At 43.1% G+C, this 72,089-nt stretch overlaps 1 protein-coding gene across 2 annotated transcripts; it reads left to right on the forward strand.

Moving 5' to 3' along the window:
* Positions 1-4,668: 4,668 nt before the first annotated feature.
* On the forward strand, positions 4,669-52,201 carry LOC120986962 (solute carrier family 45 member 3-like). 2 transcript variants are annotated; one of them, XM_040415643.1, is made up of 5 exons: positions 4,669-5,019; positions 43,368-43,663; positions 44,744-45,565; positions 47,189-47,454; positions 51,573-52,201. In XM_040415643.1, the coding sequence occupies exons 2-5, from the start codon at positions 43,516-43,518 to the stop codon at positions 52,032-52,034; spliced, it is 1,698 nt and encodes a 565-aa protein (XP_040271577.1). In that variant the 5' UTR covers positions 4,669-5,019; positions 43,368-43,515; the 3' UTR covers positions 52,035-52,201. The 2 variants fall into 2 exon arrangements, with proteins under 2 accessions (XP_040271577.1, XP_040271578.1); XM_040415644.1 differs by lacking the exon at positions 4,669-5,019 and adding an exon at positions 8,197-8,266.
* Positions 52,202-72,089: the final 19,888 nt, after the last annotated feature.

A 72,089-nucleotide genomic window follows, 5' to 3' on the forward strand; every position in this document is an offset into this window, starting at 1 on the left:
GACAGCACACATTGTGCTGTCCGATTTTTTCCAGGACCCATTGAAAATGAATGGGTCCAGATCTGGTCCTGATCTGTTCCGCAAAAAACGGAACAGATCAGGAAAGAAAAAACGGACGTGTGAATGCACCCTTATTCTGTTCCTAGTCGTTCTGAACATCAGTGGCATTGCTAGGGTCTCAAAAGATTTGGGGCCCAAGCCCCAATGCATATGTGTCGAATTTTTGAAACAACCCCCCCAGCGCTAAAGGCCTATTTCGATGGACATTACATTCCGCACTATCACACATACAGGAGAACCCAGAGCTACATATCTATTACATTCAGTGATGTCTGATGTAGATGTTCTCTTTCCTCATCTTCTCCCTTCAACCCAGACAACACATGACAACTTCTTCCAGCAACGTCTAATCTCTGCAGAGTTTACCACATAGACATTTTAGGTTCCTCACTTTTCTATCATCCTCCTCCTCCTGGTGCTACAACATAGTTATCTTGTTGCTACTCCCAATACTGTGCCCATTGTGTCCCCCAATGCCCCCAGACATTATATTAATAAATAACGGTGCCATACAGATAGTCCCTAAAGTCCTCCAAAAAGTCCTCCAGTAATAATTCTCTCCCAGAGTGGCCCCTAATAATGATAATGCTCCCAAAAAGTGCCCATTAGTAACAGTGCTCTTCATACTGTGGCCAGTAATAAAAAATGCCCCCACAGAATGTCCAGCAGTAATAATGCCCCCGAAAAGTGCCCCAGTAGCTTTAAAGGAAACCTGTCACCAGGATTTTGTGCATAGAGCTGGGGACATGGGCTGCTAGATGGCCGCTAGCACATCTGCAATACCCAGTCCCCACAGCTCTGTGTGCTTTTATTGTGTAAAAAAAACGATTTTATAGATATGTAAATGAACCTGATATGTGCCCTGTGTCTGGAGATGAGTCCAGCAGAAATAAGCCCAGCACCGTCCCGCGTCCTCTGAATCTCCTCCTTGCTGGCTGACGTCACAGAGCTGGAGCGCCGAAATCTCGCGATGCACGAGCTAGCGCATGCGTAGTTCGTTCCCTGTGCTGATGCCAGCACAGGGAATGAACATGATGCCGACACTGCGCATGCGCTAGCTCTCGCATCGCGAGATTTCGGCGCTCCAGCTCTGTGACGTCAGCCAGCAAGGAGGAGATTCAGAGGACGCGGGGCGGTGCTGGGCTCCTTTCCGCTGGACTCATCTCCGGACACAGGACACATATCAGGTTCATTTGCATATTGATCAAAACGTTTTTTTTAACACAATAAAAGCGCAGAGAGCTGTGGGGACTGGGTATTGCAGATGTGCTAGTGGCCATCTAGCAGCCCATGTCCCCAGCTCTATGCACAAAATCCAGGTGACAGGTTTCCTTTAAGGCCCCTCCATAATGCCCTGTACAGCCCCCAGTGGTTCTAATACCCACTTGTAGAGCCCCCAGTAATTATAATGCCTCTTATGGTGCACCTAGTAGTTATAATGTGCTCGCTCTCTCTCTCTCTCTCTCTCTATATATATATATATACAGTACAGACCAAAAGTTTGGACACACCTTCTCATTCAAAGAGTTTTCTTTATTTTCATGACTATGAAAATTGTAGATTCACACTGAAGATTCACACCTCTTGAAGCTCATCAAGAGAATGCCAAGAGTGTGCAAAGCAGTAATCAAAGCAAAAGGTGGCTACTTTGAAGAAACTAGAATATGACATATTTTCAGTTGTTTCACACTTGTTTGTTATGTATATAATTCCACATGTGTTAATTCATAGTTTTGATGCCTTCATAGTCATGAAAATAAAGAAAACTCTTTGAATGAGAAGGTGTGTCCAAACTTTTGGTCTGTACTGTATATATACAGTGGAGGAAATAATTATTTGACCCCTCACTGATTTTGTAAGTTTGTCCAATGACAAAGAAATGAAAAGTCTCAGAACAGTATCATTTCAATGGTAGGTTTATTGTAACAGTGGCAGATAGCACATCAAAAGGAAAATCGAAAAAATAACTTTAAATAAAAGATAGCAACTGATTTGCATTTCATTGAGTGAAATAAGTATTTGAACCCTCTAACAAAAAAAGACTTAATACTTGGTGGAAAAACCCTTGTTTGCAAGCACAGAGGTCAAACGTTTCTTGTAATTGATGACCAAGTTTGCGCACATTTTAGGAGGAATGTTGGTCCACTCCTCTTTGCAGATCATCTCTAAATCCCTAAGGTTTCGAGGCTGTCTCTGTGCAACTCTGAGCTTGAGCTCCCTCCATAGGTTTTCGATTGGATTAAGGTCCGGAGACTGACTAGGCCACTCCATGACCTTAATGTGCTTCTTCTTGAGCCACTCCTTTGTTGCCTTTGCTGTATTTTTTGGGTCATTGTCGTGCTGGAACACCCATCCACGACCCATTTTCAGTTTCCTGGCAGAGGGAAGGAGGTTGTCGCTCAGGATTTCACGATACATGGCTCCGTCCATTTTCCCGTTTATGCGAATAAGTTGTCCTGTGCCCTTAGCAGAAAAACACCCCCAAAGCAAAATGTTTCCACCCCCATGCTTGACGGTGGGGACGGTGTTTTGGGGGTCATAGGCAGCATTTTTCTTCCTCCAAACACAGCGAGTTGAGTTAATGCCAAAGAGCTCTATTTTGGTCTCATCAGACCACAGCACCTTCTCCCAGTCACTCTCTGAATCATTCAGGTGTTCATTGGCAAACTTCAGACGGGCCTGCACATGTGCCTTCCTGAGCAGGGGGACCTTGCGAGCCCTGCAGGATTTTAATCCATTGCGGTGTAATGTGTTTCCAATGGTTTTCTTGGTGACTGTGGTCCCTGCTAATTTGAGGTCATTAACTAACTCCTCCCGTGTAGTTCTAGGATGCTTTTTCACCTTTCTCAGAACCATTGACACCCCACGAGGTGAGATCTTGCGTGGAGCCCCAGAGCGAGGTCGATTGATGGTCATTTTGTGCTCCTTCCATTTTCGAACAATCGCACCAACAGTTGTCACCTTCTCTCCCAGCTTCTTGCTAATGGTTTTGTAGCCCATTCCAGCCTTGTGCAGGTCTACAATTTTGTCTCTGACATCCTTGGACAGCTCTTTGGTCTTTCCCATGTTGGAGAGTTTGGAGTCTGCTTGATTGATTGATTCTGTGGACAGGTGTCTTTTATACAGGTGACTAGTTAAGACAGGTGTCCTTAATGAGGGTGACTAATTGAGTAGAAGTGTCTAACCACTCTGTGGGAGCCAGAACTCTTAATGGTTGGTAGGGGTTCAAATACTTATTTCACTCAATGAAATGCAAATCAGTTGCTATCTTTTATTTAAAGTTATTTTTTCGATTTTCCTTTTGATGTGCTATCTGCCACTGTTACAATAAACCTACCATTGAAATGATACTGTTCTGAGACTTTTCATTTCTTTGTCATTGGACAAACTTACAAAATCAGTGAGGGGTCAAATAATTATTTCCTCCACTGTATATACTCTCTCTCTTCTAACTTTTTTAATGCCATTACAACATTTTTAGTCGCAACTGGCATTTTTACTGGCACTTCACTAAGTTTTCGAAAAGGGGTCCCTGGCACATTTATTATTATTTACACCAGAAACTGGTGTAAAAATCACTGATCTCCAGCTGAAGTAGATTCAGACTATCAAAGGAGGCATTTATGATGGGGTTCGGGCCTCCTCATAAATTAAATGCCTGCTCCGGTGGCGCTGGCACTATCAAGACAGCCATAGCACACACCAGCTTTGATAAATCGGGGCTAGGGATGAGCGAACTTGTTTTCCAAGTGAGACGTACAAGGTTTGGGTTAACTAAGAATTCCGTTATGGATTCTGCTACCAGGGACCTTAAAGGGGTTGTCCGGGTTCAGAGCTGAACCCAGACATACCTCCATTTTCACCCAGGCAGCCCCCCTGACTTGAGCATTGGAGCAGTTCATGCTCCAATGCTCTCCTTTGCCCTGCGCTAAATCGCGCAGGGAAAAGGCATTTACTGGAGTCCCGGTGAAGAACCGGGCTCTCCATAGGGCTGCCAGGCAGAGGTTTCAGCCCAGCAGTGAGCCCGGTGACGTCACTGTCACTGATGGGCGGGCTTTAGCGCTGCCCTAGACTGTAAAACGGCTAGGGCAGCGCTAAAGCCCGCCCATCAGAGCCGGTGACGTCACCGAACACACTGCTGGGCTCCGATGCTAATATCAGGGGGGCTGCCTGGGTGAAATGATGGGTATGTCCGGGTTCAGCTCTGAACCTGGACAACCCCTTTAACTTATCCATAACGGAATTCTTAGATAACCTGAATAGTGTCGAGCGAACTTGTGTTTTAAGTTCGGCGTCTAAAGTTCAAGTTCAGGTTATTGAAGTATCCCGTTATGGATTCTAAATTCTGTTCGATAACCCGAACCCGAACTTTAGACGCCGAACTTAAAACACAAGTTCGCTCAACACTAAACCTGAACCTTGTACACCGAACTTGAAACACAAGTTCACTCTTCCCTAATCAGGGCCATCGTTAGTACGTTTATTAGTTTGTGGAAAAAGAGAGAGACTGTCCCTCCAAAAGAGTCATGGCGGTCTGTATTGTACAATACTGGATTTATCGCCCCCCTTCTCTTATTATTCATACCCTCCTTTTGATACTAGAGAACAGGTAGCCCACCAGTTGGGAGTTCATCAAGTAGACTTGACAGAATTCTAAATGATCGATTCAGCAGCGAGAATGATGTCCTTGTTAACCATTTAGTTGCCGCTCCGTCTGAGCCCACCCTCTGCCTGTCAGACTTTCCAGCTGTGTGTGAGTGACTCAGGTCTCCCCCCTCTCGCACTCTCTCTCACGCTCCCCGGCGCTCGCTCTCTCTTTGGAGTTTCCGTTTCCTGCTGTTTGCTGCCTCCAATAATTCCCGGAGTCTGGAACTTCCGACCACCGATCACATTTTAAATGCCTCCGGTGCCCCCGACATCTGACCCAATCAGATCGCAGTGAGTCGCCGGAAGGATGAGGTAAGGGAAGCCGACATCGTCCAGGCTGATACATTGTATCACACCGCGTCACGTGTCCCCCGCACTCTGATACATTGTATCTCACCGCGTCACGTGTCCCACCCAGTGCTCCCTGTGTTGGGACTGATACAAGGACCCCCCATAGTTTCCAGAAGTATACAGGGGTCTGCCCAGGGGGACAGGAAGTAAAGTTCTTTCAGCTTTTCATTACTTTCCATGAGTTGTCCACTTTATGGTGGTCCTAATCTAACCTGTGAAGGCAGCAGGGACTTGTAGTTCTACAGCACTGCTGCTGCTATTTGACCTCCTCATGTTGGCCAGCCTGACCAATATCAGTAGTTTTCACAATGTTTCTTGGAGGGTTTATTCAGTTTTCTGATGTGGGTGCATTGAAAAGATCAGGGTCCGGTTTACTTTCGCTGTGTATGTAGGAGGTTATACGTCACTGTATACATCTGTTACTGGACGTCTGCTGACGTCCATCATCCAGAGAGCACCATTTCCGTAAGGCTCTGTTCACACAAGCGTCATGCCGACTATGGCGGATCAGTAGTGAATCGTGACGGACGGCTTTCTGTTCCAGTATTGCTGATTCGAGTGTTTCAGAAGGTTTTGGATTTCACATTGATTCTTTGGCCATGAAATATAAATCTTTGTAACTGCAGACTCTCCAGAAGACCACCCCTTTTGAGAAGATGACCCCCTTTAGGCCACTTTGTAAGCCAAATCCAGAAGGGGTGTTAGGACGCCTTCACACGCTGCAGATTTCCACCGCTGAGGTTTGCAGAAATCCACCTGCTTGCTGACACATTCAAATGAATGGAAGGGATTTTCAGTCACGGAAATTTCTGCAACAAAATCTGTGAGAAAATCCAGCAGTAAAAGGTTTGGATTTGACTGTATATATAGAAGTACAGAGAAATGTTTTACACGTGTACGTGTGTCCAGCTCCGTCAGGTGGCCAGAATATAATCCAACTCTAGACTCCTGAACGAAATGGCAAAAACAAGGGATGGATCCAGCGAAGGAAATTAAAATGTACTTTATTTCTTCCTTTGAAACACTGATCATACAGCACATGTCTCCATAGTTGTCATCTTCTGATGTGTTTCGACCAATTCGGTCTTCTATGACTAAGACCTAATTGATGGGAATACCCCTTTAAGGCTACCCCATACACATTCACTAACTGTCGGATGATTGATCGTTCAGCCGTCGGCTGTCTCTGCCAGCTCCCTCCCGCCTTAGCGTTTGATTAATATCTCTGTGGACCTTATGGTCTCACCTTGGCCCAGTTCTTCCTCAGAATGCCCCTCAGCTGACCTTTGAAGACTATGCATTCAACCATCAGTGTGGGTCAGCTTCTTTTGACCTTGGTCCCCCATTTATTTCAAAGGGACGGTCTGACCAAATAATAGAACTGCCCCAAAATGTATCGGCCCATCTTCTTCATTCAGAGTCAATTTGTTTTGACAATTAACTCTTTCTGTCTATATCGCTGGATTGATCATGTCCCCAGACTGTTGAGTTGTGAAGATTGGCTCTAAAAGTGCTTCATGAAGGCTGGGTTCACATATGCATTGTCAACTCTGACAGTCTCTTCTGGCGAAGGAACCGACTCCCGGAATTCACCATATCTGGCATAGGCAGATACTGACGAGCACCGCAGGATCCTCATTGACTAGAAAGGGGATCTGGTTGATTTTTGGCATATAAACCGGCATTCGGCCAGACAAAAGCTGCTGCATGCATATATGCTGGAAATCTGCTGGATCTCCGTCACATCCCATTCTAGTCAATGGGGATCCGGTTATCCGGTAAACCCAGCTTAAGGGAAACCAGGTTGTCAGGAATGTAGAATATGTCAGTGGTAATCTCCCTACATTAGTAACTGATTCAGTGAAATGTCTCCCTTTTTGTCTTTGAGAAGCAGCTCCTCTTTTGTCCATAGGCTATGTCTGATATTACAGCTCAGCTCCATTCAAGAATGAATACAACCCTTTAAATAACATTTGGTATTGATATTAAGGAGGATAGGTTATCGATATTTAACTCTCGAGCACCCCCTATATTACCACCTTATTGTTGTGCACCCTTAAATCTGGGTAGATAGGACCCTCACTAATGATGGTTACTAGAGAATTCTTATCCTAGGACATAGTTTGAAGGAAAACTCCAGGTAAAACGGAGACATTGGAGACATTTAACACCTAGAGCATGGGGTTCAGATATCACTACAGAGAGAATGTGTGTTGTGCCCTGCCCCCTTAAATGGGGTGTTCTGGTGGATAGGGGATAACTATTAGATCAGTGGGGGTCCTACTGCTGGTAGCCCATACCCCTGAAAGCCCCCTAAAACGAATGTCGTGGCCGATCGAGCATGCACTCTACTACTCCATTCATCTTTTTGGGAGTTCTGGAGACAGCAGAGTACAGCACTCTGCTATTTCCAGAACTCCCTTAGAAATTAATAGAGCTGCAGTTCGCCTGCCCAACCTGACGATCTATTCTTTTGGGGGGTACAGGGTACCCATTCTCATGATCGTGGGGCTTCCAACAGTAAGACCACCATTGATCTAATAGATATCCCCTATGGATAGAGTTTAAAGGGGTTCTGCAGTTTGTTTAAACTGATGATCTATCCTCTGGATAGATCATCAGCATCTGATCGGCGGGAGTCCGACACCCGGGGCCCCCGCCGATCAGCTGTTTGAGAAGGCAGCGGCGCTCCAGCAGCGTCGCGGCCTTCTCGCTGTTTACCGCCGGCCCAGTGACGTCACGACTAGTATCAACTGGCCTGGGCGCGGCTAAGCTCCATTCAAGTGAACAGAGCTGACCTGGGACCCCCGCCGGTCAGATGCTAATGATCTTTCCAGAGGATAGATCATCAGTTTAAACAAAGTGCAGAACTCCTTTAACTTTTAACAAACAGACTACCTCTTTAAGCCTGCACTAGGCATACAACTGTGTATTGGTTCTGGAGTGTTCCTTTAGATTTTAATACTGAGGAGCCCTGCTAAGATCAAGTATCTTCAGGGTCAACAACTCCTCAGAGGGAAAATGGAAATGAATATGCCTTCTAAGGTTGGGATCCCATCAATTATTTAAACCGTGCAGTGAAATGTACACCAGACTGACACTTCACCATTTACTTACATTTGCCTTGTACTAGAGCCAGTGGCTGTCGGGCCATGCTGGGAGTTGTAGTTTCCTCACAACTGGAGAGCCACTGATTGCAGACACTTTGGTAAGCTAGTTTATCAGATAGTCAAAAGAAGCTACAAGCCGCTGCTTGTGCCCACTGTCAACGCATATCTGCATCTCGGAGGCAGCATGGCGTGGCTCTCCCCATGACTTTGTCTTGTGTTTACATTCATTTTCATACATATCTATGAATGTTATCAGTGGGTCCCTGAGTAAAGGTATCAAGGCTGGGAAACAATCAACATTGCCCAAAATCTAATGGCAGATTTACACCAGTGGTCTGAGGCCTATGAGGCTGAACGGCGGGACATGAGGAACTGCCACCCCCTCAGAGGCATGGCAGCTGCCATCTGAGGCAAGAGACTCATCTCCCCCCTATAGCAGAAGCGGGCCCGGCTGCAAGTAAATGCGGCTCTTATCTCCACTAATGAGCAGGCAATAATTAGGAAGAAATGGTCCCTTCACAATAATTGCTTGCCATATAAATCCTGCTTAAGGGCCCTTTCACACAAACTGATGATCAGGAATGAACGTTCCTAGGAGTGGCATGAACGCAGACATTGAGAAATATGGTGTTCAGAATGAGTGCCATATTTGTGAAGCACCTGTTCCACTTTTTTCATCATAGGAGTTTCTTTGTCAGAAATCTGGGGAGGCGTGCTTTGTATTCCATATTGCCTGGGAACGTTTCAAGCACACATACTGGGAAACTGGGTGGAGTGGGGGACCGTTGCTCAGTTTTGCTGTGGGGCTCTATGAAAACTGTGTATGCCCCTGGTTCCTACAAACTGAAGCTTACTGCCATAATAACACAGCATGCAGTAAGCTCCCCCTAGTGGTGACTGCAGACAGTCAAACTGTTCTCTTTAAAGGGGTTGTCCAGGTTTTCTTTTTTTAATCGACCCCCCCCCCAATCTGGTGGGACCTGTGGAGAAATCCGTACTCACTTGGTCCTCGCTGCCCCGTCTCAGCTCCCGGGCAGTCATTGGATTTCCAGTCAACTTCCTGCATGGATGGGATCTAAATCCCTTAATAAATGTGGTGTATGGAATTTGCATTTGCAATGAAAAATCTGCCCCTATGGATTCATTCAGACGGCCGTATGCTGTCTGCAAAAATGCGGATCCGTTTTTTTGCGGATTAGATGCAGACCCATTCACTTCTATGGGGCCCTTTTCTTCTGTTCTACAGCTCCGCAAAACAAATAAAACATGTCCTATACTTGTCAGTGAAAATCAGGACATGGCCCCATTGAAGTCTATGGGTCAGCAAAAATGCAATCCATTTTTTTTGCAGACATGCTCAATTGTCAGCAAAAAAAAAAAAAAAAAGGGATCCGCATTTTTGCTGACAGCATACAGCTCTCTGAATGAGCCCTTAGTCTGTGAAGGGTATTTATAGCTTTGTATCAGAAAAGTTGAGCTGTGACCATCCTAGGCTACATTCACAGAAGCATTATGAAATCCATCAGGCTGTTCCGGCAGAGGACCAGCCTGCCAGAGTTCACCACATCCGGCATAGCAAGATAATGCCGGAGACCGTCAGATCCCCATTGACTACAATGGGATCCGATGAGGATACAGCCACTTTCCGACATGAATGCCAGCTTTTGGCCGGACTCAGAGTCTTGGCCAGATCCCCGTTGGATTCCATTGTAGTCAATGGGGATCCGGCATTATCTGGTTATGCCAGATACGGAGAACGTAGCCTAAAAGGTATATCAAGAAACCGATCAGCACAACAAAATGATGTTCAATGGTGGACATTTACAGCCAGTCATTCAGCACTCTATCTGTTATTGGGTTATAACCATCATGGACACCTTACAGCTTCCACAGTAATTGTCACCCAGGTTTTCCAGGCTCCGAAACAACAAATCTACATAGATATATAGTGATCTCTCAAGATGCAATGGCCTCAGGATACAATATTTTCAACATGCAATGGTCTTTTCTGACCCATCGTAAGTTGAAACTAGACTCCACATACAATGTCTCAGACCCAGATCCAACCAATCCAGACCCCTCCTCTGGTAAAATATCTGTATTAGTTACTAGTTAGCAGCTATTCCTGACTGTTATATGTAAGGACTTGCTTTATCTGTCTTAATTATCTGCTTATTTTTCTTAAATCTTCATTTTCTCTTGTCATGGATGAAATGTTTGGGCTTTGGAACCAATTACTCAACTTACAATGGTTTCAATATACAATGGTTGTCCTGGAACCAATAATATTGTAACTTGAGGGACCACTGTACTGTGAACCATCTTCTGCTTCCATGTCAACATATACCGTACCTAACGTAGGAATTTCAGTCAGCTCTGTAATTAAACTGGATGTGTTTTCAGATTGTATGTGAAAATGCATTGCATGCGTGACTAGTGTGTGTGTGTGTGGGGGGGTCTCTGGACTAGAAAGTGTCTCAACTGATGTCATCCCACCTCTGGTTATTGTATCGGTCCCTGTTCTTGCCTCAGGTTAATGATTTAGTTCTTTAGTGACCTGTATGTTTAGCAATTGGACTTGGTACGTAATCTACTGCAGAACAGTAAATCTACTCTGGAATAGTACACAACATAGGCCGAAAAAAGACACCTGCCCATCCAGTTCGGCCCGTCATCCTGCAAGCTGACCCAGAGGAAGGCAAAAAACCTGCAGATGGGGATCTTGTTGGACACATTGACACATATTTGACTGCTATCACTAGCCCCTATAAGCCAGTCATACAGCAGATCTAGATGATACATTCCATTCCATACATGCCTGTGACTGTGATGGAAAGTGATAGAAACTTTGGATGACAGTGGTAACGGCTCTATAATACGTAACGTAACTAATGTAAAAGGGGTTCTCCGCTTTAGACAGTTCCTACCTGTTAGAAGGGTCTCTTGACAATAAGCTCCTCACAGTGTCCTCCTACTGTGAACTTCAGTGATCAGTTGTAATCTTTGAGGAACCTGGCAGTAAATGCTCAGTTTCCCTGCAGCGCCTCCACAGGAGACATTAAGTATTACACAGTGCACAATGAAATCAGTGGGTTGTCTGTGCAATACAGGAATGGACAGGTCCTCAAAAGAGAGGCGCCGATTGTAACTGCTCTTCACTCCAGAATTACCTAATGGGGTGTATGAAAATGGGTAACCTTTTTAATATCAACATAATACATATGTCCTATAGGGGCTGCTGCCCCAGTTTAGATTGGTCCCATCCCTGTTCCTCACTATGTCACCACAATGTTAGCATTCAAGGATGCGACCCATGTCCCATTAGCCCCTGATAAATCAGTACATCAGTCTGCACTGGTTATTTACATAGATGTATACAGTTGGGTCCAGAATCTGTATGTAGAAGTACAGTCTGGCAAATTATCCTAATGAGGAATATGGACATCCTAGAGAGCACTCCCCTAACCAGGAACCCCCTCTGTCTGCCAGACGTAAGAGCTGCTGAAAGGAATGGCTTGGGTGGACACGGCATGAGTAGAGAATTTCTAATTGAGACTCTTCTATTAACCAGACCAGAGCCAGAAAAAAAAAGAGACCATGTAAGTTTATGCATTTCCTCGATGGCTCATTGATATCTATGAAATACCCGTATTTTTCGCTTTATAAGACGCACCAGATGATAAGATGCACCCCAGATTTAAGAGGAGGAAAATAAGAAAAAATATTTTTCATCAGACCTCATATCAGATCCTCAGATCAGACCCCCCAAAATATCGGTACATCACATCAGACCCCCATATCAGCCCTTCATGTCAGAACCCCATCAGCCCTCTATGTCAGACCCCCATTAGACCTCAGATCAGCCCTTAATGTCATACCCCCATCAGACCTCAGATCAGCCCTTTATTTCTAACCCCCATCAGACCTCAGATCAGAATAAAATAAAAAAACTCCACTTACCTCTCCGGCGCCGCAGCGCCTCTTCATCTCCGGCAGAAGTCGCGCTCCCCTGTCTTCCCGGCCCGCGCTGCACTGTCACCTAGTTAAAACTCAGGGGTTACTGCGAGGCAATCCAGTGAAGACACTCTCAGCCTCCTGCTCCCACCTCTAACAACCTCCATAGACACACCTTATGTGGTTGTCATTACAGCCCCACACAGCTTTCCTAAAGTCCCGCATGGTCCTGTCTGGTTCTGCAGCACTATGATTACAGTCTCACTAGACAAATGTGTCTATCAGGATTCTGGAAAAGCTGGATTTAAGGATTCTGGTGGACATGTCGTTGAAAGGGGTTGTCTGTTTTGGACAATGGCGTTCCTTGCACCAGTCTAAATCGCAAACCCTAATGGAGTACAGTGCACCAGAAGATAAGAATTTTAGTGCATCGATGGTAGCTCCGTGCACCAGAAAAAGAAATCTACACCAGCAAGGGAGCTGGCGTAGATTTCTGGTCTAATGTCCATCAGTTTTCTGGCGCACATGTTATTACATGAATCGGGCAGCGGAAGTACCACCCACAGCTTGTCTCCTCCCACCCACACCCTGCCGACTTTTGGGAAAAGTGTTGAGGGGGGTAGAAACCAGCAAATAGTAGCAATTTCGGTGTTATATGTATGCCAGGAACATGGTGTACAAAGTTGACACATTACCCTGTATGTCTTTTAGTTGGATGAGCATATCACAAGGCGTCCTGTTGCTAGGACTCCCAACAATCAACCAACTGTGGGGAACCTGGCAGCAAGTGTTCGGTTTTTCTACAGCACTACTTCAGGGCACATAAGGTATTACAAAATTCCTATTGAAAATAATGGGCTTGTTCATGAGGATGGCATGTTCGGGTCCCTTAGGGGGCTTAAAAAAGGGAAAAAAATGGTTTTAAAAATATATAAAAATTGAAATTGCCCCCTTTCCTCATAATAAAAATAAACATCATAGGCATCATCATGTCCCAAAATGTCCCTGTAACTGAAAAAAAAACATCTAAATAGATAACTTGCCATTTTTTGTTGTCTCAAAAAATGGAATAAAAAGTGATCAAAAAGTCATCACACTCTGGCATCACTACAGATCACCTGCAAATAAAGGGCACAGGTCAATTTTACCTCATAAGGAACGCCATAAAAAACTAAACCCATAAAACTATGGTGGAAGTTTTTTTGTTTTTTTTTCCAATTCCACCCGATTTGGAATTTTTCTCCAGCCTCCCACTACACTGTATATAATATTAAATGGTGCGCCTAAAAAGTACATGTCCTACAAAATACAAACAAGCCCTTATTTGGGTATGTGAAGGGAAAACTTAAAAAAAGTGATGACTCCTGGAAGACCGGGAGTAAAAAAAAAAAAAATCACACAGTTCTGAGAGGGTTAACTCTGAATTCCCTAATAGGGTATTAAAAAATAGGGATAGTGAACTGGACAATCCCTTTAACGTTCATACAGTTTTCATTTTAGAATGGATTCCTGTATGTAGGGCTGCAGTAAACGAATATTTTAGTAATCGAGTATTCTATCGATTATATTTCTCGATTCATCGAGTAATCTAATAAGAAAAACCTTCTTAAAATAATGTATTGCTTTATAAAAATGTCCCCCTTTCCCATCAGTTCAGCAGCCCCTCCATGCCATGTTCCCCAGTGCCCCCATGATGGCACTGCCATCAGCCCCTCCATCCAGATTGCCTTGATGTCCCCCTTACCCAGTGCCTCCTATGCCATCCACCATGTCCCCCAGTGCCATCAGATCAGCAGCCCCTCCATGCCATGTCCCCTAGTGCCCCCATGATGGCACTGCCATCAGCCCCTACATCCAGATTGCCATGATGTCCCCCTTCCCCAGTGCCTCCTATGCCATCCACCATGTCCCTCAGTGCCATCAGATCAGCAGCCCCTCCATGCCATGTCCCCTAGTGCCCCCATGATGGCACTGCCATCAGCCCCTGCATCCAGATTGCCATGATGTCCCCCTTCCCCAGTGCCTCCTATGCCATCCACCATGTCCCTCAGTGCCATCAGATCAGCAGCCCCTCCATGCCATGTCCCCTAGTGCCCCCATGATGGCACTGCCATCAGCCCCTGCATCCAGATTGCCATGATGTCCCCCTTCCCCAGTGCCTCCTATGCCATCCACCATGTCCCTCAGTGCCATCAGATCAGCAGCCCCTCCATGCCATGTCCCCTAGTGCCCCCATGATGGCACTGCCATCAGCCCCTGCATCCAGATTGCCATGATGTCCCCTTCCCCAGTGCCTCCTATGCCATCCACCATGTCCCTCAGTGCCATCAGATCAGCAGCCCCTCCATGCCATGTCCCCTAGTGCCCCCATGATGGCACTGCCATCAGCCCCTGCATCCAGATTGCCATGATGTCCCCCTTCCCCAGTGCCTCCTATGCCATCCACCATGTCCCTCAGTGCCATCAGATCAGCAGCCCCTCCATGCCATGTCCCCTAGTGCCCCCATGATGGCACTGACATTAGCCCCTGCATCCAGATTGCCATGATGTCCCCCTTTCCCAGTTCCTCCATGCCATCCACCATGTCCCTCAGTGCCATCAGATCAGCAGCCCCTCCATGCCATGTCCCCTAGTGCCCCCATGATGGCACTGACATCAGCCCCTGCATCCAGATTGCCATGATGTCCCCCTTTCCCAGTTCCTCCATGCCATCCACCATGTCCCCCACTCCCCCAGATTAACCTTCCGAATGCCTAATCACAGGTGCCCCCATTAACCCCTCTACCCCCCCCAATACTTTTATACATGGCAAATCATAGGTGCTCCCATTAACCCCTCTAACGCCAATAACATTATACATGCCAAATCACAGGTGCCCCCGCCAATAACTTTATACATGCCAAACCACAGCTGCCCACATTTCCCCATGCCAAATCACAGGTGCTCCCGTTTTCCCCAGCCCATGCAAAATCACAGGTGCCCCCATTTCCCCATGCCAAATCACAGGTGCCACCAATTTACCGCCCCCCCCCCCCCCCCCCCCGCTAACTTTATACTTACCTTTCAGTGCAGAGTGCGCCGACACACGGAGTCCGCAGGAGACGCATCTTCATCCCAGCATGCACTGGGGACCTGATGTCACACACAGCGTCATCCAGCGCACTGACGATGTGTGAACGCAAGGTCCTGCAGCGCGGTGCCGACGGGAGGCCATAGAGCAGTGAGTGAGAAGCTTAATTTCACTCACGCTCCGTGGTCATGTGATTTAAACGAATCCTCGATGCAGAAAAACTGCATCGAGGATTTTTTTGCCTCGATTACATCGATTAAATCGATGAATCGTTTCAGCCCTACCTGTATGTGTAGTACTATCAAATGGTCTAGACAGGTGTCCCTCTGGTAGGAGGAAACTTTCCAAAGTAAATATTTCGGAGCATTGTGCTGAGCTAAATAGAACTGGCTCTATCTGGATGGTAGGTCTCGGAGTACATCAGAATGGCAGCTTTCAGGTGACGTCCCATTCATACATGAATGCCATGTCTTACAGTGATAGCTATTTAGGATTGTGCCCTATGGGTCCTAATGGCTTTCTGGAATTATATCAAATAGGACCTTATATAAAGAGGGCATTTCTTGTTGGTCATATATCGAGACCTTGTGAATCTAGGAACATGTAAGCGCTTGTACTCTGCTGTGTCTGGCAGCCCCATAGAGTTGAATCTGGTAGCTGCGCACATGTGTGACCACCAACACAAGGCCCCCATTTTCATGATCAGTGGTGGGCCCATCGTTCAGACTGCCGCTGATCAGACTTTTATCCTGTGGATAGGGGATAAGTATTTGTACTGTACAATAGCTTTCAGAAACATTGTTCTGTTTCCATTAGGGTGACAGTCTGCTTTTCCAGACCTGCCTAATGATGCAATGAGGAGACAAGGCTTATAACTTTAGGGGCCAGCAGGTCGCAGAAGACAACCAGAAATTGCTGTACAAGAATTTGGTTGAATTTTTACTGCAGAGAGGCGTTAGAGAGGACCTCTGACCTCTCCTGATGCGTCTGTTTTAGCAACTATTTGTCTCCCCCTTGTAATAACAACTCTGAAGCACCTATTCTTATGACTCTCTGTTGTACCTGCTAGAACTTCTGAATTAATTACTAGAAATGAAGGTCCAGCTGGGTGTTACCATTTGGGGGGGGGGTGATTCAGACCTTGTTCACACTTCTGTAGAAATGGTCTTAAAGGTACAGCTCTTCTAGATTCTACAGTATCCTATTATGACTGAGATTGTGTGTCCATTAGAAGCATATGGCAGCCACCTGTGTGGAGGTCATGGTTTAATTGTAGTATTTTCTAGAATAACAAATGTATTTCCGCCTTGCTTCGAACTCAGCACCAGCCCATAGTCCTTCTGGTAAAACATTGTAGCTCCCCTGTTGATTAATTATGAAGTGACATGTAACATTATCCTGTCCTATAGGGGTTTCCTCTGTAGCATCATGGTTCAGTAATTAAAGCGAAGGGGTTGTCCCTTCACTCAAGTCATTGTTTGGGCCTGCAGCCTTAGGTGCCCACACACATGAGATAAAAGTCGGCCATTCGTGCAAATGGTCTCATGGATGAGTGATCGGCCACAATGTGATATCTCAAATGTATGGGCAGCTTTAGAATGCTATGTGTCTAGCCCTGTTGATGCCAAAGGGCATTGTGACTCCGTAGCGGCCATCTTCTTTATGTCGCCATCTGTATCCAGTTAGTTTATAGCTCCTCCCACCAGCTGGTTACATAGACACTGCACTATCACTGCCCCTAACAACACCCAGCTAGTTTATAGCTCCTCCCACCAGCTGGTTACATAGACACTGCACTATCACTGCCTCTAACAACACCCAGCTAGTTTATAGCTCCTCCCACCAGCTAGTTACATGGACACTCCTCCCTTATCACTGCCCCTGTTGCTGCTTTGACATGGAGATGGACATAACATCACAGGAAAGATCTGCATGGACATGGCCATGTGACCACAGCCTAGAACAGAAGATAGGAGCAATAATAATAATGTTGATGCAAACCGGAAAACCCCTTTAATGTATGTCATGCTGCATAAGGGTATGCTTTCACATAGCAGTTGATGTATATTTAGAACTACAATGGAAAGACCGCTATGCAGTTTGGATGTGTTTGCAGTTTTTTTTCAAGATATATAAAAGCAACATACCACTAATCATAGCAAAATGTGAACAAATATTTTCCATGTCAAATAAATCAATGACAAACCAATATCATTTCGGAGATATAAGAACAAAAGTTAAAGTTAGAACCTTTCCCACCCCTCCCCCCCCCCCCTCCCTAGCCCCCTAGGATGTCCCAAATTTTACTAATTCTAATTCAAAATCAAAGCCAAAGGTTCCTCCACATTAATCGCCTATATTGAGCTTCCCCAAGGTACCTCTTAGAGCCTCTGTGGCATACCATCCAGTAACCTATGTTTGCCGAAACTGAAAACCTGTTGGTAGGCCAGGTAATGGCCTGCACTTAGGTTATATTTGGTAGACAACTCTGAGAATGTCAAATATCTTTTCTCTGGCACGTGGAGTATGTCCAGGAGAGTAGCAATACCCAGTTCTTTCCAGGTTTTGAACATTTTATTTTGAGTGCCTTGAGGGAACTCTGGGTGTCGCCACAAGTTAACCTCCCTAGAAAGCAGGTAGGACCTTTTTGGAAAGTTTCCGAGTCTCCTTCCAAGCTATCATAGTGTCCCTAATGGTAATTGAGTGTTTTAAATGAGGCGGTAAAACCTGTCTCTTAGAGTGTAGTAGATTCACCAAGGGCCATCTTATATCTAGTTGTTGTTCTAATGCATAATTGGAATGATAATGGGTTTTGTAGACCCAGTCAATGCAATGCCTAAACAGGCATGCAAGGTTGTACATTCTGATATTTGGCAAGTTCAGGCCTCCTCTTTCTCTGGGTAGTATCAATTTAAACCATGCTATTTTTGTCCGTTTCCCTGCCCATAAAAACTTTGTGAACGCTGAGTTAAGAATTTTAACATCCGAATGCTTCAGTAACAGAGGCAATGTCTGGAGGGGGTATAACAATTTCTGGAAGCATATCATTTTTATTAAATGACCCCTTCCTGTCAGCGATAATGGAAGGGTTCTCCATCTTTCCAAGTCTCTAATGATAGTTTTGAATAACGGCGGATAATTAAGATTATAACCGGAAGTGGGGGTTCTCCCAATTTTTATTCCCAGATAGGTAATATAGTTCCCCGATACTGCGATTGGGCAGCCTGGATAAGGCCATTTGGATTCCACCTTCCTGACTCCTAGGGGCATAAGTACACATTTGTCTACGTTTATTTTAAAGCCAGAAACTGGACCAAAGGAGTGCAATAATTTCAGTACCCCCTCCAGATGTTCAGTCGGATCTGCCATAAATAGGAGCAGGTCATTTGCAAATAAGGATGTGCGAACCTCTTTCTGGCCTATTTTGATCCCTTGTAATATATTCCCTTCCTCTAATATACAGTCGTGGCCAAAAGTTTTGAGAAATGCATAAATATTGGAAATTGGAAAAGTTGCTGCTTAAGTTTTTATAATAGCAATTTGCATATACTCCAGAATGTTATGAAGAGTGATCAGATAAATTGCATAGTCCTTCTTTGCCATGAAAATTAACTTAATCCCAAAAAAACCTTTCCACTGCATTTCATTGCTGTCATTAAAGGACCTGCTGAGATCATTTCACCAATCGTCTTGTTAACTCAGGTGAGAATGTTGAAGAGCACAAGGCTGGAGATCATTATGTCAGGCTGATTGGGTTAATATGGCAGACTTGACATGTCAAAAGGAGGGTGATGCTTGAAATCATTGTTCTTCCATTGTTAACCATGGTGACCTGCAAAGAAACGCGTGCAGCCATCATTGTGTTGCATAAAAATGGCTTCACAGGCAAGGATATTGTAGCTACTAAGATTGCACCTCAATCAACAATTTATAGGATCATCAAGAACTTCAAGGAAAGAGGTTCAATTCTTGTTAAGAGGGCTTCAGGGCGTCCAAGAAAGTCCAGCAAGCGCCAGGATCGTCTCCTAAAGAGGATTCAGCTGCGGGATCGGAGTGCCACCAGTGCAGAGCTTGCTCAGGAAGTGCAGCAGGCAGGTGTGAGCGCATCTGCACGCACAGTGAGGCAAAGACTTTTGGAAGATGGCTGTCACAGCCAGACAGCTGAGAAGCGCTCACAGGAGCTTCTCAGATCCTCCTCCTTGAATTTCTTTGTTTTGGTTTAGTTTCTCATCTCGTTAGTCTATCTCAGCTGTCATGCAGTCAGACTGATCGCTACCCTTTAAGTTCCTCCCCATAATGCAGTAGTGTGCGGCTGATACAACTTCCTGGAGTGTGTGTGCATGCTGTTCCCAGTTCCCAGTCCTCAGTCGTCAGTCGTCTGCAGATAAGTGCTGTTTATGTATTTATGTTTTTGTCTTTTCTGGATCCAGGTGACCCTGACTCCCTCCGTGTCAGTGTAGGGAGCCGGTGGTCGTGTCCCTTCACTATTGTAGGGTCTTCAGGTAATAGATAGCCGAGGAACGTGGATATGCGGCCATCCACCTTTGGGGTGTTCGCATAGGCTGAGCAGTGAGGGAGAGCGGCAGCTCTATTGCAGGGGTCTCCCTTTGTTCCTTAGTTGTGGATCCAGAGAGACATTGTTTATATGGTATTGTCTTGTTTCCTGTACACCATCCGTGACATTATCAGCCGCCAAAACCGTCTCAAGCATGGATCCGGTTTCACTTTTGGCTGAACGCCTCCAGGGTCTTTCATTGGAGGTAGCTGATCTCCGTAGGATTTTTTCTCAGTTTCAAGTGACCGGTTCAGCTTGCGTTCATGGAGTTTGTGCTGAGCCCAAGGTCTCGCTCCCGGATACGTTCTCTGGGGGTAGTGAGAATTTTGTGCGTTTTAAAGAGGCTTGCAAACTCCATTTTCGCCTTCTTCCCCATTCTTCTGGTGATGAAGAACGGAGGGTGGGGATCATTGTATCGCTGCTCAGGGGTAACGGTCAGTCTTGGGCCTTTTCGCTACCGGAGGAGGCACGGCCCCTTCGCTCAGTGGATGAATTCTTTTTAGCCCTGGGTCAGATATATGATGATCCGGATCGTATTGCTCTGGCTGAGTCTAGACTACGTCTGTTATGCCAGGGTAAACAATCCGCAGAGATATACTGCTCCGAATTTCGGAGATGGGCAGCTGATACTGGTTGGAATGATGCTGCACTCCGAAGTCAATTTTGCCATGGTCTTTCAGAGGGATTGAAAGATGCATTTTCCTTTCATGAGAGGCCTATCTCCTTGGACTCTGCTATGTCTCAGGCCGTTTGTATTGACAGGCGTCTTAGAGAGAGACGAGAGATCTCTCCTTCCTGTCCTACTCAGTCTCGGAACAGTGCAGCGGTCTCATTCTGTGCGCAGGAGTCTCAGTCGCTGTCAGCCCCTTCTGAGCAGGAGCCCATGCAGCTGGGGTTGATTGCCTCTGACAATAGAAGATTCAGCCCGCATGGGAGGGTTTGCTTTTGTTGTGGAGGTATAAATCATTTGGCAAATGTTTGTCCCTCAAGGAGATTCAGGCAGTTTTCTGGGAGTAATAAAGAGACAAAAAGGAAAAAATCTTTTAAAAATGTTCCGTCTGTTACTATTGGCAGGGTTGAGGCGGAGATTGAAGGTTTTCCGTTTGCTTGTAGTTCCCGTTTTGTCCTGCCTGCTAGGGTGGCGCTAGAGAGCAAGAGCATTATTTGTGAGATTTTTGTGGATAGTGGAGCAGCTGTCAACCTCATTGATTATCAATTTGCAATAACTCATGGTTTCCAGGTATGCACTTTGGGAAGGGATATTCCTGTTTTTGCTATTGATTCATCTCCACTTTCTCAGAAATCATTAAAGGGCATAGTTCACAATATCCGTTTAATTGTGAGTGATGCTCATGTTGAGGATGTGTCATGTTTCGTCCTTAGCGGTTTGCCTACTCCTCTAGTGTTGGGGCTACCCTGGCTTACTAAACATAACCCCACCATTGATTGGCAAGCGAGGCAAATAAATGGTTGGAGTAACTTTTGCAGAGAGAATTGCCTCATAACATCTGTTTCTGAGGTTTCTACTAAGACTGTACCACCTTTCCTCTCTGAATTTTTGGATGTCTTCTCTGAGAGTGGAGTTCAGGGTTTGCCTCCGCACAGGGAGTATGATTGCCCTATTAATCTCATCCCAAGCTGCCTAAATCTCGTTTATACAATCTCTCCCAACCTGAGAGGGTCGCTATGCGGGCTTATATCTCTGAGAGTTTGAGAAAAGGACACATACGACCCTCGAAGTCACCTGTTGCCGCTGGTTTATTCTTTGTTAAGAAAAAAGATGGTTCTTTAAGACCTTGTCTGGATTTCAGGGAGCTGAACAGTATCACTATTCGTGATCCTTATCCGCTTCCTCTGATCCCGGACCTGTTTAACCAGGTTGTTGGGGCTAAAGTCTTTTCCAAATTAGACCTAAGAGGGGCATACAACCTGGTTAGGGTCAGAGAAGGAGACGAATGGAAGACGGCTTTCAATACCCCTGAGGGCCATTTTGAGAATTTGGTTATGCCTTTTGGTTTGATGAATGCCCCAGCCGTTTTTCAGCATTTCGTCAACAGCATTTTTTATCATTTAATGGGAAAATTTGTATTAGTGTATTTGGATGACATTTTGATTTTTTCTCCTGATTTCAAGACTCATAAGGAACACTTACGTCAGGTCTTGCTCATTCTGCGGGAGAATAAATTATATGCGAAACTGGAAAAATGTGTGTTTGCGGTTCCAGAAATCCAATTTCTGGGGTTTCTTGTCTCCGCTTCTGGTTTTCGCATGGACCCCGAGAAGGTCCGCGCTGTGCTTGAGTGGGAGCTTCCTGAGAACCAGAAGGCGCTGATGCGTTTTTTGGGCTTTGCCAATTATTACAGGAAATTTATTTTGAATTATTCCTCTGTTGTTAAACCACTCACTGATATGACCAGAAAGGGGGTAGATTTTTCTTCCTGGTCGGTAGAGGCGCGTAAGGCCTTTTCTAATATCAAGGAGAGTTTTGCTTCCGCTCCCATCCTAGTACAACCTGATATTTCGTTACCCTTCATAGTTGAGGTTGATGCTTCTGAGGTAGGGGTGGGTGCGGTCTTGTCTCAGGGTTCCTCTCCTGCCAAATGGCAACCGTGTGCCTTTTTCTCAAAGAAACTCTCCTCCGCAGAGAGAAATTATGATGTGGGAGATAGGGAATTGTTGGCCATCAAGTTGGCTTTTGAGGAATGGCGCCATTGGCTAGAGGGAGCCAGACACCCTATTACCGTGTTTACTGACCATAAAAATCTGGCCTATTTGGAGTCAGCCAAGCGTCTGAACCCGAGACAGGCCAGATGGTCTTTGTTCTTTTCAAGGTTTAATTTTGTTGTTACGTTCCGCCCTGGGGTTAAGAATGTGAAGGCAGATGCCCTGTCACGTTGTTTTCCAGGAGGTGGGAATTTTGAAGACCCGGGTCCCATTTTGGCTGAAGGTGTGGTGGTCTCTGCTCTGTTTCCTGAATTGGAGGCAGAGGTGCAGGCAGCCCAGTCAGAAGCTCCTGATCTTTGTCCTCCTGGGAGGTTGTTTGTGCCTCTCGCTTTGAGACACAAGATTTTTAAAGAACACCACGACACGGTCCTTGCTGGGCACCCGGGGGCAAGAGCCACACTGGATCTCATCGCTCGGAGATTCTGGTGGCCTGCGCTTCGTAAGTCGGTTGAGGGTTTTGTGGCAGCTTGCGAGACTTGCGCTCGTGCCAAGGTCCCTCATTCACGGCCATCAGGTCCTCTCCTTCCTTTGCCCATTCCTTCCCGTCCTTGGACACATCTGTCCATGGACTTCATAACGGACTTGCCTCGTTCCTCGGGGAAGTCTGTGATTCTGGTGGTGGTGGACCGATTTAGCAAAATGGTTCATTTTATCCCTTTCCCTGGTTTGCCCAATGCTAAGACGCTGGCGCAGGCATTTATTGACCACATTGTCAAATTGCATGGGATTCCTTCAGACATAGTCTCTGATAGGGGCACGCAGTTTGTTTCCAGATTCTGGAAGGCTTTCTGTTCTCGCTTGGGGGTTCGGTTGTCATTCTCTTCTGCTTTCCATCCGCAGTCGAATGGCCAGACAGAGCGCGTCAATCAGAATCTGGAGACATATCTGCGCTGTTTTTTGTGGCAGATAATCAGGAGGATTGGTGTTCTTTTTTGTCCCTTGCTGAGTTTGCTTTAAATAACCGTCGTCAGGAGTCCTCTGATAAGTCACCATTTTTTGGTGCATATGGGTTCCATCCGCAGTTTGGGACTTTCTCGGGAGAGGGCTCTTCTGGTTTGCCTGATGAGGACAGATTCTCCTCGTCTTTGTCATCTATTTGGCAAAAGATTCAGGATAATCTAAAGAGCATGAGTGAGAGATATAAGCGTGTGGCGGATAAGAGACGTGTGCCTGGTCTGGACCTGAATGTTGGTGATCTGGTGTGGTTGTCTACCAAGAATATCAAATTGAAGGTTCCCTCCTGGAAGTTGGGTCCTAGGTTTATTGGGCCTTACAAGATCCTGTCTGTCATCAATCCTGTTGCCTACCGTCTTGATCTTCCTCAGACTTGGAAGATCCATAATGTTTTTCATAAGTCCTTATTGAAACCTTATGTTCAACCTATTGTACCCTCGCCTTTGCCTCCTCCTCCGATTATGGTTGATGGAAATCTTGAATTTCAGGTCTCTAGGATTGTGGATTCTTGTCTTGTCCGCGGTTCCCTCCAGTACCTCGTTCATTGGTAGGGTTATGGTCCTGAGGAGAGGATGTGGGTCCCAGTGACGGACATTAAGGCCTCTCGTCTCATCAGGGCTTTCCATAGGTCCGATCCTGAGAAGGTGGGCCCTGAGTGTCCGGAGTCCACTCCTAGAGGGAGGGGTACTGTCACAGCCAGACAGCTGAGAAGCGCTCACAGGAGCTTCTCAGATCCTCCTCCTTGAATTTCTTTGTTTTGGTTTAGTTTCTCATCTCGTTAGTCTATCTCAGCTGTCATGCAGTCAGACTGATCGCTACCCTTTAAGTTCCTCCCCATAATGCAGTAGTGTGCGGCTGATACAACTTCCTGGAGTGTGTGTGCATGCTGTTCCCAGTTCCCAGTTCCCAGTCCTCAGTCGTCAGTCGTCTGCAGATAAGTGCTGTTTATGTATTTATGTTTTTGTCTTTTCTGGATCCAGGTGACCCTGACTCCCTCCGTGTCAGTGTAGGGAGCCGGTGGTCGTGTCCCTTCACTATTGTAGGGTCTTCAGGTAATAGATAGCCGAGGAACGTGGATATGCGGCCATCCACCTTTGGGGTGTTCGCATAGGCTGAACAGTGAGGGAGAGCGGCAGCTCTATTGCAGGGGTCTCCCTTTGTTCCTTAGTTGTGGATCCAGAGAGACATTGTTTATATGGTATTGTCTTGTTTCCTGTACACCATCCGTGACAATGGCCTGGTGTCAAGAAGGGCAGCAAAGAAGCCACTTCTCTCCAAAAAAAACATCAGGGACAGATTGATCTTCTGCAGAAAGTATGGTGAATGGACTGCTGAGGACTGGGGCAAAGTCATATTCTCCGATGAAGCCTCTTTCCGATTGTTTGGGGCATCTGGAAAAAGGCTTGTCCGGAGAAGAAAATGTGAGCGCTACCATCAGTCCTGTGTCATGCCAACAGTAAAGCATCCTGAGACCATTCATGTGTGGGGTTGCGTCTCATCCAAGGGAGTGGGCTCACTCACAGTTTTGCCCAAAAACACAGCCATGAATAAAGAATGGTACCAAAACACCCTCCAACAGCAACTTCTTCCAACAATCCAACAACAGTTTGGTGAAGAACAATGCATTTTCCAGCACGATGGAGCACCGTGCCATAAGGCAAAACTGATAACTAAGTGGCTCTGGGACCAAAACGTTGACATTTTGGGTCCATGGCCTGGAAACTCCCCAGATCTTAATCCCATTGAGAACTTGTGGTCAATCCTCAAGAGGCGGGTGGACAAACAAAAACCCACTAATTCTGACAAACTCCAAGAAGTGATTATGAAAGAATGGGTTGCTATCAGTCAGGAATTGGCCCAGAAGTTGATTGAGCGCATGCCCAGTCGAATTGCAGAGGTCCTGAAAAAGAAGGGCCAACACTGCAAATACTGACTCTTTGCATAAATGTCATGTAATTGTCGATAAAAGCCTTTGAAACGTATGACGTGCATGTAATTATATTTCACTACATCACAGAAACAACTGAAACAAAGATCTAAAAGCAGTTTAGCAGCAAACTTTGTGAAAACTAATATTTGTGTCATTCTCAAAACTTTTGGCCACGACTGTACGTATCAGGGGTTCTAGTGCTAACTTGAATAAGAGAGGTGAGAGGGGGCATCCTTGACGGGTACCTTTAAAAAGCGTGAATGGGGCAGACAAGAAACCAGGTAGAGAAATCCTGGCTCTTGGGGCATTATATAGTGCAGAAAAAAGCATTCGAAAAGGACCCATGATTTTCATCTCATCTAGGACTCTTCCCAACCAATCCCATCTAACATTATCGAACGCTTTTTCCACATCTGCCAACAATGCTGGCGCTTGATACCTATCCATGTTCCATTGTACTGTATCTAAGACTGTTAGTACCTTCCTTATATTAGAGACCACTGATCTGCCTTTTAGAAAACCGGATTGTGACTGCGAAATCAGATCTGGCATGATGTTCGCCAATCTGACAACCATAATCTTAGCTACCAACTTGGTGTCCAGGTTAATTAGTGATATTGGTCGATATGAGGCAGGTAACTCTGGGTTCTTTCCTGGCTTGGGTATTAACTTTATGTAGGCTATATTTTCAGATGGTGAGAGGGGAGAACCCGACAACAGGCCATTGAAAACTTTGGTTAATATGTCTTTGATATCATCCCTGAGAAGTTTATAAAATTCTCCAGTGTACCCATCTGGGCCTGGGGCTTTATGTAGGCGTAGTCTTTTAATAGCCTCTAGGGTCTCACTTTCAGTTATAGGTGCATTTAGTATTTCTAATTGTTCCGCGTTAGGTGTTGGTAGTGTCGTACACTTCAAGAAGAATTCAGATATGGGGTCCATGGGACCCGGGTCCTTATAAAGTGAGGCATAGAAATCGCCTAAGATGGAAACTATTTTTATCAAGCTTGTCATGCACTCTCCCCTGTTCATCAGCTAGTCTTAGAATATGTTGTTGTTTTCTGGAATTTTTAACCAAAGTGGATAACAATCTACCCGCCTTATTCCCACCCCTGAAAAATTTCACCTCTGCTCGCGACACATCTAGTTGCGCTCTCCTCTCATACCAAAGTTCGTACTCGTTCCTTGCGTCTTGCCATTTTTTTTTGGCATGTGGGGTAGGCATTGTTAAATAATTTGTATATGCGTGCCCGAGAGAAGCGCTAACTGTCTGAAGCTGGAGGTTCACCTTTTTCTTAAGTCCACCAATATATGCCATAATGCGGCCCCTAAGGACAACTTTTGCTGCCTCCCAAAAGACGGATGGTGTGTCCAAATGAGGCGCGTTATCTCCCGCATATTCCAAGTACCACCCCCTCATTATATCTTTAAAGTTTTCGTCAGTGTATAGGTAAGAAGGGAAGCGCCACAAGTAATCTGTGCTCCTCGACTGTTGGTCTAGAAGGGTGACAGAGATTGGCGCATGGTCAGAAATGATTAGGTCTTGAATGTGAGAATCTCTTACCCAGTATTGTAAATGTTTGCTTATCAGAAGATAGTCGATCCTAGACCAGGAGTCATGAACGTGCGAGTAGAAAGTATACTCTCTACTGTCTAGGTTACTACACCGCCACACATCTAATAAGGCTGTATCATCCAAAAAGGGTTCCAGAACTCTATCCCCCGCATTATACTGTCTTGAACCAGACCGTGTACTTTTTCTATCTTCTTCGGGTTTGACCACTGTGTTAAAATCCCCTCCGATGATTTTATTCTTGGACTGATCCCCCGCTATTTTCCCTGCTAGATCGGTAAAGAAGGACTTGTTATCCCCATTGGGACCATATATATTATATATACTGAGCTCCTCGACCCCTGTAGATATGCGTACAAAGCACCATCTCCCCCCCTCATCGGCCGCCGAGTCCAGTATGGTAAAGGCAAAATTTTTATTCAACAATATTAGCACTCCGGCTCTGCGCGGTGACGCCGGCGCTCCTATGGCTTTCCCTACCCATTTTTTCTCCATCCTAGGGAAATCATCCTCCTGTAAATGCGTCTCTTGTAGGAGGGCGATATCTGTTTTAAGGTGTTTCAGATGATGAAGAACCTTATTGCGTTTTTGTGGGGACCGTAGCCCCTTAACGTTCCATGTTATTACTTTCATACTGGAGTTTGGCAAGCACTAGTATATGTTAAAAGTCTAACCCCCTCGTTAGTTTCCTTATTATGCTTCAGTAGCGGTATATATATATAATAACAGACATCCTACTACCCTTAAGCTTCTCTTCAAATCCCCCTATATAACACCCCGAAATACAAACATTAAACACATTAAGCCTTAAATCCCAAATTTCCCAAGATTGTCTCTTGGGACCCAACCAGTTAAAGTACGACTTCACTTTTTTCCACATATAAGGAAGTTCCATTAGCGTTGTGGCCACGTCCAACTGCATTCTTATGGTGTAGAAGGCTAGACACCCCCCACAACATGACAGAAATAAAACTTAGTAACCAACAAACATATAATCAAGAACCAAGCTTCGAGGTTTAGTGCTGTGACAGTTGGTGAATGCGGGGCCCACATAGCCACACTGGGTATTTTTTTGAGTTAACGCTATGTCTGAATGTACTCATGGGGACCCCCACTCACCAGGACCCAGCCACCTCTTGTACGTCAAGAAATTGGTCTCATGAGTCCCGACGGCAGAATTTTCTGGTTTTCCATGCCTGGAGAAAAAAGAAAAGGTAAGTTTATGTTCTCACAGAGGGCTGTCATCTGTTCTCTGGCTGCCTCGGCGATCTTCGGGTTCCTTCTCCGTCTAGTGTTGCTCCCGATCTGCTTCTCTGAGTAGGACTCCATCTGTTCCTCTGTCTGCGATCCAGGTGCGACTCCGCCGCTGCGTTAAGTCTAGTATCTTCTAATAGACCGGCCGGAACATCGTCAAGAGAATTGCAGATGGAAGTGGATCCTTCAGGGTGGAAGATCTTGAGTACCGCCGGGAAAAGTAATGCAAATCTAATATTCCTACGGTGCAACTGGGTACATAGAGGTGAGAAGGCCCTCTTCCTCTTGGCAACTTCTGCTGAATAGTCCCCGAATAATAAGACTCTATTTCCTCTCAAGATAACAGGTTCCTTCCGACTTTTAAAAGCTCTAAGGAGTGCGTCCTTATCTGTGTAATCAAGGTATTTCATGATCACTTGCCGTGCTCTGGTAGATGTTCGATTGCTGTCTCGTAGGTCAGGACCCACTCTGTGTGCACGTTCAACTTTACAAGGGCGTGAAATTTCCAGCGCCTGGGGGAGCTCCTGCTCGAATATGGCGATCAAATCTTTTGCTGGTATGTTTTCCTGCAGCCCCACCAGTCTGAGGTTATTGCGGCGGATCTATTTTCTAAATCTTTCAGTCTATCCCACAACCGCTTATTCTCTCTCAAAGCTGTCTGCAATTTCTGCAGGATAAACTCTGTCTTGTCTTCCACTATTTGGATACGATTCTCCGCCACTTCTAATCTTGAGTCATGCTGTTGTACCGTTTCTTGTAATTGCTGCATGACATGTTGCACCGAGTGTGCCAGAGTATCTCGGAGGTCCGGTGCTAGCTGGTTAGCTACCTCCACAGCAAGAGCTTTGTAATCGATGCTCTGGGACCGGGGTTCAGGTTGTATCATTGAGAGCACTCGCTCATCTTTATCTGTCCCCACTTGATCCGGAGGCGCCTGGTCATCCAGCTCGCGCGGGCTCGGCGCCATGTCTGCAGACAACGCATCATCTTGTGCTTCTGTAGGAGCCGTCTTGCCTCTGTTTTTTTTGTCCATATTGATTAGGAACCGGTCCTTTAAAAAGTGACAGGCTCCCTAAAGGTCTTTTGATCCCACAATACTTGTCAGATTCAGGCAATTTCGTGCGATATGTCGGTTAGCAGCGGAGCAGCCTCTCCTCCTTGCTTCCTCACATGCCGGCCCTGGGACCGGAAGCCCTGCAGTTTTTACTGGCAAAACAAATGGTTAAATAATTGGTTCACCTGTAAAATCTGTAGCTGCTTAGAAAACACGCGAGAACCACATTACTTTTTTTTCAGTGCAGTTTTGATGCACATCTACTGCTACATGTGAACATACGCTAGCAGATTATTTTTTTTCTACAGCAGAAAATAAGTCATCTAAATGGGGCAAGCACAGAGATTTCTGCAAACTGTCACGTGTGAATATACCGTAATATGACTGCAACAACCAGACCGTCTGCAGGTATACTGAAATGAATTTAGATCACCATACAAAAAAGTGTTGTGGCGATAATTTACCGGTAGATCCCAGAGTGACCACTTAGCCTAGTAGCAGTCCCATACGCATGCTTGACCACTGCTCTATTTAAACAAGGGATCCTCAAATCTCATGATTGGTGGGGGTTTCAGCGGCCAGAAGCCCACCAACCAGAAACTTCTCACCTAGGTCAACCCCTTTAAGGAGTCGTGACTTCCTGAGTATGTGAAAGACTCTCAAACGGCATTTTTGATTCAGATGTGGCAACCTATATAACAGGTTCCCATTAAAGAAGGTTTGTCTCCTCTGTATCTTTTTAAGTTTCCGTTTCTCTTAGATCTTACAATCCTTAAACCTTCTGAGGTTTCAGTGATCAAAGTGTCTGATCAAACATTTCATTTCATCCTCTGGCAATGTAAGGACAAATCCCAGGTTCTGTTTGTCTGCTTGGTAAATGGTGCATGGCGTGGCAGGGGGGCAATTCTGTGGCCCACATCTTCATAGAGGTGACTTCATGTTCTCTTCCTCTGAGAAGAAGTAAATGATAAACTCTGTATTACAGCAGGCTGGATCGAGTTCATCTATAGAAGGCAGGTTACTGGCACAGTTCTAACAGACCCATCAATGAAAAAGTGGTCAGAGGCCAAAGATGTCTCAGTGAAGCATGAACAAGACGAGTTACAGACTGGTACAGAAGGAGAGAGGACCCTGTCCGTGAGGGCTTACAATCTACATGGTCTAAAACTTCCACCTGTTAGATCCTTGTTCCCCTTCAATTGCCCATATTAGAAAGTAGTTGGCCAAGCACTCATTTGGACGACAGCTATGTCTGCTAATCCTCAGGGCAGAGTGCATGTTTTTTTCAGTGGAGAGAGAAGGATATCTTTAGAATGGAAAAGATTGAGCATCCTGAAATCCAAAAGGCCCGATCCTTCTTTCCTCAACTTTATAGCCTACCCATCTTGCCATAATCATTGTCAAATCCCTATCAGATATGTGAGACCAGAAACTAAAATCGGATGCCTTTGGCAAGCTTAAAGGAAACCTGTCATCAACTTTATGCTGCCCATACTAATATGCAGAATAAAGTAGAGACCGGTAAGTTGATTTCAGCAGTCTGTCATTTAAAAGTTAAAAGTAAGTGGTTGCAGAGAACCAACATCACAATCATTACAGACTGGGCCTGGAAAAGAGTCACGGCCACCTGAGAAGAGTCATGGTTATTCATGAAGTCCTGCTCTCCTGCCCACCTGCTGATGACTGACAGTCTTCTACCTAGTTCTCTCTCTTTCTCTCTAGGAGAGAACTGCCAATCATCAGCAGATGGGAGAGGAGAGCAGGAGATTATAATAACCAGGACTCTTCTCAGGTAGATCTGACTCTTTTCCAGGCCTGGGCTGCAATGATTATGATGCTGGTTCTCAGCAACCACTTACTGTTAGCTCATGAGTGACACACCGCTGAAATCAGTATTTATGTCTATATTTTATGCTGCCCTCAGTGAGAGCAGCATAAAGTTGATGACAGGTTCCCTTTGAAGGGGTTGTCTCACTTCAGCAAATGACATTTATTATGTAGAGGAAGTTATTACAAGCCACTTACTAATGTATTGTTTATCCATATTGTCTCCTTTGCTGGCTGGATTCATTTTTTCATCACATTATACACTGCTTGTTTCCATGGTTACAGACCACCCTGCAATCCATCAGTGGTGGTTGTGCTTGCACACTATAGTAAAAAGCATCAGCCTCTCTGGTGGCCAGGACCGTGGGAGCGCACATAGGCTGGTGCCTTTTCCTATATTGTGCAAGCACGACCACCATTGATAGATTGAAGGGTGGTCTGTAGCCATGGAAACGAGCAATGTATAATGTGATGGAAAAATGAATCCAGCCAGCAAAGGAGACAATATGGATAACAATACATTAGTAAGTGGCTTGTAGTAACTTTCTCTACGTGATAAATGCCACTTACTGAAGTGAGACACCCCTTTAAAGAGGACCTGTCACCAAAAAATACAGTGCAATCTGACAGCACCTTGTTATAGAGCAGGAGGAGCTGAGCTGATTGATATATTTTTTGGTGGGGAAAAAAAATTCAGTAAAACCTGTAATTTATTTTTTTATATCAGTCAGTCACTGATAATCCCTCCCTCCTGTACTACGAGGTATTCACAGGAAGTGGGAAAAGCAAAGATATAATTGTATAAATCACAGTTTTACTGAATCTTTTCCCACAAAAATTTTTTTTTATCAATCTGCTCAGCTTCTCCTGCTCTATAACATGGTGCTTTCAGATTGCAAGGCTGAACACTCATGTGAACTCAGCATAAGTTTATCACTTGGATCATTTATGGCAGTCCATTCCATATAATGTAGCTACTGTGCATATTAGATTGTGAACCCGACAGGGACTCACGCGAGAGATGACAACCCCTGTGCAGTGCTAATGAAGGTCTCAGTGGTCACACTGTCTAAAGAGGGAACAGCCCTCTGACTGCACTGTAGGTGTCACCATAGGGACTGGGTCTGGCCAGGTAATACTTACATTCTTCCCCCTTATTACAATATAAATTTGATTCCGTGCTAATGGCATTGTAATTATTCCTATTCAGCTTCATCTATTCAATCTGAGATCGGATTTCTAGCCATTAAGTGTGGGTAAGCCTTTCATTGCCATAGAACAAGCCGTCCTCAGTCAGGCACCGGAGATGTTTAACATTCCACAAATTATTCCCAATCTGCCTGATGCTATTGTGTCATGTTCCTCCGTCTATATTTCAGTCCATAGAAAAGATCCATTAAAAAGGTTTTATTGTGGCGTCTAGAAAAAGGGCCAAGTAATGTTACACTGGACTCCAGTAAATATACACGGATTTCTCTTCTCAATGGGTTATCTGGTTTTGAACCTCAGCCCCCGCTATCTTCTCAGTTATGCCACAGAATACAAAGAGAGACACTAAAGCTTGTTATAAATCATACAGACAGAAGTCTGTGTAAGATCGCTGAGGGGTGGGGCTTTCACCAAGTGGGTGTGGCTGCTGTAGACAGAGACGTGAGGGAGGGCTTCTGATGGAACCAGTTGGCTTACAGCCTGAGAGGGAGACATGTATAGAAGAATTCTTTATAGGATTCTCACAGATTTGATATACTGGGACTCTGTCACCAGGGACCTTTCTATCAAACTGTTTTCTTTTGTCGATCAGAGGCTCTGTTCCTGAGTTATGATACTTTATCGTAATGTGCAATGAGGGCATCACCATTGCTCTTGTTGCACCCAAGCTCCGCTTCTTTCTGTGACTATCTCTTTTCATTACAATACATACTCTTTGTACCGTATTTTTCACCCCATAAGACCCCCCCCCCCCCCCCCCCCCAAAAGTGGGGGGAAAGTGCCCCTGCGTCTTATGGGGCGAATGCTGGCAATTTACATCGCAGACTGCGATGTATTAGTGAGGAGGGACTGTAGTAGGCGGGGAGAGCGGCGGGGTCGTGCAGGCACTGTACTCTGGCCCCGCCGCTCAGTATGTACTGTATACGTAGTGGTAATGATTATATCTAAACTGCGCTCCCCATGTGTACCATACTTACCGGTACACATGTCACGCTCCTGTAGTAAGCGCTAGCAGCTAGCAGGCAGGCCTGAATGAAGTCGGCGGAGCAGGCACGTGACCTCAGTGAGTTTCGGCCGCCCGGACTGCCTGCTAGCTGCTAGCGCTTACTACAGGAGCGTGACATGTGTACCGGTAAGTACGGTACACATGGGGAGCGCAGTTTAGATATAATCATTACCACTACGTATACAGTACATACTGAGCGGCGGGACCAGAGTACGGTGCCTGCACGGCCCCGCCGCTCTCCCCGCCTACTACAGTCCCTCCTTAGGGATCTGTGGATGGGATAATGATGGGGGGGGGGGTCCTGTCTTTGGATGGCATTATGATGGGGGGATTTGTGGATGAGACTGTTATGGGGGGATATGTGGATTACACATATAGCAGTGTCATCCACAGATCCACTACCCCATAACAGTGCCATCCACAGACCCCCCCCCCCCATCGTAATGCCATCCACAGACCCCCCCCCCCCCCCACCATCATAATGCCATCCACAGATCCCCCCCACCATCATTCCGAGATTTTTTTATTTTTTTTTACTGATGACCTATCCCTGGCTGCGTTCTACATGTGGTGACGTTACTGCCTGATGAAGGGCTTATGTTAGCCGAAACGTTGCGACTTGTGTACCACTGTGCCCAGCTGAAATGAAATGAAATAAATATTCACTGATTATCATCATTACCATTGGAGTGCTGTCTAAATCTATAAGATACATACAGTTCTTGAGGTGGAGCTAAAGAACAAAACCCGGACGTGCACCCACTTTGCCAGATTTAGAAAGAGTGCTGTGGTCTAACAGATTTGAAATTGCTATCCTCCGGATAGGTCATCAGTATGTGATTGGTGGGGGTCCAACACACAGGACCCCCACCGATCAGATACTGATGACCTATCCGGAGGATAGGTCATCAGTAAAAAAATATCTCAGAAAACCCTTTTTAATGTTTTTTTTTTTTTTTTTGTTTTTTGTTAGAAGGGTGACCACCCAGCAATAAGCTGTAAAGTGCTAGAGAACCTTCTAGTAAGTGCTCAATTTCCCTGCAGCTCCCCTATAGGAGAAAAGAAGTATTACACAGCTCCAACTAAAAGTGATGGAGTGTTCATGTGATATACGGACAGAGAGATGCTTTTGGTAGTCTGGCTAGTATAATAAACGGGGCCCTTATAGAGTTGTATAAGCAACCTATGGATAAGATATTCTGTAAACCTGGCTGCAAACCATTTTTCTCATCTAATGGGATGGGATTGCTGGACAGGAAGTCTCTTATGTATAGTTTAGGTCGATGGGTCTAAGATAGGACAGGACATTTAAAGAGGTTTCCCTCCATTGCTTCCAGCCATTTTCCCAGTAGGTGTGTCCTATCTACAAGGAATAGAATGCTTCTTTTCCACCACTCCATTCCCATGCAGGTATGAACTGTACCTGGGATATATCGATTGTAGATCCAATAGTCCCAGAAACAGCAATAATAAAGAGCCCTCTTAAGTGGTTGTGTGAGATCAGAAAAACTTGGCTGCTTTCTACCGGAAACAGTGCTACACTCATCCAGTGGCTGTTTCTGGTATTGCAGGTTAACTACATTCACTTGATTGGAGGTAGGCAGCAATCCCAGACTCTGGTCATGGAACATAGAGGGCAAGGTATAGATTTTTGTTATGATAAGAAACCTGCAGAAAAAGGTTGTATATTCCCCAAAAAAATTTTTAGCTGTTGTAGTACAATTATGTGGGAGTCTGTTAAATCGTTGCAGCAAAAATACAGAGAGCCATAACATTCCAATAAATGAGGTGCAACTGGTATCCAGAAACCTGTTCCTATTGTGTATGGGGATTGGGGGGGACTTGCTGGTAACTGCTGATCCATGGACCTACCGCATGTGTTACTTGCAGTTTGTGGTGCGTATTTGATGCGATTTTGCAGCATATCTCGCCCTTCCATTAAAAAGGGTGAAATACGCAACAAAACACAAACATAATTGACATGCAGCGGATTTCTAAATTTGCACTTCAGGTCCATTTCCGCAAGGAGGAAAAAAAGCAACATGCTCAGGAGATTTGTCTAATCTCATACGCTTTGCTGGTGCTGTATTAGGGCTCATGCACACAACCGTATGTATTTTTCAGCCCACACGGATCCGCCCAAAAAATTCACATGATATCCGCTTGACGTCCGTGTTACATCCGTTTTTTTTTGTAGCCCCATTGAAAAGAATGGTTCCACATACGGGCCGCAAAAAAACAGACCTGGACAAAAAATACGGTATAGACTATAGGAGGTGCTTAAAGGGGTTTTGCCACTTCAGCAAATAGCATTTATTATGCGGAGAAAGTTTCCATGGTCACGACCAGCAGCATGGCCGTGCTTGTACACCACAGAAAAAAGTACCAGCCTACGTGAGCTCCCACGGTTCTGGCCACCAGAGAGGCCGGCATTTTTTCTTATAGTGTGCAAACACGAGCACCACTGCTGGATTACAGGGTGGTCGTAACCATGGAAACGAGCAGGGTATAATGTGATGGAAAAAGTACTGGTAGTCAGATTTATTAATTCAGACAACGTCAGGTATGCAGAGTGCGAGGCTACAGCTGGACCTTGAAGTTTGAGGAGGCCATTATTACAGATGGCACTATTACATATTTTGCATTGTAGCCCAGAGGCATCAAGTTACACCTCTAAGGACTGCCTAGATCAGTGATGGTGAATCTTTTTAAGACAGAGTGCCTAAACTGTAACCCAAAACCTACTTATTTATCGTAAAAAGGGCCAACACGGACATTTACCCTGAATACAACAGTCCAATCTAGTATATCTTCCATGTACTTTATCATTTAGATATAATGGCCGCCTATATTCAGTGCGCTGCCTGTGCTGTTCATAGTGCGCCCTGCACTGATGAATGGCAGGAAAAGTCTAAGGCATATTGGTACACCATAGACTTTTTCCATGGTGTGGGTGCCCACAGAGAGGGCTCTGAGTGCCGCCTCTGGCACCCGTGCCATAGGTTCGCCAACACTGGCCTAGATGTTTCCGTTTTCCCAAATATGTGACCGATGAGGTGGTTGTAGCATTGATGAATAAGTGAATCTATGTGAAATGTAAACAGCGCGCAGTTTTCTCGTAGCCTTTGTACAGCTCGCTGTTTCCTAAGATGAGTCCGGTGTAAGACCTGTGCCTTTAAATAGTCTTGTGTAAAGCTGTGACCTTTACCTCACTCATTGCTGTGACTCGTCATGTGCTCTCCCGTGAATCCTGCAGAATGTAGATTATGGTACATCACTTGATCACTCACTTACTGTGGCATGTGAACAACGCCTAAATGATAAAAGCTCCACCCAGTTGCTGCAAGAATGTGCACAATTAGGAGTGATTGATTAACTTTGGAGTACAGTATCTCAACAGAAATTGCAGGATGGTTGGCATCATGTCACATAACAGTGCCAGGTATGTTTGGTACAGGTTGGTGTGATTTGGACAAAAGGGTTATAACATTTGGACTGTACAGCATCCCCTTTCCCAAAAGTGTACCTCCCCAATCCAGTGCTGAGCACTGAGTGAATTGCATCTCAGTCTCACACACTCAGTTTAGGCGTCCGGTGGTTAGATCCCTACTGATTAATCACTAATGAAACCAATAAACTAAAGAGCCCTCACTAGAACTAGAGGTTATAGTATGCTAACATCCACCTGGAAAGGACCTTGCAAGGAGAGCCCTGTCAGCTATTTTCAGCCAATCAGAATCACAGGTAGTATTCTCGACAGTGCTGATTGGCTAAGAGCAGATGATATGCAGGGCTCCTCTTACAATGTTAATTCTGAATGTCCTTTTCAGTTGGATGCTTGATACACACAGGGATTGGTTTAATCCTCTGTGTTAGGTCAGTGGTTCTTTGGAAAGCAAAATGTTATCAACTGTATTTAAAGTTAATCTGTCACCATCCTAGACCGTTTTAACTGCAGCTCTGCTATAGCCATTTATAAATATACCTTTATGACCATTTAAATGTTCTCTTATTCTTTTATAAATACGCTAATTAGGTTGAAAAGATCCCAAGGGGCTGTAATCCATGCAGGAGCCCAGCCGCACCCATCAGCAGATATGAACCCGGACAACCCCTTTAAGCATTGTATGTTACCTTGTACAACTAAATTCCCATTGCTAAATTCAGCTCTGCTACCTCTGTACTTGCTGGACCATGTTTTATCCAGTGACAGCCGTTGGGTTGCAGCTGGGCCACGTACCCCTACGTTCTTATAGCTGTAGCGGAGGGAGGTTTCGGGCCTCAGTGTAAACACAGCTGTATGAAATAAAACCAATGAAGATGGGATGAGGTCAGATGTTGTAGACATAATAACTCTGAGATTCCTGCCTTGTCTTGTCTTCATCACGACAAGATCTGGGAATATGGAGGAACAGGATTGCCTCAAAGATGTTTTCCCTCGGTTGTTCAGTCAGATGATAGAAGATGTATTACCATCTTACTGTATAATATATACAGGATATATAGCATTAATATTTTCTTAATAGGACATCACTTTGAAGACCTATATGTATCTATAGCGTATGTCATAATATAGAGAGCGAGACAAGGCGACTTCGATGGGGTTAATGAAACGTACCAACCCTGGTTACATCATCCTTCTTCTCAGAGGCCTGGATTCAGTATGACGCCCTAGTTCTGTATCTAAATACCCTGACCAGGTCAAAGTAGCTTTTTGGCACCAAACACTCAGGACTCATTGGGTCCTCCTTGTACCTGGATTGTCTTGCAGGACGATCATACAGTTATAGTATGTCTGCCTGTCTCATTCAGGAGGGGAATAAGACCATGGAAAGAAGTATCTATGTATTTCCAATATGTTCCCAATCCTGGCTGACTGCTAGTGATGTAAGTATGGGGCCGGCCCAGAAGATACAATGAGACATTGTCTGTTTCTCCTCAGCAGCCGGTGAGAGGTTCATGTGATGGGAAAATACCACGATTCAGGCTGTCTGTCTGCACTAGAAAAAAAATCTAAGAACTCGGAATAATGAAGTGTGGGGTCAGTGCAGAAACTGCAGCGTTCCCATCACATGTGGCTCCATGCGGACTTTCTTTAAGGCTATGGTGACTTTGCAGTGAATTTATTTACCAGGTAGGTACAGAAGGGGTTATCTTTAGTTTACATTGTCTACGTTTATATGTACATGTGAATTCCTTTCATTTGGTATCTCTGTCAGATTATATGAAGTATTCTGGATTATCAGGTGGTCACAGAAAAGTATATAAACTCACTTGTTAGAGCAGACACCCAAAAGACAAAAAATATCAACAAAAAATATCAAAGAATAATTTTGGGGGATGTAAGATTTATCAGACTTTCTGGATTATTGTGTGCCATACTAAAGGAATTGTACAGTAGATCTCCTAAATAATATATGCTAGTAAGTAAAATAGAAAGTTCCATCCACCACTATTATATTAGAGAATTTTATTACATGCAATTCTCCCATATACTTTTATTAGCTGTCGGTATTATGTTAATACAATTAACATAAAAGGGATCCGTCAACGGCAATTTGCTACATAAAAGGGGGAGGCTTTTCAGTTTGGGGCTGTACAAAGCTTTTCTTGTACCCTTCAGTGTATATTTAGATTTGAAATGAGTTCCAATCCACAGGATAGGTGATAAAGGTATGTTTGCTGGGGGCTCCATCAATCATTAGAACAAGGGTCCTAAGTCGCCAGTTCCATCTCGCTGAACAATTTTGAGATGTTTGAATTGAATGGAGATCAGACATGCGCATGGTTTTACCTGGTTTAACCTTTTAATATTGCATACCCTGAATGGTGAGGTCCAACTAAAAATCTGATTACTAAGGCAGACTGAAGCCAGAGATGCCATTGCTACAGGGCACTGAACCAACTTCTGGACCAGAGCCAATTCAGCTGTGAGGTGACTGGTTCCCAGGGATCCACTGTCTATACATCCTTTCATATATGTTTGCCAGGGACGCCTTCAGTTGCAAATTACTTAGGGCTTCAGGTAAATTTTACATTTTGCTGGTGTTAGGTAGAGAGAATAAAGTTTAGCAGTATAGACTTCCACCTTTTCCTACTGCCTTATTAAGTAGATTTTAGAACAGTAACTTCAGTTGGAGGTTGTGAATTTTGTAAAGTAAGCCACCTACATCATAGAGGTGCCTCCACCGTCCTTTGCTAGCAGTATACTTCTGGTGTGGTTTCAAATCTTTAGCTTGAATGACTTATAAATACTCCAGTCAATTACTCCATATTCATAAGATACCTTAGTAGAGGCTCACTGGAACAAATTTGGAAGTAATGTCCTGTAACAATCAATGGCATCAGAACTTTGGCTCTTATCCAAAGGCTAACTCAGAGTGCTTACTCACAACCAACCACACAAGAAAAACATTAACCCTGAGAAGGACCTTTTGTAACTTCAGACGTCATGGTACTACAGACTAAGGGGTGTATTATACCAACATTAAAGGGTTGTCTTATGAGCACTATTTTGTTTCATAGAAACAGAACCTATATTCAGTCATAATTTCTTAATATGCATTTATAGTTTTGATACAGAGCTGCAAATCCCTTGAATTATAATTGTATGGCTGCCAACAGCTACTGCTAGGAGGAGCTTACTGTTTATGGATTGAACTTAAAGGGGTTTCCAGGATTTTTATATTGATGACCTGTCCTCAGTATAGGCCATCAGACTGGCAATGGTTGAACACCCTGCTTCACCACCAATCTGCTGTTGCAGACTATATCCAGCACCTGAAGTAGATGCCTGAACTACACAGTTTCCTACCTTGTGTAGCGGCTAAAGCTGGTTACTGCAGCACACGCAGCGCTGCGGTAACCACCTTTGTCCACTACACAAGGTACGAAACTGTGTAGTTCCAGTGCTGGAGCTGGTCTGCAACAGCTGATCGTTCTGGGGCAGGATATGGGACCTCAACCAATTTAATATAGATGGCCATCCTGAGAATAGACCCTTAATATAAAAATCCTGGAAAACCCCTTTAAAGGATTTTTATTAGGAATTAAGGGGGTCATTTATTAAGCTGAAATACACCTATATTAGGCGTATTTCAGTTGCAGATTGCGACTTCTCCCTACTCACACCAGGTCTAAAAAAGTGGACGGGGAAGGTGACGGGCCGGAAAGGCACGTCTCATTTACCATTTTCTACGCTTGTTTCAGGCGTAGAAAAAGGTCTAAATGTAAGACTGACAAAGTTATTTGGAGGCTGACACCTCTACATAACTCCGGCGGGTCCACCGCCGGCTTAGGGGTTTATTAAGACCGGCGTCTAAAACACCGGTCTTAGTAAATGTGCCCCTAAATACTGATGACCTACCTATGTGATAGGTGATCAATATCTGATCAGTGGAGGTCTGACAACCGGCACCTGCACTGATCAGTGCAACCAACATCTGCAACCCCTTCCAACAGCTGATCACCGGGGGTGCCAGGAGTCCTGGGGATAGGTCATGAGTATTTAAAAGGGGTTTCCAGGATTACTAAGGTTTTTCACAGATATGCCCATGTAGTTGCTTACCTCATGTACATCTTCCCCATGCTTTTTTTTTTCCACTTTGGACTCTCCTGACCCGTTCTCGCCATGTTAACCAATCACTTTGGTTTTATTACATCCTGTATGTAGCACTTCCTGTTGCTGTATCCAACCAAACCCATGATGCACTTCTCCTTTCTCTGCCACAGCTTCAGCACCGCCCCTAACAAAGCCCAGTTTATAACTCCTCCCACCCAGCTAGTTATATAGACACTCCCCTATCACTGCCCCAATAATGGAGATGGTCATGTGACCACAGGCCAGAACGGAAGATAGGCGCAATAAGGGTAAAAGAGATACATTACAAAATTACAGCTACCTTCAAATGATTATTTTAAGGGATATTGAAGCAAACCATAAATCCTCTTTAAGTCACCTTTAAAGGGGTTTTCAAAGTGTTTTTTTTTACTGATGACCTATCATCAGTAAAACAAAAACACTTGAAAAACCCATTTAGTGACAAAACAGTATGCAGTAAGCTCCCTCTAGTGGTGGCTGAAGACAGACTGATAAAATTTTGTCTATCTAGGCAGGGGATTTAAAAGGAACTTGCCACATTGTACATACAACATAATGTTATAAAGCAGGAGCTGCTAAGCAGATTAATATATAGCTTTGTGGGAAAAGTTTCTGTATAACTTGTATTTTTTCATTTAATGCAGTGTCACTGACAACTGCTATAAACATATATTAAGAAATTGATCTGTACAGAATCTTCAACCTCAAGACACCATGGTCGACCAAGGTAGACATTAAAGGGGCTTTTCCCAGACTATACTTATTTAGATGCTATATGACTAATGAATAAAGACAATTTATATAGCCAGTGAATTAAATATATAGCAGCTCCACTTTTGGGAATCCATGGCTGTCACTTATGGGGAACTGTGATATTTAGGATTGTGCTGTCACTGTTCTGCAAGCACTGTGCCTTGTCCCCCATATTGCAACTGGTCACTTAATCCTTACTTCACATTGGCGTCTTACAGATAATATAACAGTGTGTGCCTGACTATGAATTCACATAAAAAGTTGGCTCATTTTGGTTCATTTTCTTCATTTAGAGGTGTATCAGTGGACCTTGTGCATTCCAGAAGTATTTTCCTGCACACGCGTAAAGCAAGTAGGGTACAGAGTGTAACGTCTTTCCTGCAGAGTGATGATTTTTCACTGGGAGTCATTTTACAGGATCAGTACGAGTCTAAAAAGAAGCTTTGTAGATTATACTGTATGTGTAAGTGAGGTTTGCAGGGAAAACAAACCATCGATTTATAAGTGAGAACATTTATGAGATCTGCTAACTGATAAATGTTCCAAAACCATTTTTAAGAGTTCTAGAGCATGGTGCTGCCATCATTGTGAGTGGTGTAGGAAGTTTAACCACTTACAGTATCTCAGACACTGGGTATGAAGGTGCCCTGTCTTATAAATGGTATTGTTCCAATATGAGGAGGAAAATGGAGGTGGCCATAATCCCCAAGAATTGTCTTTGCTACAGCCAGTGTTCTGATATATACATAGATTACAATTACATTTTTGCAAACAGTCCCAGGAAACAGGCATGTAGATGGGCTTTGTGAAAAGTTATCCCAAAGTGGGCAGTTTGGGCATTCCTGGGCTTTTCGGGGCCCTCTGAGGGTGGGCCTTAAACATCTTGAATTTTGTTGCCAAATATGGAATTATTGGGAATAATTGTTTGTGGCAGCCATATTATTACTATATCTACGGTCACTTTTCAGAGTGGAAAATGCAGTTTTTACTAACAGTACAATGAAGGGATCTATAGGCTGCTCAATTTCAGTCTGTCACTTAATGTACCTCTCAGTTGTTAAAATGGTCATAGCCATAAGATAATTGTTGGCCAAAATGTACAATTCCAACTAGTTTTCCAGGTGGTCTTCCATTAAAGATGTTGTACCATTAGAAGAACCCTTTCTATTGTCCTATTAGGGGTTATTGACACCACAGAGTGGGATTCCTCACTTAGTACCTCTATCCATTAGCCAGAGATAAACTGTAAATAGACACTTCTATTGTGTTATACTAGGTTTAATTAAGTATTACATGGTCACTCATTTATTGACATTGTCTTCAATTATACATTTATTGTCCCGATAGAGCAATCCCTTTAACTCATCAAGCCCTTTTGTTTTGTGCAAACAACCAATACAGTGTCACGGCCCCTCCACTCTGTAGATAGTTTGGGGTCCCAGTGTTTGACCTTCATCAATCATACAGGATAGGCTAATTCATCAATGGAAAAGCCTGGCATAACCCTTTAACTCAGTAATATATCTGAAGCCAGCGAGGAACCAGAGATGAGGCGCCCACAAGTACCTCTTCCTTGGTTAAGGTAGCTACATGACTATGGCTGCAAACTGAAATTTTTGTCTCGACTAGAATGTCTAGCTATTGTTTTATATCTATTATCATTGCTAATTTTTAACATAACTCTCAGATACTTTACATCTTGAGCACAATTTTCTTTACACCTCTTTCTCTTCTAGTAAGTGTGATTGACTATGGGGACACAAAAAGATCAAAAGGAGGCATTGTCTTCAAAGACTGTTCTGCAGAATTATTCATCTCATATGAGGTCACATGAGATTTTAAGCCTCTGGCCCTAGACATTGGAGAGAGAGAAGGTACTCCGAAATGATGCCCTGCAGGTTGCAGTGGAACCTTGTCCTACTAAACTTCATGACATGTGGCCTTGAAATTTGTGTGGCAGCTGGGATCACATATGTCCCCCCATTACTGTTGGAGGCTGGGGTGGAAGAGCAGTACATGACTATGGTTTTGGGTAAGTTGTTCCACTTATTAATTAACCATATTATTATAGTATTGTATATTTTTGTATTGATTCTTGGAAAACTTATTGGGAAGCCATATGTCTGCCAGTAAAGCACCCAGCAATATTGTTTTAGACTTGCCCTCATTTTTTCCAGGAACAAAATTTTAATGACTGCTGGTATTACCTTTACCTTGTAGTTGTGGATTTTCTGCAGGCCATGTTACTTTTTTAGTGTCAAAACACTACATTTGTCTATTTCTTGTGGCTTGTGGTATTTGGTGTCTGTTAATTTAACAGAAGCCCCAAAGAGCACATGACAACTGGCTGCACAGGGTTCCGATCTTACCACAAACCAGTCATAATTAAACAAATGGAACTGTAAAATTTTGGTTAAGGATTTTCAAAGCACTCAAGCATTCATGAGAGGGTGAAGGGAGTTTATCTGGTCTTATCTGCCCAAGAACAAAAGTATTTGGGCAGGTGAAATACTACTGTCCGATCTTTATCTGCCATCTGGGGAGAGTCAAGGGCCCGTATACACATTAGATAGTTGGCTGGTACTGCTAAAATTATCAGCTGACATTTACCTAAAATGTATGGCCAGTTCAAGCTGCTAATCCAATCGAGCAGCTCAAAGTAAAACTATTTAGAATAGGGTTTACCTTTGGGCCCTAATATTTGTGTGACGCCAAAAGGTCATAGCAACTGAAACGAGGAAATATTGATTGTAATTCATTATACTGTAGATCTTTTTCTAAAGACCACCATTTTGAAAAGTCCACCCCTGATCTAATTAAAGTTTTCTGATGTTGGATTTTTAACTTTCTTATATTCTTGGTATATTGACTGTCTTTTTTTTTTAAGGACCACCCCTTTAAAAGACTATTCTATACTGCAAAGAAATGATTATGTAGGCACTAGGCAGGAATATATTTGTGTCCTTCTGATGAGTAATGCAGTTGAAAAACACTTCACACAGCAGTTTTTCTGTCATCCTAAAATGGCTAACAACAAGAGGCAATAGATTGGAGATCCATATTTGTCATAATTACCTTTTAATAACAACTTATTCACCACTTTCTCTTCAAGGTATTGGACCTGTCCTTGGACTAATCTTTGTGCCTTTGATTGGATCAGCTAGTGACAATTGCCAAAGTAACTATGGTGGAAGACGACCATTCATCTGGCTGCTATCTCTTGGTGTCCTCCTGTCACTCTTTATCATTCCTCATGCAGACTCTTTGGCATCCTACCTCTCCTATGGTGGGAATCATATCCATATTTTCTTCCTAATTTTCGGCGTAGGATTGTTGGACTGTTGTGCACAAGTCTGCTTTACTCCACTGGAAGCTCTTCTGTCCGACCTTTATCATGATGATGAAGGTTGTGGTCAAGCCTTTGCCATGTTCTCATTAATGATCAGCGTTGGTGGTTGTATTGGATATTTACTGACCTCATTCAACTGGAATTATACATACTTTTCTCTGTACCTTGGTGGCCAAGACGAGTGCCTGTTTTTATTATTGACTGTTATATTTGTAATAACTGTCCTTGTAACAATGAAGACGGCAGAAGAACATGGCCAAGGCCAACAAGCTCTTGACCGCAAACCTTCTGTGACCTCTATATCCTTCACCAGAGGATGTTGCATACCAAAATGGAAGTTACGTTCTTGGAAATGTAACCCAATTTTTTGCTTGTTGAGCCTTTGCTGGTCTGTTACCCCCAGGATTTATCACAGCTACTGTCGCATCCCAGCTGTTATGAAACAACTGTGTGCTGCCCAGTTATGTAGCTGGATGGCTGTTATGTCTTTCATGCTGTTCTACACAGATTTTGTCGGTGAAGGACTATACAAAGGTATTCCAAGTGCCGCTCCCGGAACAGAGTCAAGAATTCGATATGACGAAGGTACAACAAATATAATTCCAACTTTGTTTTCACAATGAATTACTTTATTTTAGTTCATTAGTGTTTGTATGGACATTCATTACATTTACCTAACTTCCAATGTTTGAAACCCAAATAATTAAATCCTACCGCTTCCTACTTGGTAACACTCAAACCTGGCAAGTAACTCCCTTGTATGCAGAACTTCATAAGTTCCACCTCTTTGTGATCCTTTACATAACACAGTCCTATCAAAATATGGGACTATTTGGAGGTATAAAGTTTTGTTAGAATATCTTCTTCCTGTGACAGAAGCTTTTGGACCCTGATATATAAAATCTGTGCACCCCCCAACCCTCCGTAGCCCTTTAAAGTACTGCTGTCTTTTTTTTGTAACGGGGCAATTTGGATCCCCTTCAGACACAGAGTAGGCTGGGTCTGCATCTTCTATACCCCCTTTAGTTATACATCTAATTATTTCCAGCAGAAATATTATTTTTATATATGCAGCATAAACGGAACAGCTGGGAACTATCCGGGGGTCTATATATATAAAAGCCAAATGTTAAGCAGCACTCTGTCCACTTAATACTGGCACATATTAGCTGCCATTATGGGATAAAAGAACACTTCATGACTAGTGGTATTTACAGAAGTGACTTGTTCCCATAGTCATTCCCCAACATCTTTTAAGATGAAAAAAAATTCTATTTTTTTTTTACCTAATTTTGTACTTGCTGAATTTACAAATCAATTTTTTTTTTTACCTTCTATGAATTAATTGCATTCTATAGTCATTTTTAACCACCCCCATCATTTTTAGAAAAATTCTTACTGAAAGAATGTGATTGTCTGTCTTAGAAGTGCCCATGCTTTGCAAACATCAGCACAGACTCAAAAGTTTCTGGTAATGGTTGAACCTACTTTCTGAAAATGTCTGTTGATAGTCTTGTGGTGAAAGGTTGTTTTTGTTTTTAATTACCCATATGGGCAAGAGTTGTCCTAAAGTGGAAGCTCACTTTAAACAGAAGTCCCTTCTCCCCCATGCTCAAATAATCATAGTTAAAGGGGTATTCTGGTCTTTACAAGTTATTCCCTATCCACATTGTAACCACACCCATGAACACATGCATCACCTCTAGTTCAAAATATTGTCTCATATTTTAAGTTGTAAAGAGGAACAGGAAGGATTTAATAGCTTGACAGCTGTTAGAAAGCTGCAACTAAGCTTAAAGGTAATTTCCAGCCTAAAACATTTTTCACCTAAGGATATATCCGTCAGAGCGATAGACATGGAATGGACCATAATCGTCCACAACTCCATTCAAACTCATCCTAGTTGTTTAGCTGGAAATAGATGGAGGGATGATGTATGGCTAGAGGATCATTGGGGATCCTACTGGCCAGAACCAATCTAACCGATCTAACTTTTGTCACCTATCCAGTGGACTGATAAATGCATTAGACTGAAATACCTCTTGAGGCCCAGCTGTCAACCCTCCCTCCCCACCCAAAAAAACCCCAAAACCTTTATTATGGAAATACAATAAATATGTCTCCTCAGGAACTGGAGAATTTTGTATGTTTAGTGATTTATTATTATTATTTTTTAACCTTTCCATCTGACTATTCATTGTTTTACAGGAATCCGCATGGGAAGTCTTGGCCTCTTCCTCCAGTGTGCAACATCGACCTTCTTCTCCATGATCATCAACAAACTTGCTAAGCAGTTTGGTTCCCGGAAAGTGTATCTCTCCAGCATGATCACGTTCACCTCTTCTGCCTTGGTTATATGCCTGTCACAGAACATCATCATAGTGACCATCATGTCTTCGTTAACTGGATTTGCATATGCTACACTACAGACACTCCCATACACGTTAATATGTCTCTATCACAAGGAAAAAGAAGTAAGTAAAATGTGTTAATGATTAGTTCATTGAAGACCCAATTCAGTACTGAAGAGAATGCAACATAACAGATTATATTAATAGTCTAGACCTTGGAAGGTTCTCATAGAGATGTGGAAAGTGGAAATCATTTTGTAACTTTAACCATGTTGCATGAACCATTCAATTATTATTTTTTTATTTCTCCTTATTACTCCAACTATCCCAAATGAAAAATGAAGCAACTGTACATATATTATTTAATGGGTTTTCCAGCCATTTAAAAATTGTCCAATGGGCTGCAGTTGGTTTAAAAAAATATATAAAGCTTATATTTACCTCACTGATCCCTGCCACTACCATTCTGACTGTGCCCAGGTCCCTGCTCTGATTCACTTCCTGCTGACCTCCATCACAGCAGGAAATAGCTGGTAATGCTGCTTAACCAATCCCTGGCTGCAGAGATTGCCCGCCTCACCCAATGATAGAGTTCCAAGGTAAGGTTACAGACTACAAACAAACCCTGTGTAGTCTGATCTTGCAGGCCATCCATCAGACCCTCCTGCTCGTTGCTAACATAACATTTATATTAGTAAAAAGCAGCAGACAAATACAAGGGAGTGTGACTCCAGGAGCAGACTATGAGTACGTAAACACGTAGATCTCCACAGCAGGGAACCTATTATATTGTACAGGCAGTCCTTGCTACACAGCTTAGCAGATTGATATATTGTTTCGTGGGAAAAGATACAATTTGTACTGAATCTTTTTAATTTAAATCCCTGCTCTTTCTATGCTCAGGAGTCCAGTGGGTGGTTCTACTCAGTGATTGATAGTCATCTTTCTATGCACAGTCATACAGGGAAGGCTGTCAATCACTGATTAGAACCTAGACTCCTAAGCATTGAAAGAGCAGGGATATAAATGAATGATATGCAACTTATTCTGAATCATTTCCCACAAAATCTGAATTCAATCTGATCAGCTCCTTCTACTCTATAATATGCTGCCTCCAGATATGCAACATAAAAAGTTCCCTTTAAAGAAGGACAATTTGTTACACTGTAGCTCAGTTACATCCATACTTTTTAAATCTTTTCATTATGGGAACCTGGTTAAATGATCTCAAGTCTGATCAGCAGCCCAAAGCTTGCTCTTGTGTGAACAGGAACTCCGTCTCTCCAATGTGGCTGACTTCCTGTGATCTGCAGGATGACATCAATCACCAGAGGCTCTTAGACCCCTCCCCTTCATGTGCATATCTCTGTATTCTGTTTATGATATAATATCTCTTGTATCTAAAGGATCAGGAGTACAGATATATAGCAGGTAAGTGTATACAGTGATTAGCTGCAGTTATATAAACCTCCTGAGTCACACTGCCTGTCTATGCCATCTGTGTTTGCAGACTTTCCAGTGTAGTTCTATGAAATGTAGCTTCACACTTATCTCCCTGCCTCCTGCATGAGAGAGCTGACAGGGGAGAGAGATAACAGGGCAGAGAAACTTAAGTTACATCATACAGGAAAACATGGAGACCATGCAGTGTGAGAGGACAGCAGATGTGTCACTGATCTCTCATGGCTGCCATTACCATAGTTGCCAACTGTCCAGAATTTGCCGGGACTGTCCCAGATTTTCAGAGATAGTCCCGGTCCAGAAATGAGCACACCAACAAGTGGGTGTTTTTAGGTGAGTTTGGGGCATTTCCAGGGCGGGGCTTATATGTCACGATTTTACCAACTGAGAGGTTGGTAACTATGCATTACACTGAGCCGTTCAGTGTGGTGAGACTCTGACCCCTCTGTCTCTGCAAAGCCAGGCATGATGGGAAATGTAGGATTCATTAGGAAAACCATATCTGAGGGGAATGAAGATGAGTGACAACCCACAAATAGTGTTGAGCGAACTTGTGGTTTCAAGTTTGGTGTACAAGGTTCGGGTTATCTAAGAATTCCGTTATAGATTCCGCTACTACGGACCATAGGTTAAGAGAAAAAAAATTGAAACACAAGAAAACATATAAATCAAACCAAAAGGGGTTTTCCAACATGTAACCTCCTTTGTCCATATACTAATCTACAACTCCATTTTACCCTAATTAATATACTCACCTAAAGAATTATTAGGAACACCTGTTCTATTTCTCATTAATGCAATTATCTAGTCAACCAATCACATGGCAGTTGCTTCAATGCATTTAGGAGGGTGGTCCTGGTCAAGACAATCTCCTGAACTCCAAACTGAATGTCAGAATGGGAAAGAAAGGTGATTTAAGCAATTTTGAGCGTGGCATGGTTGTTGGTGCCAGACGGGCCGGTCTGAGTATTTCACAATCTGCTCAGTTACTGGGATTTCCACGCACAACCATTTCTAGGGTTTACAAAGAATGGTGTGAAAAGGGAAAAACATCCAGTATACGGCAGTCCTGTGGGCAAAAATGCCTTGTGGATGCTAGAGGTCAGAGGAGAATGGGCCGACTGATTCAAGCTGATAGAAGAGCAACGTTTACTGAAATAACCACTCGTTACAACCGAGGTATGCAGCAAAGCATTTGTGAAGCCACAACACGCACAACCTTGAGGCAGATGGGCTACAACAGCAGAAGACCCTACCGGGTACCACTCATCTCCACTACAAATAGGAAAAAGAGGCTACAATTTGCTTAAGCTCACCAAAATTGGACTGTTGAAGACTGGAAAAATGTTGCCTGGTCTGATGAGTCGATTTCTGTTGAGACATTCAAATGGTAGAGTCCGAATTTGGCGCTAATGTACCATGTCACAAAGCTCGAATCATTTCAAATTGGTTTCTTGTACATGACAATGAGTTCACTGTACTAAAATGGCCCCAACTGTCACCAGATCTCAACCCAATAGAGCATCTTTGGGATGTGGTGGAACGGGAGCTTCGTGCCCTGGATGTGCATCCCTCAAATCTCCATCAACTGCAAGATGCTATCCTATCAATATGGGCCATTTCTAAAGAATGCTATCAGCACCTTGTTGAATCAATGCCACATAGAATTAGGCGGTTCTGAAGGCAAAAGGGGGTCCAACACCGTATTAGTATGGTGTTTCTAATAATTCTTTAGGTGAGTGTATGGGTGTGTATTGAGAAAGATCCCAGAAAGCGGATCGAAACATCGTGGGTCTGGTGAATAAAGCCTTTTCTACTTTTTTACGCCTTGGAAGTGCTGTGGAATTTTTTCATATTTTATATATATATATATATATATATATATATATATATATATATATATATTTATATACTTTCTTATTCTTAGAACAAGCCCTGTACCTCCTATGGATCCAGAGCTTCCTCCACTCATTGCTCCCATTGTGTAGACCAGTGTTTCCCAACCAGTGTGCCTCCAGCTGTTGCAAAACTACAACTCCCAGCATGCCCGCACAGCCAAAGGCTGTCCGGGCATGCTGGGAGTTGTAGTTTTGCAACAGCTGGAGGCACACTGGTTGGGAAACACTGGTGTAGACTTTCTGCTGCAGATCAGGGGAGGAAAAGAGCAACCAGCAGGTGGCGCTATACATTATATTGAGCAATTCATTGGCTATGCTACATTTTTGATTGCACGGAATTACAGAAGTATTCAGATTAAGGTGCTGGTTGGAAAAATGTAGAACATTTTTCATGGGATAACTCTTTTAAGGGAGATTCTAGTTATACCTTTTAGGTCCGATGAAATTCTTCCAAGGGCCCTATAAACTTTTCCTAATTTGTTGGCCATTGAAATGAAGATTAGTATGGAACTGAGTGCTTAGACCCCAGCAACGGCTAGAATGAGGAGAGAGCAGTACTCACATAGAGCGTTCTCCTCGCTACAGGAGACAGGCTCAATAAAAAATCTGATTCCATCTACTGCAGCAAGGAGAAAAGATACACTGTGTGAGTGCCTATCTCACCTCCTTCTAGTAATTTGGTGGGGGGGTCTTGGGGTTCATACCCCCATCAATTGCAACCTTTAACATGTTGCTATGACATATTAAAATTGTTTTCAAAGTACAGGGACACTTTAAGTACAACCAAGTGATCTCTAAATGTAGTTTTTAGTCTACAAGACTTTCTAAAATGTAACTAAATATTACTGTGAGCACCGACAATAAAGATGTGTTTCTACGCAGATATTTATGCCAAGACCCGCACTGCCAAACATCCGGAATGAAAAAATTCTCACCAAAGAAGCTGTGCACTTTTCACCCAACATACCAAGCAGCTACCAAAATGGAACTCATAAACAAAAAGGACACAACAATGAAGAAACAATATATATCACTCAAGAACTGGATACATATGTTCCTCCTGAAGACCATCCCTACTACCCAACAGACAATAATAACCAGGTGGTCAACACAGACGATAAACCTCTTAAAGACGTTTATGCAAAGAGAGGGATTGGCCTTGACTTTGCGACTCTTGACAGCACATTCCTCCTGTCTCAGGTCTTTCCATCCTTCTTCATGGGAATGTTTGTACAATTGATGGAAAATGTTACAGTCTACATTGCCTCATCCGTTGTTTTTGGAGTATTTGCCATATATTTAGCAAACCGTGTTGTTTTCGACCAAAAAGACTTACGAACATAAAAATATATTATCTTGATAGTAGAAAAGGTGAGGATGAAAACTTGTTTACAGTGTTCACGTTTACAGCCATAAATGTTTCTCTGTAGTTTTTGCCTTTTCACTTTCCTTTTTTTTTCTTTTTACTCTTATCTTTCTCCCTTTGTTTTCTCCCTGTCCTTATTTGGTTTTCTCCCTTTTCCTTTCTAGCTTTTCTTCCCCTTTCCTCTCTCCCTTTCTTTTCACTTTTCCCTCTCTTCTTGCTTTTCCCTCTTTTCGCTTTTTCCTCTGTACTCACTTTCTTTGTGGTTTTTTTTCACATTTTTCCCTTTCTTCGCAATTTCCATTTATTTTTTTATTTTCCTCTTTGCCCCTGTCTTTTTATCCTTTTTCTTTCCTTATTCCAACCACATGAAGATGATTAAAGAGAATAATTTGCCAAGAATCAACCTGTCAAGTAGGATAAGCTGTTACAAATATGGGCCAAAATAGAAGCAGAGCAGTCAAGGAACCAGAGAAACTTCTTTTTGGACCAAGAGACATTTTAAGCCCAGTCTCACAGAGGCAGTAGCAACATAACATATTATTTAATGGGTGTCTTCATCTGCATTTAGTTTTTAGAATTATCTGATCTTTGTACTTTAACCTAACTTTTATGCATCTCTTATTTATGCTCAGTAATAATTTACTCCTCTTCCTTAATCTTATTTCGGCCAATAATGCAATTCAGAAGGTGAAAATTGTGACTCTTCCACTCCCCCCCCCCCTCTCCCAGAGGCATTATTTGGTCTTCTAAGTCAGGGATGCCCAACCTGCAGCACTCCAGCTGTTGCAAAACTACAACTCCCAGCATGCCTGGATATCTTACATCTATATGGGCATGTCGGGATTTGTAGTAGGCCACACGTTGGGCATCCCTGTCTGTCACGGCCTTTGGTTTGCGCTGTGACACTGTTGCCACACTTGCGGTGGCAGTGTCTTGGCCTTCTGGGTGATTGCCGTGACATGGTTGCCACGCATGCTGTTGCCGGTGGTAACATGTGGTTTTCGGAAGAGGGCCCGCCCGCCTGCCTTTTCTGGCGCACATGCTTATCCTCCGGAGGGAGGGTGAAAGGTGAGACGCTGTTAACAGTGCGGTTCCCTGTGACTGTTGGTTGCAGTAGGTGTGAACCGTCACTTGTGTTTGCGTTTCTCCTCGTCCATTTCTCACTGGTTCAGGTGCTTGTGTTGCGTGCCAGATGCATTCCTTTGGTGTACTGGCTGTGTGCTGGTTGGGGATGCATGCTGGCAGCGACCTGGTGTGAACCGTGTCTGAGGTGGACGCAGCGTTCAGTGCGGTTTCTCTGGGCTCTTTTGTGGCTGGTCCCCTGGTTCCTGTGTGTTGCTCCAGGGGCTGGCGGCAGTCTTAGGCTTCTTTTAGACGGGCGTTGCGGGAAAATGTGAGGGTGAGTTACGGGAACACCCGCGATTTTTCCGCGCGAGTGCAAAACATTATAATGCGTTTTGCCTTCGCGTGAGAAAAATCACGCATGTTTGCTACCCAAACCCGAACTTCTTCACAGAAGTTCGGGCTTGGGATCGGTGTTCTGTAGATTGTATTATTTTCCCTTATAGCATGGTTGTAAGGGAAAATAATAGCATTCTGAATACAGAATGCATAGTTAAATAGCGCTGGAGGGGTTAAAAAAAAAATAATTATAATTTAACTCACCTTTAGTCCACTTGATTGCGGAGCCCGGCATCTCCTTCTGTCTCCTTTGCTGAACAGGACCTGTGGTGACATCACTCCGGTCATCACATGATCCATCACCATGGTAAAAGATCATGTGATGACCGGAGTGACGTCACCACAGGTCCTGTTCAGCAAAGGAGACAGAAGGAGATGCCGGCTGCGCGAGCAAGTGGATTAAGGTGAGTTAATTTTTTTTATATTTTTTTTTAACCCCTCCAGCGCTATTTTACTATGCATTCTGTATTCAGAATGCTATTATTTTCCCTTATAACCATGTTATAAGGGAAAATAATAATGATCGGGTCTCCATCCCGATCGTCTCCTAGCAACCGTGCGTGAAAATCGCAGCGCATCCGCACTTGCTTGCGATTTTCACGCAACACCATTCACTTCTATGGGGCCTGCGTTGCGTGAAAAACGCACAATATAGAGCTTGCTGTGATTTTCACGCAACGCGCAAGTGATGCGTGAAAATCACCGCTCATGTGAACAGCCCCATAGAAATGAATGGGTCGGTATTCAGTGCGGGTGCAATGCGTTCAACTAATGCATCGCATCCGCGCGGAATACTCGCCCGTGTGAAAGGGGCCTTAGAGAGACATCCTTGCTCTGACGCTGAATCTTCTTACCCTTGTGGTCAGCAATGTTATCACGGTGTCTCCTTCCCTTCCTCGGGGTCCGATCCTGAGTATGAGTCGTCCTACCATCGGGGTCCACTCATACAGTGAGGAGTCAGGGAGAGGTTTAGGGACGCGGTAGGAGGTGACCTGCTCCCTTATTGCTCCTTTTGGCCAGGCTGATCCCCTTTACCCTCTGACACCGCACGGTGGGGGGTTTCCCCCTCTCCCCGCCGTGACACTGTCCTAAGCAATATGTTTTGGGAAAGGTGTAATGTTAAGGTATTGGGTTCATTATCGGTGACCAGGTGGCAGCTTTCTGCAGCAAATACCTCTCCCCACTGCTGTTTCTGCAGTGGAGACCAAATGGGCTAAATGCCAAATTTGATCATTTCTAGTATTTTTCCACCGAGCTGCACATTTTTAGCTGCTTCATCATTGAAATCAAAGCACAATCTCTGAAATTCAGATTTGAATACAGGAGTGTAAATCCCACAAGGAGAATCAAATATTGTAACTGAAAATTATTTTGAAAAATATATATTTTTTCAGATTATTTTAAGGATTCCACAAAATGTACTGTATAACTTATAAGGAATACTAACTACTGCTACTTAATTGGCCTTTTAGATCTCTTACTACAATGTTAAGAAAAGCTGCTAGCTTTTTATGTTTTTAATGTGCTATAGGAATGTTTGTATTTTTTTTTTTTTTTACATTTTATCCAGGAGATTTTCATAGTGAAAAAGTTACACAGTCACCTATACAGTTTGTAGGTGGCCATTTTATGAGTCAAACCTAATGGTCAGACTCTCAGGAACTAAAGGGTTTAAATGAATGGGGTACTTCTATTTCAGTTTCCTGCTAGAAGTCCCTTCCTATACATATACCTGCATAGAGAGTACACGGTTAATCTGGGAGTGCTCCTGTGTTCCTTCTGCAGATACCTGTAAAGGGTCATCATAGGGATATCCATTCATTTAATATGGTGTGTAGTTTGATACCACAATATTAAAGAATGTATTTTAGGCTGACCATAGGAAAGTCCTCTGACCCCCAAGAACATATGGGACTGCATCACACACTGAAGTTGGCCTTTTATTATTGAGCTCATCCGAAAACTGACATTGAAATGAATGCAGTGTTTTCTAGAGAACAACCATCATCAGCAAACCTAAGATCTGCTAAAGCTAAGATGAAATGCCTGTCAGGAGAACATATTTTTCTCAACACCACTACAAACATGGCATGTTTGTAGTGGAATCAAGATAATTATCTGTTTGAAGGGAATAGGAGAATAAGTTTAATCTAATGAGGGAACGAAGCATGGGGATATTAAAATCCAACATGCTTGATCCTTCTTTTCCCAATATCTGAAGTCAGCCCTCCATACACATTAGATACTAGACCAACCTATCCAAAATCCATGGGTTCAACCACATTTTATATTATGCATTTGGCCTTCTTATAGGGAATCTGTAACCAGTTTTAACTGGTGAACTAGACCATGATTAAAAAGCTGGGGCACTTACCGTTGTTTGAGCCATTATTTATTTATTTTCAAATCCCTATTGAACAGATATATAATGAGTCAAGCTCTGTCCTCAATACAAGCTCTATTGATAAGTGTCCAGCTCTCACCTACCCCACCACTGATTGTACCCATAAGCAGCTGGTGGAGCTTCTCGCAAAGAAGTTTAAGGTAAAAACTGAGTCAAAAAAGTAACTAAATAGTATTTCTATCAGGGACTTTGTCACCAGTTTATGCTGCCCTGAGACGTGACAGATTCCCTTGGAGACCTTATTCACAGGGTCATTTTATGTCTATGCTTCTGGATGCATCAACATGGGACCTTTCTTAAAAAAGAAAATGGGAGGGGGTTTCTTGCACAACCCTTTAAGAACACTGCAGCAAACTGTTTTCTATTTTTTCAGTCCACAAGTCATCCAAAACTATAATTCCTTCAGTCATCTGTTTCTATCAAGCTGGAAGACTTCCAATACGTCTGCCATCTTTCCCAAAGTTTTGAAAGACAAATCTGCCATGTTATGTAGTAACAGAATAGGGATAACAGTAACTCTTTGCTTTACAGAAAGTTGACGAATGTTCTACACAAAACAATTAGATTGCTGCTTTTATCTTCTATTCTAGCATTAAGAGGGTTTCTGAGTTAAAAAATGATGACTGCTTTCCTCCTGAAACAGCCATTTGAGCCCACCGGTAATGTCCAGTATTTTGCCTTGGCTCCATTAAAGTAATTGGAGCTGTGATGTAATGACACACACAATCTATGGACAGCAGCGGCACAGTTTCCAGACGAAAGCAGACTTTTTTTTTCTAACCCTAGACACCCTTTTTAACTATATGACAGCAGGGATCTGATAAGCTGTCATGGGCAACACCTTTAATGGGAGTTGCTGATACTGGGCAACAGCTCAGATGAACTTTTTTTTTTACTGCATAATTATTGACGCCCTGCATTAATATTGAAATCTGAAGCCTTATAACAATGTTTTACCTAAGTGCCTATACTTCTTGTTTTGTTCTGTTGTTTTTTTTTTACATAAGAAACTACTATATTTAAGGGGAATTTTTCTACTGTTGTAATTTCAGAAGTAATTTATATGTTAGGATTTTTTTTGTAGCTTTGACACAGTTATCATGTAAATACTATGTATACATATTGTTATAAAACTCATTTCAATAAATTATTCCTCTGATGCTTTTATGGATTTCTATTAGCTAAAACATTTTTTTGTTTCAACTTATACAAAATTCCTAAAATAAAAAATATATATAAAGGATGAAATAGGATCTGTCCTAATTCTGCATATCAAAACCAGTTATTAAACTGTCATTACTGTGCAAACAAATGAGTGAGCTCCCATCGACCAGCACCCAACATGGCTCTTGGGCAACGCCCATATGATACAAAGAGAGGTGGTGGTAGCAAGATGTCTTCAATGAAGCTGCGCTCTCTGCTCCGAAACTAAGTGCTTTCTACTCTCCTATCCCCATCGAAAGGTCAGTATGCATGTACAGTTGGCTCGTACTGCGGAAATGTGGCCAGGTATAGACCTCACTAAATAATTTTATGAAGTTAAAGGGGAAGAACCAATTAAAAACTTAGCTTTAGATTCCACCCCTGGTTCTATTACCTTAATTCATTCTAACCCGTCTCAAAATAATAAACAAATCAAAATATGTTTAAATGTATGCAACACCTATTACACTGTGGTGCGCCTTAGTTTCGAAGCAAACGCCACTAAAGTATTAAAGTGTGAAGATACAGTTTCTGATCATTTGGACTACATTTTGTATTATATGTGCGCTTATAAAAAAAAAAGGACACAGCTTTAAATTAATGATATAACATTGGTAAAGCTCCGTAAACAAAATACCAAAGGGTATGAAGTGCAGGGTAAATTAAAATACAACATCAGCGTTGGGTAGATTTCTGAATAAATATGATATTAATTCTGTTGAGTTTTATTATCAACAATCAAAAGGCCTAAGATTAAACCGATATTAATGGTTAAAATCTTTACATTGAAGAAGATATCAATGAAGGAAAAGATATCAAAACAAATGTGTTATTATTTTATATTACAATGTGCTATGATTATACAGATGTAATTAAACTAAAACGAAGTGATATATGTTACGTGACAAAAGCCATCCAAGACCATTGAAAATATATTGATTGCCATTAGGATTGAAGAATGAAGATGAAGACCACCATGAAGTGTAAATTGCTCAATATATCAGTTAGTTTTTTTGTTTGAAGAATTATTACCAATTGAGTATATGTTGAGTTGAGACTGAGTATTATTATTGAGTTGAGCTAAATATACAGACAACTAAATAAGATATAGTGAAGAAAAAGAGATGGGAGGGGCACTCTCTACATATGGGATCACATGAAGAGTTAAAATGACCCAATTGGAGGGAAATACATTTTATTAAGAAATACTATAGACTCTAAAATACAATTCCATAAATGGCATAAAATGGAATAAAATAAACTTATCCTAAAAATATATTCACTAGAGAGGAAAACGTCCAGTATACAGTCAGGTCCATAAATATTGGGAGACCGACACAATTCTAGCATTTTTGGCTCTGTACACCACCACAATGGATTTGAAATGAAACGGACAAGATGTGCTTTAAATGCAGTCTGTCAGTTTTAATTTGAGGGTATTTACATCCAAATCAGGTGAACGGTGCAGGAATTACAACAGTTTGCATATGTGCCTCCCACTTGTTGAGGGACCAAAAGTAATGGGACAATTGGTTTCTTAGCTGTTCCATGGCCAGGTGTGTGTTATTCTCTCATTATCCCAATTACAATGAGCAGATAAAAGGTCCAGAGTTCATTTCAAGTGTGCTATTTGCATTTGCTAGTGAAGCAAGCCATCATTCGGCTGAAAAAACAAAACAAACCAATCAGAGAGATAGCAAAAACATTAGGCGTGGCCAAAACAACTGTCTTAAAAAGAAGGAACGCACCAGTGAGCTCAGCAACACCAAAAGACCCGGAAGACCACGGAAAACAACTGTGGTGGATGACTGAAGATTTCTTTCCCTGGTGAAGAAAACACCCTTCACAACAGTTGGCCAGATCAAGAACACTCTCCAGGAGGTAGGTGTATGTGTGTCAAAGTCAACAATCAAGAGAAGACTTCACTAGAGTGAATACAGAGGGTTCACCACAAGATGTAAACCATTGGTAAGCCTCAAAAACAGGAAGGCCAGATTAGAGTTTGCCAAACGACATCTAAAAAAGCCTTCACAGTTCTGGAACAACATCCTATGGACAGATGAGACCAAGATCAACTTGTACCAGAGTGATGGGAAGAGAAGAGTATAGAGAAGGAAAGGAACTGCTCATGGTTCTAAGCATACCACCTCATCAGTAAAGCATGGTGGTGGTAGTGTCATGGCGTGGGCATGTATATATATGGACCTGACTGTATCTATCTACTCCTTTGGATCGGATGTTTCAATACAGTTCCACAATAGAGTTCCACAGTACAATTCAGTCTTTTTGGTACCAAATGGATTGATAAAGTGTAATTGTGCAATGTGCAATCCACACAGATTCAGTTGAACAGTCCGGCCATAGTTAATAATTGCCAGGATATACTGCTCAATTCCACAGCCAACTGCATACTATTACAATTGCACCAACCTGGCGGCCGCACAGTATGCTGGTTGTCCGGACCTGAAAAGTAAGTGGAGCGTCTCTTACCGGGCTCTCGATGTGCTGTGTCTCCTACCAGCCCACCGATGCACAGCGTCTCTTGCCGGCCTCCCGATGTACAGCGTTCCCCGCTGTCATGAGCCTCACCATTCACGCGGCGTCCCACATGGTGTTACGGGCATCCGCACGGCGTCTCTCGTGACCCGGAAGGGGAGTTACTCGCCGGTCTGTTAATAGCGCTGGTAATGATAGGGGTCCTGGTGTCCGGATTATACTGTAGTCGTTCACGAACAGGCCTGTCGTTTTATGTTATATATCATAATCTTTAGGTGTACATCAGTAGAATTGACTCACTAGCTGGGACCAACCCGTTTCGGGGACAACCCCCTTCTTCAGTGGATATCAGTAGTGAGCATTAGTTCCGGTTTTTTATAGGCTGTTGCCTGTCAATCAACCATATTGATGGTTCACATCCAAAGTCCGGACTGGAACCCTTGGCAGTATATTTTCCTCTATTAAATCACTTCTCATTCAATCTCCTTAAAGGATAAATACTTAATAAATAGTAAAAAAATCTTTAAAAATATATGATTTTAAAAACATATATATACGTAGACCATTATAATGACATTGGTGGCGATTCATCATAAAGAGGATTTTTTACCCCATAGACATTAGAGCAACATTAGTGACAATTCATTATAGGAGATAATCCTTCATGGAGGAGAAAATATATTTTATTCACAGATGTTTGGACTGTTTTATTAGAAGGAGTCTATATCAAAAAGTCTTTATATCCAAAATAAGGCGAGGGTGTGTTTGTAAATGGGCAAGGGAGGGCACTTGATTGTCGAGTGGGATGGCATCCAATGTGAAGAAGATGAACAGCGGAGGGAGACATGTAGGGAGAGGAGATCGGAGTGTTGGTAGATAAGATATAGGGTTTAGAAAAATGTATTTTGCTTTGGCAAGGGACCTGTATGGTTCCATTGGGTAATGTTCTTTTAAAGCAGGGTTGGACTGACAAGCGTCATAATGGGACATCTGTTTTGTTTAATCCATCTGACGCAGGGGTGGTGGAAAGTAAAGGACACACAAGGAGCTTCTAAACCTTACTCCACCCCATCACTGGCTGAGTTATTCTGGACTGAGTTAAAACCCATGGACTGAGCTATACTGAAATAAATTTATTTTGAAATGGGGTTATTTCTTCTAGAATGTGTAACTGTTTAAGTTTGTTTTCCATTCCATCTTCCCTTAGTGCAGGTTGTATCAGCTGTTTAGCAGAGCCAGGACTGACAACCTCAGCAATGCCAGGTGCTGCTCAAGTTAATGACACCAGCTGTGGTAAGACAGAGCTTTTGGTGGCCAGCCTACCAATCAGCAAGAAAATAATTTAACCACTGGTCTGCCATCCTGAAAAAGGCCTTGCTGCTCGCACTACTGTTGTTCAAGGGTGGACCGCCAAGGTCATTCTCGATCCAAGATTTCCTACAAGACTCCAACCAACCAGCAGGGCTTATGACTTTGTACAATGACCTGTAAACCAGTGAGGGGAGGAGGTCCCAGTGTCAAAACTCCTTCCACAGACAAGGTTATGGACTGTCCTACAACCACTGAAAATAGGCTCTGAAACCTGCACTTAGGAATGTGATTACACCTGCAATCCCCTTATAGATCAACATGTATTCCAAAGTCACCAGAGACTGTGCCTTTGAGAAGATCAGAAGCAAAGAAGAGTTTAGTGAAAGAAACTCTTGTTAGTCCAACAGTAGTGCCAGAGTGGTTTCCTGTTAAACAGGTGGTGTTCATAAAAAAAACAAAAAAACAGGGTTGATAGGTTATGTAAAATAGGTTACTTATCTTGTTGATAGCTTTATAGAATTTGCTTTTGAAACTAAGGATATATGATTTTCATTGTCATTGTTGTATTGATAGCTATATGTTATTGTATCCAGTGTATTTCCTCTGTATATAAGACTTTTAGACCAAAATGATTCCAAATGATCATGGATGAATTAAAATGTGAAGATTTAGGTTTCTGATCATTTGGATTGCATTTTGTATCTGTTCATATCTGTTCATTTTGTTCTGTTCGAGCTCTTGTGGCCAGTGAATGAACTGAATATTAGTTTAGAATTGTTTGTGGAAGGGAGTTATACTTTGTGTGAATATATTTTCAAGGATGTTTTGGGATTCACTGCGGAACTGGCAACTGGCAGCTCCGGGATCTGGAATGATAACAGATGAACAAAAAAGTAAACAATGATCCTTTATACTGGGCATGTCCTGGCTGCATTCCACTAGAGAATGAAGCTTTTTGCTTAAACAGTTTAAAGCTATCCCCATAGGATGAGGTCAGAAACCCATCCTATGGGGGGAGGGGGGCCTCGCGTAGCGACCTAATTGGTGTTTTCCTGATCGAGACTTTGCCGTCGCTGAAAGGGTTTCCCAGCTGATGTGTTGCTGTTAGGGTACTATCACACTTGTGTTGTTGGATTCCGGCATGCAGTTCCGTCCCCGGAATTGCCTGCCGGATCCAGCAATCTGTGTGCAAACGGATACCATTTGTAGATGGATCCGGATGCGGATCCGTCTCACAAATGCATTGCAATACCGGATCCGTCTCTTTTGTTGTCATACGGAAAAACTGATCCAGTATCTATCTTTTTCACGTTTTTAAAGGTCTGTGCATGCGCAGACCGCAAAACTGGTTCAGTTTTTTCAGAACACTTGGGGTCGGATCTGGCATTAATGCATTTCAATGGAAAATAATGCTGGATCCGGCATTTCGGCAAGTGTTCCCGAATTTTGGACGGAGAAAATAGAGCAGCATGCTGCTGTATTTTCTCCGTCCACAAACCGTACAGTGACTGAACTGAAGACATCCTGATGCATACTGAACGGATTGCTCTCCATTCAGAATGCATTAGGATAAAACTGATCAGTTTTTTCCGGTATTGAGCCCCTAGGACGGAACTCAATACCGGAAAAGTTTAACGCAAGTGTGAAAGTACCCTAAGATGATGTTAACTGAATCGGTTATGTATGTACCTTCATTCTGTGTGTAGTCAGGACTCCAGCTGAAGTGGTGATGTAATTGTGTATTATGTTCTTTATCCTTTGTATATAGATAAGTGCAAAAGAAGGACATTATATCGCTATATTTATATACTAATTATTTAATATTTAATAAAATCATATTATAAGCCGTCCTTTGAAGTGTAGCTGTAGTTTCATTTAAGAGTCTCTCTTTAAAGAGGAACGTGAGGTCTTGCTCTTATAAGCAAAACAGGTATCTACAAGATAAATGACCTATTCTACATAATCTATCAATGCTATTCATTAAACAATACTGCCCCTAATTGTTTAACAAGAAGCCACCTTGGCACCACAGGGCTTCTCAAAACAAAAAACTCTATGTATGTTGAACTAACAAGAGTTTCTTTAGTTAGGATATTCTTTACTTCTGATCTTAAATGCTCAGTCTCTGGTGCCGTTTCTTGATCTTGACTTTAGAATCCTCCTCTCGTCGACTTTATCTTTTTAATAAAGGCAGTGGTATCAGCCCATCCCATTAAAGAGTTCTCCCAACACTCAAAAGTATCAAAGAAAAATTGTCAGTTTTTTCGTGCTCTGTACACCAGAATGTGTGGCGTTTCATACCAGGATATAGATGTGAACTTTCCTGGTGTTCAACCACTCTCACTAAAAGTCTACTCTTTGTGACTTTGCCTAGCACAGTCTTTTACCTCTTCTTTCTTGGGCAGACGATTACCTTTGCAATTCACCCCCCTGACAACAGTAGTGCGAGCAGCAAGGCCTTGTTCTGCATGACAGATTGGTGAAGTCTTTTCTCGTTGGGTGGTTGGCAGGCCACCATAAACTGTGTCTTACCACATCTGGTGTCATTGACTATAGCAGCACCTGGGCACTGCTGAGGTTGTCAGTCCTGGCTCTGCTAATGCAGCCTGCACTTAGGGAAGAATTGAGGACAAACTTGAACAGTATTCTAGCAGGAATAAAGATTCAAAATAAATTTAGCTCGGGATTAACTCAGTCTATGGGTTTTACCTCAGTCCAAAATAACTTATTCTATGGCAATTTCAGCTGTCAATGGGGTGCAGTACATTTAAAAACTTCCTTGTGCCATTTACTTGCCACCACCCCTGCATCAGATGGATAAAACAAAACAAACGATTGTCCCATTATGACTTTTGTCAGTCTAACACTGCTTTAAATAACATTGCCCAATGGAACCAAGAGGTCCCCTGCCAAAGCAAAAAACTTTGTTAAATCCTATGCCTAAGTCTCATTGTACACTTATATATACATGTAATATTCTTAATTATTAGTTTAGTATTTGGCCCAATATGTGATAATAACATTTCCAAAATAAAAACCTCTACATAAAGTAATCCACAATTTGTGACAGTCCTTATCTTTGTTCTTAACACATTAAATAAACAATAGCAATCAATATGTTTCAATGGTCTTGGATGGCCTTTGTCACATGATGACCCTGTAACATATATTACTTCCTTTTAGTTACTCATAACGCACTAAAAGCTTAAAAATACACAGATATGTCTTTCATGATGTTTCCTAAACATCTGGGCACGCTTCCTTATTAACTGTTGGATGACCTCCAATATCTACAATGGGCAGACTATCAGACTGCGTCAATGATCTCTACATATAGATATTTAGCCACTTATAGAGATATCATGTGACAGCTTAAATGGTCACCCTTCCCTTGTCTAATGGATGCCGGGGTCCCATCCATAGACAACCAGACCATATGAAATCTTTATTTCATTTCATAAACAATAAGCATATTTTTGTCCAAATCCCACTTCTGACACCAAATGTATTATGGTTGGATGAGCAGTTTGGGTAAAAATAGACTTAATACGACTTGCGTGCATAAAGAGCTTACTAAACTGTGATAAAATATATACAGTACAGACCAAAAGTTTGGACACACCTTCTCATTCAAAGAGTTTTCTTTATTTTCATGACTATGAAGGCATCAAAACTATGAATTAACACATGTGGAATTATATACATAACAAACAAGTGTGAAACAACTGAAAATATGTCATATTCTAGGTTCTTCAAAGTAGCCAACTTTTGCTTTGATTACTGCTTTGCACACTCTTGGTATTCTCTTGATGAGCTTCAAGAGGTAGTCCCCTGAAATGGTCTTCCAACAGTCTTGAAGGAGTTCCCAGAGATGCTTAGCACTTGTTGGCCCTTTTGCCTTTACTCTGCGGTCCAGCTCACCCCAAACCATCTCGATTGGGTTCAGGTCCGGTGACTGTGGAGGCCAGATCATCTGGCGCAGCACCCAATCACTCTCCTTCATGGTCAAATAGCCCTTACTTTCAAAGTTTTCCCAATTTTTCGGCTGACTGACTGACCTTAATTTCTTAAAGTAATGATGGCCACTCGTTTTTCTTTACTTAGCTGCTTTTTTCTTGCCATAATACAAATTCTAACAGTCTATTCAGTAGGACTATCAGCTGTGTATCCCCCTGACTTCTCCTCAACGCAACTGATGGTCCCAACCCCATTTATAAGGCAAGAAATCCCACTTATTAAACCTGACAGGGCACACCTGTGAAGTGAAAACCATTTCAGGGGACTACCTCTTGAAGCTCATCAAGAGAATGCCAAGAGTGTGCAAAGCAGTAATCAAAGCAAAAGGTGGCTACTTTGAAGAACCTAGAATATGACATATTTTCAGTTGTTTCACACTTGTTTGTTATGTATATAATTCCACATGTGTTAATTCATACTTTTGATGCTTTCAGTGTGAATCTGCAATTTTCATAGTCATGAAAATAAAGAAAACTCTTTGATTGAGAAGGTGTTTCCAAACTTTTGGTCTGTACTGTATACACAAAGATAAAAATAATTCACCGAGAGTCATGTGGACAAATGAGCGAGCTCCCATCGACCAGCACCCAACATAGCTCCCGGCCAATGCCCATATGATACAAAGAGAGGTGGTGGTAGCAAGACATCTTACCCTGATGATGTCTTCAAAGGAGTTGCGCTCTCTGTTCTGAAACTGTTTTCTACTCTCCTGACCCCTCCTAGCTCCACCTAAATGTCAGTACACATATACAGTTACCTCACACTGCAGAAATGTGGCCAGGTATAGACATCACTAAATAACTTCATGAAGTTGAAGAGAAAAAAACTATTAAAAACCATGCTTTACAGCCACACGGATGCAGACAGCACACAGGTGACCATTTTTTGTGAACCCATAGAAATTACAAAAACTGTGGTTGTGTACATGAGGGCTTAGTGTTACATATTTTGGGGCATATGAATATATTGAAGGGTAGGTGTTGTGTCTGTTGGGCTGCTGAGTGAAATAATGTTAGGGGAGAAAACCGGAAGAAATCATATTTGGGTACGGGAAGATTGAGGGGTGTTTAGCAAGGTTTGTGAAAGTTTAGAGTTTAAATTGATAGGCGGGTGTTGGATAACAGGGGAAATCTGTTAGGCTAAAAGAGGACAGAGAACTTAACCTTTACCCCAAGTGAAGGGAAGGCTAGCTAGTAGTATCTATACCTTTCTACCAATTAGATTATGTTAAATAATTATAATGCATTTGATCGTTATACATAGTATTTCTGCTATTTACAGAGCATATGAACCAAACAAAGAATTGCCTTCTTTATCCTCTCCAGCCTACCAAGAAAACCACAGATAATTTTCATAGCTGAACGGGATTTATTATTTGTATATTATTTGTCATCTTAAAGACATAAGGCGCCGGCCTTTACAATTGTAGTAATCTAAATATACCCTATGGAATGTGCGGCTATCATTGCAGGGTATTATTAGATATAAGAATTACTATATTAAAAGGATATCAAATGCACACACATATGTGCTTTAGGACTGAAAGACCACATTTATTTTTGAAGTGTAGGACATTATTTGGCTACAACAACATCTAAGACCTTTTTGAATAAAATAGATAAATGAAAACTAAATATCAACTTGCCATTGGCTTCCTCAGATACAAAGCTCAATTGCGACACTGTATTACATTGAACGGTTTACACTATGGTCTGGTCTTGTTTTTTTTTATAGAATTCTAACCACAACATTCCCCATTTACTATCTTCATCTGTGTGTCAGAGTGGATTTTACATGGACAGGTCATTGATTTCAATAGCCACTTTATTATACTCAAAAGGGTTGTCCCACAAAAATATTCTACAGTTTTCAAACCAGCACGTGGATTGGAATACTTTTGTAATTGCATGTATTATAGCCACTGAGCTATTCACTGAAATCTATCACAACCCAGAGAAAAGGACATGCTTCCTAAACTGCCAGCTTGAAATAAATCTAGCAGAAAAATTGAAGCAATGAATGAAGAGATCTCGGATTCCATGTGAGGTACAGGGCTGGGTCTAGCTTTGTTAGAAAGAGGTTGTCATACTATATGATGTCTCATTTTCATTTTTGACATAAATCATGGGATTAACCCCTATACCTTTAAATGTAGTGCTGAGCATTATTAAGATGCTAATACACTGCCAGATATACATTATGTCACAGGTTCACTTGTGTAAAAACTATATATATTATTACGGGTACAGTTGGCATTAGTGGGCATGTCTGCAGCACAAATAGTTCAAATTCACAGGTCAATTAAAGAAGTTTGTTTATCTGAAGTTCCAGTTAGGGAGACAATTTATCAGAAGCATCGGAAAACCCTTTAGCAATCGAGCAGTATTCTCCAATTCTTCACACTGCCCTCCACAATGCTGCTGTACAATGCATCTAGATGCAAGGTGTGGAGGAGATCCTCTGAATGTTGCGGGGACTTGTAAGGGGGTCAGACCATAAGACAACTTGGTGTCATCTGCAAAAATAGAAATGGGGCTATTAATCCCATCCTCAATGTCATTATTAATTAACCTTGGGGTACACCATCCGGGACCATTCTGAATAGGAATCATTGACCACAACTCTCTGGACACGGTCCTTCAGCCAGTTTTCAATCTATCAATTTTTTTATTACAATGGGCTACTATTTTAATAGACTAATAAAAGTTAAGTATTATTTAAGGTCACCCATCATTTTCTGCTTATACTTGTCTGAGGAACTGGGTACCCATTTATGTGAAACAGTACTAACCATTTAACCCATGGTTGTGTGATTAGTTTTGGTTCAGTTTTCAATCTAATTACAAATAGTGTTGAGCGAACTTCAGTTTTGGAAGTTCGAGTTCGGGTATGTGCTGAATTGCATTATAGATTCCGTTACGATGAAGCATAATGCAACTCCATATATAAAGGGGAGAAAAACAGAACTGGATCGCACATCCACAATGCTATGCTTAGATCTAATTAAACTCACTTCTTAGCGCCATATTAAAGTGTACAGCCCCCTAAACTGCATGCTGTACAAGAGACATTAGTGTACATTTTGATCAAAAGGCATAAGCCCACTCACCACGTCAAGGTCGCCTCTTAGAGTGGGACCTACCCTGACAAATTGGCGCAGCACAGGTGGTTTTAATTCAGCAGAAGTCTGCATATAAGTAGTAATTGACCTGCAGTTCCTGATAGCAAAGGACATGTTGTGTTAGACAACTGTTCACATGGTGCAGTACTGCGTGGTGGCCTTTGTTTTTGTGGCACTGTGCTGGTGGGTCGGTGGGACAGATAGTTTGACTCCTGGGTCCTGCCGTCTGCTAGGGCAGTGCCATGTTGTCACCGCATTGTGCTTCGCCTTTTTGTCAGAGTAGGTCCCACTCTGAGAGGCAACCTTAAGATGGTGAGTGGGCTTATGCCTTTTGATCAAAATGTACACTAATGCCTCTTGTACAGCATGCAGTATGGGGGGCTGTACACTTCAATATGGCGCTGAGAAGCGAGTTTATTTAGATCTAAGCATAGCATTGTGGATGTGCGATCCAGTTCTGTTTTTCTCCCCTTGATATAACGCAATTCCATGACAGAATGCATAACTGAATGCCTGTAGAGGCATTCCATCATAGTAGAAGTCTATGGCCAGCATACGGATCCGTCCGGTTTCCGTTATGCAGGAGAAGACTCCTGCATAACGAAAACTAGACGGATCCGTTATGCTGGCCCTCAGACTTCTATTATGACGGAATGCCTCTACAGGCATTCAGTTATGCATTCTGTCATGGAATTGCGTTATGGTCCGTGGTAATGGAATCCATAACGCAATTCAGCACATATCCGAACTTGAACTTACAAAACTGAAGTTCGCTCAACACTAATTACAAACCTAACAAACGTCTATGAGGGACATTATCACATGCCTTTGCAAAATCCAAGATTACTACATCCACAGCCGTCCCTCTGTCTTTTACTCACCTCTTCATAAAAACAAATCAAGTCAGTCTGATTTCTGTCCTTGGTAGACTCATGCTGGTTATCAGACCTTAGATCAGACCCCCAATGTTAATCAGACCTCAGATCTGACTCTGAATGTTAATCAGACCACAGATTAGACCCCCAATGTTAATCAGACCTCAGATCAGGATGGATCCGTTTGGCTCTGCATCGTCAGCCGGACATCAAAACGCTGCAAGCAGCGTTTTGATGTCCGCCTCTAGAGCGGAATAGAGACTGATCGGAGGCAAACATTCAGAATGCATTGGGGCAAAACTGATCCGTTTTGGGCCGCTTGTGAGAACCCTGAAACGGATCTCACAAGCGGACCCAGAAACGCCAGTGTGAAAGTAGCCTTATATGGCTATGGAAATGGATAAATAAAAAGTTGTGGCATTACGAATGTTGTAACACAAAAGCAAAAATATTTCAGTGGGCCTTAATACTGCGGGGATGTGCTGGATACAGCACTTGACTGCTGCAGACAATCACCATCCTCAGTAGTTTACATCACCTGAGTACCTGGAGCAGTGTCGCAGATAATGGTGCTGGAGTAAAGGGCTTTTAAATGAATCCCTTTAAGTGGGTAAAGATAATCCCATGTATTTCATTTGAAAAACACTGGGCATGCCTTTGCCCAGGAGTTAGGTCATTTGTATAATATCCTTGCAACTTGTACAACACTCTAGATTTTTTTAATAAGTGAGGGGAAAAAATGAGGAAATAGTGGCAGCGAGTCTTAAAAAGTGGATACTATTGAGTACTTTCATTATGGAGGTACTCATTAGTACAGTAGGACCAGGAAGCAGTGAATACAGCGCGCCTGGTGCTGGATTTACTCACCGCTCCCTGGTCTTCTGCTGGTGTCGCACTCTGCTGTGTCCTGACTATATACAGTGCAAGAACAGTGCGCTATGAACTGACACTGTACGTTGGTCAAGTGACAGTGCAGCACTGCAGGAAGAGGAGGTCTGATCAGAGGTCTGATTAACATTGCGGGGGTATCTGATCTGGGGGCTGATCTAAGTTTTGATTAATATGAGGTCTGATTAAAGGTGGATTTACACCTACCAATGAGCAGCAGATTTTGGGAATAAAGCGTTTCTTCCCGACAGTATGCATTTCGCTTGTTCATCGAGTGATCTACTGCACCTTTACACGCTCATTCCCAATGTTTTCCCCGATTATCTGTATGTCTAAATCCACCTTGAAATTGGGGAGGTCTAGTCTGAGGTCTGGTTAACATTCGATGTTTGATCTGAGGTCTCATTAACATTGGAGAGGTTTGATCTGAGGTCTGGTTAACATTGGAGGGGGGTCTGATCTGAGGTCTCATCAACATTGGAGAGCTTTGATCTGAGGTCTGTTTAACATTGGGGGGTCTGATCTAAGGTCTGATAAGGCTTCTTTGTTATGGGAGGACTTTTTTTTCAATGGCACTATTTAGGGGTATGGATAATTTATTAACACCTTCTGCAGCATAACTAGCATGTTATGCTTATTCTATGAGTCGTTATAAATACAGTACAACCGTATCAAATGAAGAACGATGGAGACAGATGGAGCTCCTGCTGTGATCTTGTGGGCACAGCTCCTTTGCCCACACAATCACCATGATGTAGTTGTACATCATGGAGACTTAATGGAAGCCCATCAAAGATGTACAGTTACATCATGGTCAGTTTCGAATTTCAATAGAATGTTTTAGATGGCTGCCCAGGGCCCAAGGCTACTGGGGGACCATGGCTACCCAAAACAGCCATCAATGTTCTTTGTTGTCTCTAGGCCAAAACGTCAAGTACTCAGGCAATGAATGTTTTGCCTAGGGCACCACATATGAATACTGCAGCAGGGTATGGGATCTTATGGCTCCTGCCTCCACCATCAGGGGTGGACTGAAAGCTTAAAGTGGCTATAGAAAAAAAAAACTAAAAGTAGCCCCATGTTGTAGGCAGGTCCAAACTGAAAGAATGTGGGGCAATATAAGTAGGTTGGGCCAGAAATACCATAGTGCAGAACAAAATACTGTCCCAGGAGAACCAAATGCCACAATGCAGCAAGAAAAAAAAAACTGAAAACATCAGATCATTATGTACCTGTCTGGTGGTGTGAAGAGAGCTTGGGCAGCCCCCTGGTAATCCCCCCACCTGGAAATTTTCCTGCAGAGTCTTTGGCCAGTATGCCTCTGTGCACTATTCACTCAAACAGGCCACTAGGCCTATGAGGCATTAGAGTGGCACAGGCAAATGCTAAACATTGACATCATTGTAACAACCTGTGCCAGGTCTCAAGCAACACAATGATTTCATAGTGACTGCATGCTCTATGATGCAGGTGGCACGATTACATTATGGTGACAGCCTGTGCCAGGATGCAGGCAACTCAGGCGGCAGACCATAAAAGCCTGTGGCCTCCATTGCAGATGGCAGCATGGTGTGGAAGTGAGGTAAGTATTTTGATATTTTCTTTGTCACTTGTACTAAGCAAACTATAACTACTGGGTCATTACAATGAGGCATTATAAACGCTGGGAGCACTACTGGGTGCATTATAACTACTTGGGGCACTACAGGAGGCATTATAACTCCTGAGGGTACTAAAAGGGGAGCACTGTATCTACCGGGGACACTATAGGGGGCATTAAAATTCCTAAGAGCACTTTAGGGATGCTTTATTGAAGGATTTCATTACTGTGGGGGGCATTATTATTAGTGGGAACATGGAGGGCCCCACTACTAATGGGGTACTCTTGAAATGCATTATCACTATTGGGGCAGTGATTGAGGCACTATTACTAATGAGGGCACTCTGGGAGAGAATTACTATTGATGGGACTTATGGGAGCACCATTAATATGGGTAGGACTCTCTTTATGGCACTATTATTTTTGCTTTGTAGTATTTGGGGTCATTGTGTAGTAGAGATGGCCAGTTCGCAGTGTTCGCCCGCCTTCTTCGGGCTTTTCTCAGAACTGCCTGCTCCCGGTGACCGCATTTCATTTCAGACCGGCTCGCGCACAGGCACAGGTAAGGACTTACCTGTGCCTCGCTGGACTTGTCAGTTAAGATGGCAGATTGCATGTGTTCGTGGGCAAACACTGCGAACTGGCCATCACTGTTGG

The sequence above is a fragment of the Bufo bufo genome, chromosome 1 (assembly GCF_905171765.1).
Source record: "Bufo bufo chromosome 1, aBufBuf1.1, whole genome shotgun sequence".
Lineage (NCBI taxonomy): Eukaryota > Metazoa > Chordata > Amphibia > Anura > Bufonidae > Bufo > Bufo bufo.

Excerpts from the sequence above, each read along its gene's own strand:
- LOC120986962 (XM_040415643.1), top strand. The coding sequence starts at position 43,516 with ATGATGCCCTGCAGGTTGCAGTGGAACCTTGTCCTACTAAACTTCATG. Across the intron at positions 43,664-44,743 it reads GTACATGACTATGGTTTTGG|GTATTGGACCTGTCCTTGGA; the intron begins GTAAGTTGTTCC and ends TTTCTCTTCAAG. Across the intron at positions 45,566-47,188 it reads AAGAATTCGATATGACGAAG|GAATCCGCATGGGAAGTCTT; the intron begins GTACAACAAATA and ends ATTGTTTTACAG.